Below are 72,089 nucleotides of genomic sequence, written 5' to 3' on the forward strand. Positions count from 1 at the left end.
AACTGCCCCAGTGTGGGGTGTGATCCTTTGACGGGTTAAGAAATGAATCTTTCAGGCTCAAAAAGGGTTTGCAAGGGATTTCTTCTTTGACTTTCTTTTGGATAGCAAAATAATGGCCCGCCATCCTTTTGGTAATGACTATTGTCTCAAATGATTTGCCAAACGCTAAGGAACCCAAACCCAGGTTGGATTTTTGGTGATCTGACTTTTAAGAAAAAGCTGGTTTAACATTCAGGCTCAATTTGGTTAACAAATGGTAAATCATTGTTTAGGTTCTTTTAGGGATAATTGGTCGGCCAAAGAGGGTCATCCATCATTTGATCAAAACATGAGTGATTAATTAATAGGAAATTATTAAAACAGCATAGCCACTTTGTTGAATTCCTTGGAAAGTAAGATACTTCTTCATAACATCTGAATTCAATGATTGTTTCATCCTTTAACATATCTTTCTAACTCATGAACACTGGCAATATTACTTTCCCTATTCCGGCATGAAACATAAGTAAACAAAATTTGGCAAATGAACTCATGATGCAAGTGAGATAATGAAATACATAATTCATTTTATTGAATATAGAAAATATTCCGAGACACAGGCTTCCATGGATTACAAAAAGCAAATAACAATGGAAAACAAAAGCACATCAATTGAAAAGGATCAGATAGTCAAAAGTTCGGTACTCCATCACTTTAGCCTCGGTGGATAACGATTGAAACCATTGATTTGGGAACCTCCTGGATATGTTATCCACTTCCTTCCTCGTGTTTGGGCAAAGGATTCCCCTGGACTCCCGGTTGCTTGTCGTCGAATGCTAACCATCCAGCATCTCTTAATGATTGCACCTTATGCTTGAATGCCCAACATCTGTCAATAGTATGTCCGGGAGAGTTAGCATGGTACTCACAATGAACCCCAGGATCATACCACAGTGGAGGAGGGTTCGCAACGGGCGTCCCAGGGATTGTAGATACCATCCCCCTTTCCCGCAGCTGAGGAAATAATTCGGCATATGTCATGGGAATGGGGTCCACCCTTCGGAAGTTTCTATTCACATTCCTATCTTGTGCTTGCTGATTCGGTGGACCAGAGTGAACAATCTGGGGCCTTGTGCCTGTATGCGCCGTTTGATTTACCATGGGCTCAAAACCAAAGTTTCTCTTGGGCCATTGGTTTCCACCTCTGTTGTACTGATTCTTCCAGTTAAACTGTCCCTGTATCATTTGAGCCTCTTCCTCCTTCTTCCTATTAGTCCACCTTTTGCCTAAACCAGTTTCCGAGCCACTATCCTTGACTAGGCCTGCCTTGATATCGCCTTCAATTCTTCCTCTCACAGCCACAATATCCATAGAATCGTGGGGAGTTGCTCCTCGAAGGTGCGTGCGGTAGGGGTCTTTTAATGTACTTACGAACAAGGAGATAGCCTCTCAGTCACTCACCGGGGGGTCCACTTGGATTGACATATCTCTCCACCTGTAAGCATATTCTCTGAATGTTTCGGTGGATTTCTTCTCCATTTCTTGTAGCATCATCCGATCAGGCGCCATTTCTGTCATATGGCGGTAGTGAGTAACAAAGGCATTGGCCAAGTCCTTCCAAGTGCGGACCCGAGCCTTATCTTACTGAATGTACCAACGGATAGCGGACCTAGTCAAACTGCTTTGAAAGCAATGCATCATTAGTTTTTCATCGTCTGAGTACGCGGCCATTGCTTGGCAGTACATCACTAAATGTGTTCGAGGGCACCGAGTCCCGTCAAACTTTTCAAAGTCTGGCATTTTGAACTTTGGCGGCAGGGTGACTTTAGGCACCAAGCAAAGGTCATTTGGATTAACTGAATCGAAAGTATTAGAACCTTCCATTGCTTTTAAGCGCTCTTCTAATACGTCACAGTGACGCTCAGCCTCAGATTTGCCGATCCCCATATCAGAAGGTACGAATGGAGGAGTTCCTACTACTGGGAACCCCTGTGCTGGCATAGCAGGGATGAAAGGAGGCATATTTGGCAGTGGACCCCCCATGACACCAGGCGGTGGAATTGATGTTTGTCCATGATCTGGGGTGAACCCTGGGGGATGAGCGGGGTCCAAATCTACTTCAGGATCAACATGCACTGTCTTTCCCTTGTTCATCAGTAACTCCAAAACCTTACTTATCTTGTCATTTATTTCTTCTTGTCCTTGTTCTAGACCCAAGACTCTATTTTCCAATTGTTCACTCATTTCTCTCGCTCTTCACCTGGTATTGTACTGATGCGTGGTAGTCTCAATTATTGCTTTATGTTACTCAAACCACCTCTTTGATTAGGAACTGAAAACCAAAAAATTTCTTCTTAGAATCATGAATGCACAATTATGTACTGCATGAGTGAAAGTGTTTTGATGCATGATTAGGGTATGCAATAGGTGTTTATGCATGGATGCAACTAGTGCACTTACATATACAAACAAAGATATAAACATGCATGCAGCCTGTCGTGCATAACTATGTATGAAATGAAATGCATGAATATGATGTAGCCTAAATTACTACTTAGTTAGAATTCTAAAAAAATCCCACTAATGAAACGGGTCAAGATTAACATGACCATTGATGGGCCATGATTTCAATTCAAATCCTCCTTTGATCATTCATTTCTTAATTAACGGTCCATGTACCTCAGGTTCTATGAAGGGTCAGATTCTGAGGTTGGGGTTGATCCAGGCTAGTCAACCCGTTAGATTCATTCAATGTGGACTTGTGGACTTTAGTGTGCATTTGGGCTTCAAGTATTTTAAAATATGGGCTTCAACCTATTTCATGATGGGCTAAGGCCCTAGTTGAAAAGGAATTGGGTTTGGATTACTTGAAAAAATGTTGGCCCGAATTTTTAGGTGATAGGACTGAAGCCCACTTTTGGAAATCTGGGTTTAACCCTTTTTGAAAATCATGTCTGGGCCGAGTTTTTACTTAGGAAATTGTCGGGCCTAGGTTTGTTTTTAAAGAATTGGGCCCGAGTTATTTGAAAAGGGTTGGGCCGACCCATATTTTAAAATGCTTGGGTCAAGTGCTTCATTTTTGAAAGGGTGGGCCATGGTCTCATTATTGGGCTTTTTTGGAATACTGGCTAAGTAGTATGTAAGTCTAAAATGGATGCATAATGCATGGTATAATACAAAGTATCTCACAACATATATACAACATACTCTACGTGGAGTAGGATGTGGCTCCTGTCCCAACCCAGGGTAGGTACGTATATACAGGGTTCTTCATGTCTCTATCCTAGTTAGGGAAAACTATAGACAAGTATGTGTGGGTAAGCTCTAATCCCTATATACAAAGGTTCCTAATCTAACCTCCATCCTCACCCAAAAGGGGTTTAGACAAAGTTTAAATTGAGCGGAGTGGTTCGCGGGTCCCCACAAGCCCTGCCACATGGGGACAAACGCTATTACACCCCTATCTAACCCTAATAGGTAAAGCTCGGGTATAGAGCGTAAGAGTGTGTGAATTTAAATTTAACCTAATCCCACTATCCCCACATTTATTCACATGCTATAAACAGTATTGAAACAAGATATCTACAATTAATATATATATATTCAAAAGATAAGGAAACACAATATATGCAATTAATATGTTTATAAAAAAAATTTGGAAACAAAAAATAAGGAAACAAAATATTCACGATTAGTATACAAAATATCTATAATTAATATGCTTATTCAAAATATCTACAATTAATATTCAAAAAAATTAGGAAACAAAATATTTTTAATTAATTAAGGTTATTTACAAATTATGGAAGTAAAATATTTATAATTAATCAAAGTTATTTACAAATTACAATATTCACAAAATATGGAGTAATTAAAAGATTTATTAAATTTGAACTTGGGATAATTTTCAATTAATTAATGGTTCGACTCTCTAATGTCCCCAGCGGAGTCGCCAACCTATCGCGGCGTCCCGGGAGCGCGTGTGCCCCGGGCGGCGGAATTAAAAATCATTTTTATATTTTTCATAGAAAAACATGGATGTCGGAGTCGCCACTAACCTATAGTGCGGTTAGAACACATGATTACTACCCCGTTAGGGGTAGAATCGGTCTACATTACTAGAATTGGGGTCGGGAGTTCGGTTATGCGAGGGGAAGGTACAAGCACCCCCTACGCGCCCGTTCTTACGAATGGTACCTAATTAATTTGAAATTATCCTAAGTTAATCTAATAAGTCTTTAAATTACTCCTTTTTATGAATTTATAAATACACATAAAAAATAAATAAATAAATAAATACATATAATATATATACATATATTCCCTCAGAGCTTAAGGTACGTGATGCCCGAAGGCTCATACCCCCGCAATAAAATCATAGGGATAAAAAATCAAAAATACTTTATCAAATGCGCTCCCAAATTTTAAAAATTTTATGGGTTTTCCTAAGTATGAAAATACTAGTTTGGGAGGTTTTGGATAATAGATATAATAATTTAAACGTAATAAATAAATAAATAAAATAATAATAAACTAGAGTATTAGGATACCATAATATGTACTAATCAACATATATAATAGAAGCTAAAATATCTAACATACCAATAATAGTAGAATATAAACATATAATATAGACTAAGATAATGAGCATATCATAATATTAAAATACTACATGTGTGTTATAAACAAAAATACTCAAACATACCATAATAAACATAAACACGATGATAACAATAATAAATATCCACAAATAATATAATACGTAATAAATTACTATAATACTATATATACTAAACATACCATATAATAGCATGATACCAAAACACCAAAAATATTATATTACCTAAAATATTAAACTTACCATAATAATTAACATACTAAAAGTATCATAATAATAATAAATATATAGTATTACTCAAGATGCTATATTAAAAATTACCTAAAATACTAAATTATATGCACGATGTTACTTATAAATCCTAAGTTATTAAATACCTAATATTACTAACATTCTAGAATATTAAACACACATACAACTGTAGTTCTAAAATACCACATATACTGCAACTAATTTACTAAAAATTCTAACATGACCAAAATTCTAAAATACTAATAATATAATATAAAGTTAACACACAATATAAGTATGAATAAAATATCTTACACATAAGAACCACAACTAGATGACAATCCAAACCCTAAGAATACATATTAAGACAATACAAATTTTACAATATAAATGCCATCATGATAAAATCTTATAATATAAACCTTACCTCAATAAATACAACGAATAACGAACACACCCTAAAAATACATATAAAACATTAAATTATATGCCCCATCAATATAACCCTTACCATGCGAATATTCTATGTATTATCACACTAAATATAATAGTAACTTACCTAATATATACCAAAATGTCAAACTCGACCTAATAATCGATACCCTTGTATGTGAATATGACAAAGCCCTAAAATACTGATACTAAATGTGTTAAAATACTAATGTGAGTATGCATATATTAAATATGACGACAATAACAAAAGCAAAAGAAAACCCATATATGTTAAATATTAAAATGTATACGACATGTTATACAACAACAATAATAATAAATAAAAATATGCATGTTAAATGATAATACCATATGATCATAATAGCCTCATAAACAATGATAAAATATACACACAAAATTAACAAAACAAAAACTAACGGTGATAGCATAATATAATAACCCCGCAATATGTATATGTATATGATACTATAAACAAGTATAGAAATATACTATAATAATGAATCCCTATCCCAAAATATTAAATATTAATCTATACATATGTGAATAGCAAAATTTTTTTTTTAAACCCAGCAAAATATTATTCCACACATATACAATGTTAATCCCAAAATAAGACTTAAAACTTTAAAATCAAAAAGCAAAACGTGTGTGCATATAAACATACGAGTGTGTGAACAGTGTGTGTGGGGGTTGAGAACTCACAGTGGGGTGCTCGCCGGAGAACTGGGGTTGGTGGCTGTGTGGGCTTCGGCTGGAGCATATGAGGGTCGTGCCTGCTGAACGATGTTGCAGAGGTCCGACGGTTGTGGTGCTTGGAGGTTGGTGTCAAGTGATTGCAGGGTGGTCTCGGATCTCTGGCCTGGCAGCAGTTGTGGAGGACCTGAAGGTGGCCGAGAGTTGCAGAGGGTGATGGGGCCGCTGGTGCACGGACTGGAGGGAACCTGGCGGGGCTGTGCAGCGGAGGTGGCTCCTGGCTGCTGTGGAGGGGTGCTCGGGTTGGTGGAGAGTTGCTGGAGGAGGGGTTGCCGGAGAATACCGCTGCTGTTGTGCGCTGCTGGTACGCGGGCTGCTATGGCAGGAGATAGCTAGGGTAGCTGGAGTGGTGGTTCGGGACAGAGGAAGGGGGCTGGGGTGTCTACAAGGAGTGTCCGGCTGTGGGTGACTGTGCAGCGGCGAGAATGAAGGAGAGGGGGCTCGGCTGGTGGTGTGGGAGAGACAGACAGCAGAGGAAGAAATGGATATTTCTTTTTTTCACTGTGCGCCCCTTTTTTTTTTTTTTGCCTCCCCCTTTGTGTGCAGCGGCCCCTCCCTCTTATAAAAAAAGTTTGGGAAAATCCTAAAACAACTTCCCTTTTTTGATTTTCTTTTTTTTCTTTTTTTTTATTCTTTTATTCTTATGGTAATAATGAAAAAGGAAATAATAATAATAATAATAATAATTATCATAATAATATAAGTATCCATAAGATAATAATAATAAAAATAATACTACTATTAATAGTAAATAATAATAAATAATTATGGTAAGAATAAAAATAATAAAGATATTATCAGTAAAATAATAATAATAATAATAATAATACTAATAAAAATAGAGTAATAATACAAAAAGTAATAATAATAATAATAATAATAATAATGATATATCAAAAACAACAAAATAAATGAAAAATAAAAATAAGTATAGTAAAGTAAAAGATAATAAAAGTACTAGTAATAAAAAATGAAAAATAATAATAATAAGGATAATAAAAATGCTAGCAAAATAATAGTAAAGTAACACTAATTATAATACTAGTAATGAACAATAATAAATAATACAAATAATTATAAGAAAATAATAATAAAATAATAATAATAAAAATAAGGTAATAATAATAATAATATAATGAGAAGGGACTCCTTTGTTCTATTCGGCTAGGGCAAAAATAGGGTGTCTACAAAGGGCATGGTATTTATAGGCAAAAACCCCAAGAAGCCATTATATGACCGTTTGGCCACTATAAAAAAATTTTCATTTGAAAACAAGCCGTTTTCTAGCCGTTGACATTAGTTTTGCGATACGTGTCGTCAAGGAGTGGCCTCGAGTCATCGACGAGTGACATGCGTTCGTCGATGAGTTAACCCTTTCGTCGATGAGTCACCTGGGCTGAAAAATGAGAGAAGCTACTAGATTTTCACATCGTCGATCCAAAGAGCACTTGTCGACAAGTCAGCCCCTTTCGTCGATGAGTCCACGCGTTTTGTCAATGAGTGACTGGGTAGTAACTCGTTAAGGCTACTTGTTTGATTAGTCAACGAATGCTTTTCATTTGTCAACCAATCCCCTGTTTTTCAAGCCTCTTTTGACCTAAAAAATACTTCAAACCTTTTGTATAAGTTTTATCCTTTAAGCCAAAGGTTTTCCATGAAAAATTGATTTCCTAAGGTTAATCTAAGGTCGTTATTGAGCTTTCCATCATACCAAGTAAGATATGCACATAAAAATTTAAATCTAAATGCATTACAACTCAAATGAAACATGTCTTCATTTATTGTTCTCCAAGTTTCCATGGAATGGGCTAGGTGATGTGAGCGTTAATTTTTTCATGGCTTCCATTTTTCCATTTCCATATGTGCGTTTCGAATTATGAACCTGTTCAAGTACTAAACGCACAGATGAGATACTTGTGATTTTTCATTATCGAACCGGTATCGAACTCCAAAATCCAACTAGATCTTCTATATTGCTTTAAGCTCTCCCCCTCTTGCTCTATGTTTTTGGCATCATCAAAAGGAGTCTAATCATCATTGGCATCGGATGCAACTTCATACTCATCAAAGAGCTATCCTCATCATCATCATCATCATCATCATCATCATCATCTTCATCATCTTCTTCTTCTCCTTGGCTTACTTCCATAGGAGCTTTCCCTTTGGAAGAGGATGCACCATCTAGTTGAGATTGAAGCTTGTTAATCTTCTTGTTGAGAGTCATGAAATTGGAGCACATTTCCCTGCGAAGCTCTTTGAATAGCCTTTTTGTAACGTCCTACTTAGATATTCATATAATAAAATCAAAATAAATAAAATAGTCAACCCGAACCCATGGGTAGCGGGGACACCTATCATACACAGCGGAACCTAGGCAACAGTAAATGTAAATCACAACCATCAACCAATAATTCATAATACCAGAGTCTGCTATATTCCCAAAAATATTGTATTTATATATACAATCTCCAAAATGTTAAAATTAACCTAGGATCTTACAAAAAAAATCTCCTGATCCTAGATCAGAACTTACCGGCCTTGACCCGTCAGTCTCTTCGGGTTTCCTGAAATAATTTAAACTTGAGATAAGACACCTCTCAGTAAGGGTAGATAAATTAAAATCAGCTGTATGGCAACATGAATATTTATACAGTAATACATATATCATACATTTCATATAGCATAAAGCATAAATCGTAATATGGTTAGTTAAACATATAATTTCAAACTTCCAAATCATCATACTAATCATGTATTATCTGATATAATCTATAATACTGAAAACTAACCAGAATGTACAGCTAGCTGATGTCATGTATTACCCCCCCCCAATGACGGGTTGTGCAACCCGAAGACGGGACCCGACAATGGCTGGTCGGCCACTGCTAAGTCAAAAATGTCTGTAAGTACGATGGGCCCACCACACCGTGGTCCGGACTTCCAAGTGGACGTCTACAACTCTACACTGAAAGCCACACCGACTATCCATCTCCCACCCCCTCGTGGGGTGGTTAGCACCAATCTGATCATAGATATCTGATCTATAAGTAACGGTACCATGCTCCTGAAACTGAACTAAACTAACATCTGGGTTCTAATAACATATAGTACATTAACATATACTGTTTATCGTAAATCAAATAATAGCATTTTTTGAATCTTACATTAACATAATAATTATGGCCTCGCGCCGAAAGCATGAATAAATACGGCCTTGTGCTGAATACATGAGTAAATACGGCCTCGCGCCAAACATCAATTACGGCCTTGGACCGAACATATCATTTATTTTGAAATCATAATTTACTATGTTTATCATGTTATTCCCGAAAATATTTGTAAACATGCTTATTTTGTAAATTTGACTTAACATGGTATAATATATATATATATATATATATATATATATATATTCATGCCACACGAATTGAATGAAACTGTATATTCCGTTCTGAAATCACATTTCCTGTACAATTTGTTAGCTTTACCGTGATCCCAAGAGGGGGGGTGAATTGGTATTTTTAAAATTTATCTCCTAGATATTCCTCCTAACAACAGTATGTTCACAAGCCTATGGTCAATTTAGTGCAAATAATGTAAATATACTAGAAATTAAATAAAGTAGTTTAAACAATCACACAAGCACCAGAAAGCAGTAAAGAAAGGATGACACGTAGATATGTTATCGAGGTTCGGCCAACTACCTACGTCCCCGCCTTGGCTAACCAGTACAAGGATTATCACAATAACTTGCTCACTTAAACGGGTGGAGCGGCACCTATACAAACTAGGTCAAATTACCACATGGCTGACCTCAACCTTTACCAATCCTTACCGGGCTGGATTACCGCCCCCTTAGGCCACACCTGGAATCTCTCAGATATACAATCAAATGGTACAATATATGGGTGCTTTCACGTAAAGCATATTTGTACCACAAATGCGCACAAACACAAACACCACAGATGATTTAAAATGTAAGCTCTATGTGGTCTAAATATTTCAACTCTCAACTATGTTTTCTATCAGTGTAGTAAATACGTGAGAGTGTCAAACAAGCAATCTGTGTATCTTAAGGTATTTCAATCAAATGTGTTCACAAAGAATATCAAATAAGCCTCAAGAATATCAATCAATAGAATATCTCAATCATGGAAGTATGTATATGCTTGGATTGCAAAATATATAGGATCTTTGTTTTCAGCAAAAATATTTGAGTGAATAAATATTGCAATAAAGATGTTTCACCTCAAACACAAATATCTCCTCAAATGGTTTTCAAAACAAAGAGCAATAGATATTTGTAAATGATTTTGAAAATAGTTCGCAACCAAAAGCAAATGTAAGTTTGGAAAATACTACAATTGAGAAAATACTACCTGGTTCGGTCGACCAGACCGCTAGGAATTCTCCCTAGGACCCTTCGGCCGACCAGGAAGTTGGAGAACAAATGTTCTCAGTCGACCAGATGGTCAACTTTTGACCCAGGAGGGTTTCAGTTGACCAGGGCCTTTTGAACTACCAGTTTCAATCGACCAGTTGGTCAAACTTTTGACCCCAGGGAGTTTCGGTCGACCAGGGCCTTTTGAACTACCTTTACTGGTCGACCGGGTGGTCAAACTTTGACCCAAGGGAGTTTCGATCAACTAGGGCCTTTTGAACTACCTCTGCTGGTCGACCGGATGGTCAAACTTTGACCCAGGGTGTCTTGGTCGATCAGGCCAAAATGAACTGGCTTGGCTGGTCGACCGAAAGTGCATCGTGTGTGCATTTCGGTCCCGTATTGAAGCAAACAAGTCATATTCAAGTGCCTAAAAAATATATGTGAAAGTGTGAGTGTCCTAGGGGCACTTGGGGTCCAATTTGAAGACACCGAAAAAGTCCGGTGTCGGTCGACCAAATACCCTAAGGTCTTTCTGAGGTCATTTTTTATTTGTATTTGGTTTGAGCTTACAAAATAAATCATGCATGTGATGTGTGTTCTTATTACAAACCGAATACTCTAATTACTATTATAGACAAATTTCACGAAAAATTATTACAATTAAGAGCATGAGATTGTCTTCAAGCTTTGAGCTTTCGCGTGCCATTTGATGATATGCTAATATGAACTTGCACATGAACTAGATATTTATTAAATACAAGAGTATTTGTCATTATCAAAACTGGGCGTGACCTATAAGGTCAACACAATTGTAGTATTTTCACATGCTTTCTAAAAATTATTCTACTATTAAATAATAGTAATTTCAATGGACAATAACTGTTTTAATTTATCACCTTACCTAGCAATTGAAAAGCCCCTCTATAATATTGGTCTTACACCCGTAGGAAACCCTGAGTAGTACCTTGAAAATGATAATTTCCAGAACTAAACTTCAATATTTATTCAAGTACATCATTTCCTTCAACTGTGGAAAGACCAAATTCGGCATAAAAAGCCTTACCTCAACTCAGGGATGAATTTCAACGGAGTTCCAACGACAATCCGCTCTGGCAGATATGCAGAAAACTTCTCCAGGAGCATCGTGGTGGCTTCAGATCCTCGAACCGGCAAAAATCCAGCCCGAAATCGAAGAGAGAAGGAAAGGAAACTGAAGGGAGGAGAGAGAGAGAGAGAGTTCTGCGCCAAAAATTAAGCTTAAAAATGAAGTTTGAGCTATTTATACACTGGCCTTCGGCAACGAGCCACGTCACCTCATTGACGAGGTCAAAAAGGCTCCTTATCAATGAACTCTCCCCTTCGTCGATGAAATTCAGAGTTGCTCAAAAACCTCTCTCGGTATTTTCTCATCGACGAAACTCACCCTTGTCAACAAGGCCTTAGGTTATCCTTATCGATGAATCCCCTTTATTCATCGATGAGTCTTTGATCTAAATTCCTCGGTTATTACACCCAAAGTGCAATGTCATTCTGTTTCTAAATTCCTTAGTTATTCGTCAAAGTCTGCTGCCTCCTTCTGTTTCTATTTCCATTTCCCTCCCTCTTTATTATTTAAATACCATTATTATTTGATCATTACACTTTTGATAAACTTGGTCATGGATAAAAGGATCTTGGGAGGAACATTTGTAGCACCCTCTTGGACATTAGGCTCCACATGGTGGGTATCATCCATGTGAGCATATGCCTTTTCTTCCTCCTCATGTTCATCAATATTGATACACCTAGGTGGGTTAGGCTTAGGTGCTGGACTAACAAGGCTTAATCCCACTTTGATACTGAAAAGATTGTGAGGATGGAAGTGGATCACTTGATATTAGATTTAGGCCAAGCCAACAGATGGTCCTCACTTGCCTGAAAGTTTTTGCCTACAAACTCACCAACCTCCAAATCGAGCTCAAGCTTATCTTTGTTCTCAAGATCATATTGGCCTTTATCATAGGAAAGATAAGAATCCTTCTCTTCCATATTGAAATCGACCACTAAGGAATCTTTGTGATATTAGCTTATTGCACACTTAATCTGTAACGGCCCTAAAAATATTTATATAGGATTAGTGTAGTAATCTTAAAAAAATAAATAAATAAATAAAAATTAATTATTTTTTATTTTATTTTTAAAATTACTACAATAATCCTATATAAATATTTTTAGGGTCGTTACATAATCTCTTCATCTTCTTATAATCAATCGAGCAATAAATTATTCGCGTAAACTTCATACTAGATAGTCTCTAGAAATGGATTATATTGCTCCCCCAATATTGTTGAATATGGCTAAAGTCATCATGAATGACACAACCATGTGGTGATTATAGGGCGAAGAAGGTACCCTCCCAACATCCTCCTGCAAAATAATTTGTTGGTCGAATCCATCATTGTTGTTATAGGTGATGGTTCAACCATACTTATAAGAGAATAGTGGGCGAATGGCAGTGGAGGTTTTCATGGGCAGTTTCATCCAAGATTTTGTCTATATTTGTAGATCGCCTATGATTGTTTTCATCGCGGTTGTCACCTCGTGAAAAGTGTGAGTAACTACTCGAACACTTTCTATGGCTAATTGTTGCCAAATCATTGCCAAGTTAGCATCAGTAAGTTCAATTATCTTCCACGACATAATGGTCTTACGATACACCTCTAATAACTGATGGCATAAAGGGTGTTGATACGATTGCACAGCGAAAACTCATAAACTTGAATCAATTCGAAACAAGTAATGCAAGCACCCAATGATGAATATACAAAATAAGCAATCAATCACAATGAATAAAAGGAAAGAAATAAAATCAATGACACACGAATTTGCATGGTTCAACAATGTGCCAATGTTTATAGGAGCAGCGATTGATTTTTCATAATCAAAATATCAAGCTTACATCAAGGGTTACAAATATAGATTATATATCAACCCTATGCATATAGGAGGCTTAAATACTATCTAAAATACTCCTATAGAGAATCTCGGAGGAAAAACCTACAAATCCCCCAATCTACTGATCTCTCAATTCAAAATATGTGATCTATGCCAAACAAAACCATCGATGGTTTTAGGCAAATCATCAATAGGAAGATATCGAGAGCTGAATCCTGCAGACACCTAAAATTGTCGATGGTTAACCACCGAAAGTAAACCATCGACGATTTTCCTCGTACAACCTCCTTCCTTGTTCTTTGCATCACTATGCTTCCCTAACACATGTATTCCACTCAAATATGAGTCACATCTCCAATAATATCCCCCTTGGTGAATATTCACCACTTAGGTGAAATTCGAAAGCATAACCCCACTGCTCCACCTAGGATAGTATATTGGGACCACCTCCCGTCTAGCACCTAGAGACGCTGATCAAGTCCAAGCAATGCTTGAACTTGTCCATTGTGACACGCTATGTCAACATATCAGCTACATTGTCTGACATGTGAACTTGCTTAAGTAGAAGCCTACCTAATGCAATCAGTTCCCTGATCCTATAAAACCGCACATCAATGTCATTTGTTCTCATATGATACATCTGATTCTTTTCCAAATAGATGGCACTCTGACTATCACACTGCAGCCGAACTCCACCTTGATGAACTCCCAGCTCCTTGACCAATCATGTGAGTCACAACACTTCCTTAGCATGCTTAGCCACTGCCATGTACTCTGATTCATTAGTAGATAAGGCAACGAGTGATTGCACCATAGATCTCCAACAAATAGGTCCTCTCATAAGGTTGAAAATGTACCCTATCGTAGACATTTTGTCATCCAAGTCTCCTGTGTAGTCAGCATCCACATACCCTACCACTGATGGATCACTCTATCATCTACTGAACATAATTTCATATCCAATTGTACCCCTCAAGTACCTGAGAATCCACTTGACTGCATTCCAATCTTGTCAACCCGAATTTGAAAAGAACTTGCTTACCACCCTGACACCATGTGCCAAGTCTCCTAGTGCACAACCTCTTGAAAGGTAGTAGGATCTCCACTGCTAGTGATAAGTGCATAAGACAGCAGATTGAAAAATCCATACTTGGTGGTGGCCTCACAATGCGTTTGAGTCTGTCTACAACTATACTGCGACGCGACTACTAGTCATTTGAGCTAGAACTCCCTGTGTTCTAAACATCATCATCTCCACACTAAGTTTCTAACTCCACCAACACCACTTGCTAATCTCTTGAGTAAGAACTCCCTACATTTCTGCCCTGAGTCTCCAACTCCACCTACACAACACGCTTGTTACTGCTACACATTTCTAGCACCTATTTCTCTTCTTCCTGAGTACATCACAACATGGCTTTCTCATTGAAAACCATGTCTCTACTGATCACCACCTTGTTTGCCACTAAATCCCACAACTTGAACCCTTTCAAACCTTTTTGATATTTTAGAGTGATGCACTGTCTAGATTTCGCCTCAAGCTTTGATCCCTCCTCACCAGGAATGTGCACATATGCTAGACACCCAAATACTCTCAATCTAGAGTAGTCTATGTTGGCCTTACAAGGTTTAAAATCTTGTTTTGATGCTAAAAAACAAGTGGAACTTAACATTTTTGGTTGAGTGGTGATATTTCTGAACTCACAAGGATCACATATGTGAAAGTAAGGTCAAAGTGCTCACAAGGATCAAATGAAGCTTAAAATAGTCAAAGCATGGATTTAAAGATGATTTAAATAAAGCTTGAAGATTATGAGAGCATGCATATTAATGTGAACTTGCTAAAATCCTAAAGTACATTGAAATCTTGAAGAAAAGATGGACTCAAAGTAAGGACATACATGAAGACTTCAAGAGTTGAAGGAATCTTAAGGAAGTTTTATGTAAGTACTTTGAATAAGGTTAACTTCTTGGACCTAGATACCTTTCAAAATACTTGGAAAAAATTTTTATAAGGTCAAAAGATATTTCAAAAAGGTTAAAATTATTTTTGGAATGAAAAGCACCAAAAAGAGGTTTTTCCAAATGTTGTCATTTTTTATACATCCGCATTGAGGTGCATTTTTATCTATCCAAACCTCCTTATTTTAAAGAGTGTTCAACATAAAAGTTTTAGTATTTTGTCTTACCTTTATTTTAACACTAAGATCAACTAATTTGGAGTAGTATAGAAAATATTACAACCAAAATACTAAAGGGGGGTCAAAGTTGTCAAGTGACTGACCTTGTCTATTCAGGCGCCTAAACAGCAGACAGAACAACCTCAGGCGACTGACCCTATGAGTTTAGGTGCCTGAACCTGTACTAACTTTGAAAATTACACAGTTTTTTGAAGCTTCAGGTGACTGACCCCGAGACTTCAGGCGCCTAAACACTATTAACGGTTATATTTTTTAAAAGTTTTAAAATTGAAACTTATATTTCTTGTGCTCCAAACTTTCTATAAACTTGGGAAACACTCCAAGTCACTTGGGGAACATGAAATAGACTTGATTTCTCATCTATAAATAACCCCCCCAAGGCTAAGGATAAATTATACCAAGAAAGTACAGCAAACAAGCTTTCTTGCTCTCAAATCTCCCAATTCTCTTAAAGCTATCTTATGCAATCAATTTTTGAGTTTCACTACTGAGATTTTCTGTGAATTTATCAAGAAAATCATGAGTCTACTCTTAATTCTTTCAACCTAGAAAGAAGTCTTATGGTGATATATTCTTGAGCCTCATATTTCCATCTTGTGAATTTGATTAAAGTATATAGATTTAACTTGTATTAATCTGCTCTTTAAGAGAGTGGTCTTGTATGTAGAGATTTTCTCTTATTTCTTGTTGTTTTTTTGACGATTCCAGGTTGTTGGATCATTGGCTAAGCATGGGGTATCGCTTAGAGAGGTGTAGCTCTAACCTATTAAAGGAGTGACCGAGTGTGGGGTATCACTTGGAGAGGCGGGCTCTAGCCTACTGAATGAGTGTGTAAAGGTGTTGTTACACCCGGCAAAGGAACTAGTTTAGTAGAATCCTTTGGTGGTTTGTCAAAGTCGATGATGTAGGATGGGGATAGGCCAAACCTCGTAAAAACAACGATTTCACTCTCTCTTTCCCTTACTCTTTATTTTCAGCACATATATTAACTGCGTGGATGTTTTAAATTCCTAAATCATATATACTATGTAAATTTGGAAATTAAGTAAACTTAAAGTTTAATTTTGATTTGAGATTACTGAAACCGAAAGGGAGTACATTAGTTGATTAATACTTTGTGGAAACCTCAAAGGGAGTACGTTGATTGGTTAACACCCAAAGATAAATTAACTAAGAGTTTATTTGAATTCTGAATTTGGGAAGAGTGTGAATGTTTTGTTGAATATTAAATTGAGAAACAAATTACATTCTCTACAGGGCATGAATCAAACTTTCGTACTTTCAGGGCTGTGAATAAACAAGAGCTGGAATCTTGTATCTTATATATCTTAGTTTGAATATTGTTTTTTGGATAATTGGTTTGGTTGACTGATTGGTTACTTGATTGTTTAAATAGTTGTGTTGTTAATTAAAGAAACTAAGTTCTTGTCTGATTAACAAATTAAACAAACAAGTCAATAATTGGTTAAAAGAAATAAAATATGTTAAGAAGTCTTAAAAGGAATTAAAGAAATTTTTTAAATTTCAATTCACCCCCCCCCCTCTCTTGGGACTACACCTTGATTTTCAGTCTACCTCATTACCTATCCACACCTCCTTAGCAACTTTCCCATCTTGTGATGCCCTTAGTGATCTATTAACCAAGAAATAAGTCATACTCACCATCTGTCCCGAGGAACTTAATCTTTCTCCCGGTCTAGTTTTCCGCCTCGGCTTTCTACATTTTAAACTTGGAAAACATCTCTGACTTGTGCCGCATAAAGTACTCGTAGACATTCCGTGAGTAATCATCAATGAAACTTACGAAATACACATATCCCCCTCGTGATGCCACTCTCACCAGCCCCCGAACATCCGAGTAAGTGTAGTCCAATATTCCCTCTGTTTTGTGCATGGCTGCCATAAACTGAGCCATATTCTACTTCCCAAGCACATAGCACTTGCATAAATCCAACTTGTATGATTTGACTCCCTTCAATAGATTTATCTTGTGAAGTTCATTCATTCCACGCTCATATATATGCCCTAATCGCATATGTCACAAAACAATAATGTCAGACTCAGACCCTGTGGTTCCAACTCCATTTACAACCGTAGTACCCAACAGTGTGTAGATTATTCCCTGGTACTCTCTTCCCCTTTATTGTGTCAGAACACCCTTGCTCACCTTCATTACCCCACCTTGAGACTTGTAACTGAACGCGTTACAATCTAAGGTGCCTAACAAAATCAGATTCTTCCTCAACTCTAGTATGTGCCTAACATCATATAGCATCCTTATTACATCATCATACATCTTGATTCTTATATTCCTCATCCCAACAACTTTGTAGGTCATCATTTCCCATCAGAACGAAACCAAAACTCACCAATCTGTAAGTGGTGAACCAATCTTTGTTGGGCATCATATGATAAGAGCATACTGAGTCTAAGATCCAAGAATTCACAAATTTGTCTAACCTAGATGAAATCGAAAGCATGTCACCATCACTGCTCCCAAAGTATCCTTCGTCCACTACATTTGTCTTATTTGATGAACTTTCTTTGTTTTCAGCATTACTCTTCTTCCTCTCTGGAAATAAAGTTTTATGTGCTCCCTTTTCCCTCACTTAAAACACCTCACGTCCTTCCTTTTCCTAGAATTGGACCTAGCCATATTGTTACTCAATCCCCTCCCCCCCCCCCCCCAGGAACTTGCTCCTTCCACAATCCTGATTCACTTTTGCCATGAGCCCTTCACCTTGAGTATTTTCATCGCTGACCTTCTTCCTTTGAGGGAAACTTAACAGGGTACTCATGATACCCTCCAACTCCAGATTTTTTTCCCCCATGTCAAAGTCATAACTAGATTCTCATACGTAGGATATGTTGGTATGGAATTGAACAGCATCAACGCTTTGTCTTCATCCTCAAACTTCACATCAACCCGCTTTTGATTGCTGATGAAATAATTAAAAACGTTGACCGGTTGATTTAGGTCCAAACCCTCTACCATATTAAGCCCGTAAAGTCATTGCTTAAGATACATCTTGTTCTATAAAGACTTGGACATGTATCGGTTCTTCAGTTTTACCCAAACATCTGTCGGCGATTCCTCATCCATAAATACATCATGTCATCACCAAGACATAACCTAATAGTAGCCACAGCCTTGACTTCCAGCTCCTTCTAACTCACATCATCCATGCCTTTTGGTTATTTTCCATATAGTGCCTTCACCATACCTTGCTGCACCAACACGTCCTTAACCCTCCGCTACCAAAGTCCAAAATTTCCCATTCCATTAAATTTACCAATATCGAACTTCGCTGAAGAAATCTCAGCCATTGCAAATGAATAAATCTTATACCAATTGTTGATATGAATGTGCAGTGGAAACTCACAAACTCAAATCAATCCAGATCAAGTAATCCAAGCACTCAATGATGAATATACGGAACAAGCAATCAATCACAATGAATAAGGAAAGCAATAAAATCAATAACAAGCAAATTTACGTGGTTCAGCAATATGCCTACGTCCACAGGAGCAGCAACTTATTTTTCACTATCAAAACATCAAACTTACATCTAGGGTTACAAATATACATTATATATCAACCCTATGCATACAGGAGGCTTAGATACTATCTAAAATACTTCTATAATAAATCCTGGAGGAAAACGTCCAAATCCCCCAATCTGCTTATCTCTTGATTCAAAATATGTGATCTACACTGAACAAAACCGTCAACAGTTTCATTCAAACCTTCAATGGAAAGATACCGAGAGCTGAATTCTGCAGATGACTGAAACCGTTGACGGTTAACCACCAAGAGTAATCCGTCGATGCAACTGTCCACTAACCATTGACAATTTTCCTCCTGCAGTCTCCTTCATTATTCTTTGCATTACTATGCTTCCTCAGCATATGCTTCCACACAAATATGAGTCACATCTCCAACAAAGGATCCCACGTGGACATGTAAAAAGGATGTTTGATAAAAAATCAAACAATTTTTAAGGGATGGTGTGGATTTGGATGGGTGAATGGTGGATTGGTTGTAAATTAACTCATTATATCAAATCTCATCAAAAGTACAAGGATATTAATAGTAAGAATCGTAGAAATCGTAGGAGATAGAAAAGAGGAAGGTGAAATGACTTAAATTAGAAGAGATAAAGAGAAAAAGACTAAGGGGAGAAGAAAGTGAAAGTGAAATATATAAAGAGATATAAGGGATAAAAGACACTGGGGCTTGTTTAGCGCAAGGATATTAGATGATGTTTATTGAGTTGAGTTAGAGATCCCCTTATAATAATCATTACACGTATTTTTACCCTTCTGGAGTCAAACCTACATTAATTCTATGGTTACAAGTATAAATTCAAAATAATAATTCCTAATAACAAAGGAAGTTTACAAAACATTTAAGATCTAGTCATAAATTGGGACCTTTTCATATCATTAAAGGTCCAATTTATTATAGTTGACATGCTTGTCAAATGACCGTCACATGATAACTTAGACAATTATCGTCATCAAATATGATATGTGAACTTCTATTAGTTAAAAATTTTATAATAGTCATGAATTACCTTATACATTTTTCTGCACTGTATTAGTTTTATCATCCAAACAATATTTTACAAATGGATATACTAACAATAGGATACACACAAGGTGTGAATCATTCGGTTTCATATTATTAATTAATTTATATATTTTATCTTTTCAATTTTTTATAAAATAATTAAAATTTTTATTATGTCTCTTAAATTTAATATCATGTTCATTATTGCAAGTTGTTGAAATGATTTTGTAATATAATTTAATTTTTTTTGTTAAAATTTCTTAACATAATGATTTTGTTGATATAATTTAATTCTAGTTAGCTACAATTACATAAGATTGTTATATATTACATTATTTTTATACTATTCTCCCAATAGTTGGAAGAGGGGAAAAGTGGTCCGTAAAGTAATACCGTCTCCTTAGACATATTACTGGCAATTGAACACGTGCAGTGCATGTGTAATATATTAATTTCATTTTTAATAACGAACTAATTTTGCATTTTGTATTTTTATCTGTTTTAAGTCATAATTTATATTCATTTTATATGCCTGTAACATTGATTCTCTATGACCTACTAATTTTTATTGAATTTTATAATATATTGGTATATTTTAAAATATTTAGACGAGAAAACCACAAACAGAATCGTTGTAATGGATTTTGCTATTGGTTACTTATAACACAATTATACATTAGTTTTGGTACAATTTTGTTATTACATTATCTTTGTTATTTAGCCAATAGTTGGATAAGATTATTTTGGGAAATTAAAAGTCGATATCAAAGTGAGAAATCTATTTTACACACGCATGGATGAAAAGAAAAAACCATTTTAAAAGACTGGGATTGAGAATCATCTCGTACTCAATATCTCACTTATAACTGTTAGCCAATAAGTTTCATGGACTCGATTTTAAGGATAATCGACTTTTTTAACCAAAATTTATTTTTAGGTTGCGTTTGTTTCAACATGTTTTAAATCATTAAAATTGGACCGATTGAGACTTACGATCTTATATCAAGCTTAGCTGCACCAACATAAATATGGGTAAATCCTTGATTGAAATACTTTCGAGGAAGCTCCAAAGAAGAGTAACGAACTGTTCTGTTGCCAAGAATTGGGGAGTATCTTTTTGTAATCATAGATTTCTCAATTGTAAATTAATGCTCTAAAACTCTACTAGGCTATGATTTCATGAGAAAAATAATCAAAACAAGGAAAAGTAAACTAATGCATGGCATTCGTGTGGGCAATCAACATACCTTCAGAATGTGGTTCACAAGTCTTGAGCAGATTGTGCTTAATGGTTCTATAATAGCTAGTTGACCCCTTGATAACCTTAGGAACTGCCAACAAACACATTCTAATAGGGAAAAACGTACAAACGAGTGTTGTGTGTGTGTGCATATATATATATATTTGTTCACCTTGTTTCAAAGAGAGGAACCCCAACTCTTCATGGTATAACTTGATAAAATTGTATGAGATATAAATCTCTATAATTTGCATGATTTTATACCACTATATTCAAATATTTGATATACAAATAAATAAATAAAACAAAAAATCAAAAAACAAACAAACAAACTTATTTCCTTCTTTCATATTTGAGAAAAGAGAATTTGACCGGTCATTTTTGTTTTCTATGCTTTCTGAAATTCAAAACCCATTAAGCACTCGGGACAGGGTTTGTAGCTCGTTTTGAACGTGGATGTTCGACATCTAAAATTATGATAAAACTAGCAATAAATTACCACAGAACTCGCAACAAATACCAAAAAGAAGTTCAAAAATTTCCCACCTGGGACCAAATTGCAGCATTCATTTCCCAATGAATATAACATGGTAGAATGTCCAACAAAACGACAACAATATTTGGCTCTTTTTCTTGGTCGCATTACAAAATTATGACAAAACAGTGAAATAAAATCGCCACACCCACAAACTTCACAGCAATATTATGCTGCAGCCCCCAATAGGAAATCTAAGCAACGTTCTTAAAAAATAACCACCAGCCCTTGTACATCACTATGAGCTTGTGCATGTTACCAACATGTAAATTTCCAACTGTAAAATTGTGAGGAATGAAGCAAATTAATTATAAAAAATGGCTAGTTCAAGTTTCAAGTTTCATCCAAATTTCTCAAGCATATTGCATCATTAACCTCTCAAGATAAAGCTTAGAACATTCTATTGCCACTAATTATGTACACATCCATCCCTAGCAGCTTCATTCCACTTCAAGCCATGAAGATCATAGAAGTCAGAAGGAGCCCCTGGTTTGGTAATCACACTCCAAAAAACAAAATCCTGCGAAAAGACACTTTACGTTTACAAGAAACCAAAAACAAAATTCAATACAAGAAATAATTCTAAAATAAATATTTATGGGAGGGGAAAAAATAGAGAAACTCACATTCTCTTCGTGCAATAACTGCTCTCATGTATACTATGTAGTCTCCCTCAGTAAAATCCAGTTTTGGGCATGTATAATTGCACTCCATAAAGAACAATGCCATTCATGGCAGTACTATTAGAAGATGAACAAGAACATAATATTGCATCATTTGCCTGTGCATACTTGGGAACAAGTCGGCAAAATCATGGTTCCTTTTATTTTTCCTTCAGCACCAATATTCAGGTTAACATAAGAGGGCAGGACTGCATCGATAGTAACATCATCTCACATTCATTGCTGCAGCCATACTTCTCAACTTCTGAGAGATTGCTGAGAATGATGGCCTCTCAGCTGGCTCAGAAGCCCAAGAACTCTCCATTAAGGACTTCCATTCTGGGTCGCACCAAGATGGGATTTGTGGACGTAATGTGTTATTCACAATTCCCCCTGAATGATTAAGAGAAGACTGATGAAGAAAAGATAGATAAAACAAATTACAAGGAATGATGAACCAACAAGCTAAAAACACACATTTTTTAACCTGTTCAGACAGGACTTCCATTTTTACTTGAAGTAAATTTTAAATGAACAATATCAAACTCAAGACTTGATAAGCCAAATCATTTGTTTTTTTTTTTTTTTTTTCGTCTTTCAAATTGTATGTTCTAAAAAAGAAAAATATAAACTAGATGTCCTGATCCTCAACTGTCTTAACATTTTATACAGTTTTTTTTCTTTTTCCCAAATAATGGGATTGCAGGAAGGAGTGTTAATTCAACCTTCATTATCTTGCTACCCCATAAGGACAAATGAATTTATGTGAGGGATTTTAAGAAATTGGTCCTGATAACCTAGAGGCGAGTGTATAAGGTGTTAGCAAATAGTTGGGGAGCCTTTGAATGAAACCATTGCTTGTTATCTAAGTGCCTTTACTGGTGGTTGGCCAGATATTGGATCAAGCTTTGGCAGCTAATGAAGCTTAGAAGATGTAAGTGCATAGCCATATAGGAATGAGATCATCCTTGAGCTACAATTTGGAAAAGCATATAAACTGTTGGACAATTTTGGATTAGGTGCCAGCGAGGAAAGGGATTGGTTCTCGATTGAGAAAATAGAATAGTGGGTTGTCTTCCCGTGGCTGTTTTCCAGTGATGGCTAATAGGGAGCCCAATGGTTCAGAGCTTTGGAGTGGTTTCATGAAAGTGATCCATTAAGGTAGAAAATGTGCTATCAAAGCGAGGATACTAAATTCTCGAAAAAATAAATAAATAAATAAATAAAGAAAAACTCAAAAAGAAAAAATTAAATCGTAAACGCATAACAAAAATAGAAAATAAAAATTGCAATGATCAGCCAAGAAATACCCTTTTTAAACCCTTGCCATCATAGTTCATTGAACAATTCAAATTAGGTAATTCCCTCTAACCCTTCTTCACCTTGAGTTCGCCACCATCAAGCCTAACTTCATCGCCTCTTTGATTAAATAATAGTAGGCCATGTCATCCAACAACCTCCGAGTTTCAGTGTCCATCCTAGGAATTTTGTCTTAAATGGGAGTAGGAAAAATCTTTGGGGACATCATCTTCAAACATATTAATACCCTTCTAAACCTTCTAAAGGAGGAGATGGCACGTACAATAAATCCTCGAGATGATCAATACAAGAATCGGAGGAATATCCACATTGTTTACAAATATGGTCCGAAAATTAACCTTTTTTGCATTCAATATCACTACTCCCAATACCATCCTCATCTGAAACATCTCCACGTCTCTTACCTTACTTCCACAATTTAGCCTCTCATCGATTGGCTCTTCCACTATACTTAACACACCTTTGGAATGCCTCTTCATAATTTATGTGTTTTCTCACTAGATATTTCTTTTTTATCTTCATTAAGTTCCTCCCTTCAAAATCCATCTACATTTCCTTTCCAGGAGCACACACCTTACCACTCCTTAAAATTATCCAAATAGACTCCCTTTCTAGCATGAATTCCCACCAAGCCAAAAATGAAATCCTAATTTTAAAGTATAGAAGAATTGAAGTTCTTCGAACTAGACTCCCCCTTTTTTCATTCCTTGAGCTCCCCCTAATGTCCTTTTCCTCCGGTTGAGGAGAAGCATCATACCGATCAAGCCTTCCTCCTTCCATCACCTACACTTTAAGCATCCCTTGTCATGACCATCAAAGATGTTATTAGAAGAAGAGCACAATATCGGATCACCTTATACTTCATTCCCAGTTAAGCGGCTCAACCCTAGGCTATTTTTAAATCAAAGACTACTTTTGGGCCTCCTTAGCCAACAAGCCCATCAAAGAATTTAATACTCTTATTATTTTTGAACAGTCGGCCAAGAAATCAATGTTAATTGACAATAAGCTATGCCTAGCCCACTCTTCATCATCCCATCTTCCACGCTAGAAACCCTAGCCACCCCTATCTTCGTCTTCCCATCATCCATGCAAGAAACCCTAGCTGCCTTTGATTTCAGCTACTTAGCCGACGTTCGATTGTTCTTGAGAAGCTAACCACTTGCAACCTTCCTCCACATCGAGCACATACCATCCCCTGCATATTCTTAGAAATCAATCAACCTCCACCATCGCTTTGCTTCCAACAAAGACCTAACTCCATAAGCGATTTTCGTAGATCTTCTTGCTATTTGCCCCATTTGAGCCTAACTGACAAGAACTCTCCAAAGAAGGCATCCCCAAATCAAAACCACCTTTCCCCTTTCAACCCTTCAACAACAAAAAAAAAACCAACACTAAGTGGGGTCGGCTATATGAATCCTTTTACGCCAATTTATGTGATCATGGACCATTTCTTTTAATAGATTCAAGAATATTAAATCCTTACTCACCATCTCCTCCCAAGTTATTCTAGGTCTACCTCTACCCCTTCTACTGCCCCTATAGTAACTAAATCACTCTTCCTCACAGGTGCACTATAAGGCCTATGTTGCAAATATCTATATCATCTGAGTCGTCCCTCCTTTATCTTATCTTCTATAAGAGTTACACCTAACTTATCACGAATATGTTCATTCCTTAATTTATTTTTCAATGTTATACCACTCATTCATCTAAGCATTCTCATCTCGGCAACTTTTACTTTTTGGATATTATATTTCTTCATCGCCCAACATTTTGATCCATATAGCATAGCTGGTCTTATAGCTGTCCTATAAAACTTCCCTTTCAATTTTAAGGGTATTTTATGATCACATAGCACACTTGAAGCACTTCTCCATTTTAACCAACCTGCTGTAACTCTATGCATTACATCATCTTCAATTTCTCCTTCCGCTTGCATAATAGATCCAAGGCATTGAAATCTACAAGTGCTATTTATTTCTTCATCATCAAGTTTAACTTTGTCTCCAATATTCATCCTATCATTACTAAAATTACATTTCATATATTCTGTTTTATTTCTACTTATCCTAAAGTCTCTAGATTCCAAAGCTTCTCTCCATAATTCTAACTCAACCTCTACTCTGTCCCTAGTTTCATCAATTAATACAATATCATCTGCAAACAACATACACCATGAAACCTCCTTTTGAATACTCATAGTCAATTGGTTCATCACTAAAGCAAAAAGATAAGGACTCAAAGCAGATCCTTGATGTACACCTATGGCAATTGGAAATTCTCTAGTTTCTCCATCTATAGTCCTTATACTAGTCATTACTCCATCATACATATCCTTAATGACATCGGTATACCTACAACATACACCCTTTTTTTCTAAAACCCACCATAGAACTTCCTTAGGTATCTTATCATAGGCTTTCTCAAGGTCAATAAATATCATATGCAAGTCCCTCTTCTTTTCCCTAAACTTTTCCATTAATCTTCTTAAAAGATAAATAGCTTTTCTGATAGATCTCCCGGGCATAAAACCAAACTGATTTTCTGAGATCTTTGTTTCTAGCCTTAATCTTTGTTCAACTATCCTTTTCCATAGTTTTATCGTATGACTCATAAGTTTAATTCCACTATAGTTATTACAATTTTGAATATCTCCTTTATTTTTGTATATAGGTATTAAAGTACTTTTCCTCCATTCCTTTGGCATTTTCTTAGTTTTTTACAATTTTATTAAATAAATTAGTTAACCATATAATTCCATTATCGCCCAAGCATTTCCAAACTTCAATTGGGATGTTATCTGGTCCCATAGCTTTCCCATATTTCATCTTTTTTAGTGCAAACTTAATTCAGTTAACTCTAATTTTGCGAATAAATCTTATATTTTTAGTCTTTTCCTCATTTGACAATTCTAAGTTTAAGCCTTCTATTTGGTTTTCGTGAAACAACTTACAAAAGTAACTTCGCCATCTTTCTTTAATATCTTCGTCCTTAACCAAGACAATATCATCATCACTTTTTATACATTTTACATTTCCTAAGTTCTTACTCTTCCTTTCTCTAGCTTTAGCAAGTTTAAATATATTTCTTTCCCCTTCTTTTGTACCTAATCTGTCATACAAACTATTAAATGATCTATATTTAGCTTCACTACCGGCCCTTTTTGCATCTTTTCTTGCCTCCTTATATTTTTCAAAGTTATCTCTGTTTCTACATTTTTGCCACGTTTTATACCAAATTCTTTTTGTCTTTATGATTTTTTGTACATCTTTATCCAACCACCAACTCTCTTTACTATTTGAGAATCTTCCCTTGATTCACCTAAAATCTCTTTTGCTATCTTTTTAATAGAGCTAGCTAATCTATTCCAAAGAGTATTTGTATCTATCCCATCTTCTAAGGTCCAATCCCCATTTTGATCATTTTATCTTTAAATTATATTATATTTTCTCCATATCCATATCCTCTATGTATCCTCTCATAATTTTTATTATCTCTTCCAACGCATCCATTCAGATCTCCTCCTAAAAATATTTTCTCAGTCCCTAGTATGCCTTGTATAATACTATACATATCTTCCCAAAATTGTCTCTTAAGATTTTCTGCTAAACCAACTTTAGGAGCACAAGCACTAATGATATTTATATCTCGTCCTAATACCATCTTGATTTTTATAATTCTATCCCTTACTCTAGTTACATCCACAACACTATCTTTTAAGTTTTTGTCTATAATAATGTCTACTCCATTCTTATGTTTTTCTTTTCTAGTGTACCAAAGTTTAAATCCTAATTTATCGATTTCTTTAGCTTTCTCCCCCACCCACTTAGTTTCTTGAAGGCAAATTATATTAATTCTTCTTCTAATCATTGTATCCACAATTTCCATGCTTTTACCCATAAGTGTCCCTATATTCCAAGTTGCTAATCTAATCCTAATTTCCTGAACTAACATCTTTACCTGCCCACGTCCAGAATGATGCGAGAACCCTCGCATATTTGACACCGTACCTGGGCGCCGACACAACGCATCGCTTCGGGGTGACAACCTAGCCCACCCTCACCCACTTTTCACTACACTCGTAGGGGACGCCCCAGCAAATATTCAGTAAGGATTCATATCATAGTGATTTGACAAATTTTACGCTAGCTGTCAGCTACCTAACGCAACCCTCCTCCTTAACCCGGGCTTGGGACCGGTTGTGTGTGAAAAAATTAGGACATTAAGTGCATCACAAGCGGAGTTCCCTTTCAACCCTTCAAGAACAAAAATGGAATACTTCTTATGCTCAATTCATGTCCTAATTCCATGAAATTCCATGCCCTAGTCACATAAATCCCTGTCCAATAATCAACATAACCTACCCGGAATCTTTGAAATCCCTTGTCCGACCTACCAACAAGAGTCGAGAATCCCTAAGAAAACCATTAAGTGGTTCTTAAAGAGTGTCATACCCACCAATAGCACTTACGATTCTTCTCAAGAACAAACGCAGCTCCAACCTTCCCTACCTTATCCAACCTCATATCAAAGGACTTCCCTTCGATATGGATGGAGCAAACCCCACCATTACACCTAATAAGATAACATGATAACAAATAAAAAGAAGATGAACAATGAAAGGGAAAAAACATGACAGAAAACCATCACGAGCTCCCATGTTCGAGCTTTCCTTGAACCCAAAATCTTTAATACATGATTCCTTTGAAAGCCTTCTTCTTCAGCTAAGGAGATGACCTCCATGCTCTAACTTTTCTCCTCCGTCATTATTCCTTGGTTTTGGGAGGTGCTCATGGTTCTCATTTTCACTCTCGCCATCTAGGATGCAGCACTCCACCGCTTCGCCTAGCAACATGATGCCTAGATTGCTCTCCCACAACCCCGTTTTCACAATTTAGGCTGCTCCCATTTCACTCGCTGCTACTACAACAATCTCTTTTGCTTTCTTTTCCTCTGGTTATTAAGATTCCTGGATCTAGAAACCTAAGACTCCACCCAATTAGGGTTCCTATCGGCTCTATTGTTCTTGACATGAACAATAGAAATGATTGTTTGCATGTTAAAATACCTTACAAGTTTTGTCTCTAAATGCTTGGTTTGTTTGTTTCCAAAGTAACAAAACAAATGCTCATTATCAACTGTTTTCTTATGACACTTGGAGGAAGCTTTATGGTGTGTTTTGAATGAATTAGAATTGCCCTTCTTCTTTGGAAGGTTTCTTTTTATCTTAGAGATAAGAAGAGATTTGGAGGTCGTAAGGAAGTGAAAATTCTTTGGAGATGTACTACTTAATCTATTGTTTACTATATTTGATTGGAGCATAACTCTAGAATTTTTAAGCCATATCAATGAAATAAGATTTTTCGTGAAGTAGGGTTATTTTTTTGGCTAATTTATGGTGTGCTGCTTTCAGTTTGTTTCTACGAGAACAGCTCATAGATGTGCAATGAAAAGGAAGGGCATTTTTATTTTGAATTTTTGTAATGTTGAAATATTTATGAACCACTAGAAAAGCATACGACTCCTTAAAAATGCAACCACTTCACGAAAATTAGGAAAGAACACCGGAGTGGCTAGAGGGATTTCATCGAGCTCCAAGTCTCGGCAACAAAATCAAAAGCAAAGACAATAAAAGTGAACCTAAAAATTAATATGATCCATAGATCTTATGTCATGATTCTTGAAAACCCAAAGTGATAATTTCTGGGATTGACTACGAAGCATTAATCAGCTGTGTTCTAACACCAACGCTTTTCAACGCAATAAATATAAAAATAAGTGCGGAACACCCATTCTTTGTCAAGTCAGATTTGACTTCACCAATACAACACCCAAACAAAAAGTTAAAAGTCTCTCCTTTTGTTTCAGAAAATAAAAGGTGTAGAAAAAAAAAATGGATAATCCAATTAAAATAATCCAAACAGGTTATATTGGGAACATAGATTACAATTGCTAAAAACATAGAAAAGACTCACTGATAGATAACTAAAACTTCTCTAACTATAAAATTAAACAAAATCAGGAATTAAATATAATGGACAAATCCACATGCAAGGATGCCAATATCTTATTTCATTTGTCTCACTACTACCATAGAGGAAACAAGACCTATGTTAGTGGTTATTTACTCATTTAGCATTATTATTATTATATGAGCTATGCTAATAAGTGTTAGTGAGGGTATATGGTCATTGGCATTGTACTTGACATCATGGTCTTAAATTTCCACGAAACTATCGAAATTTCCGATTTCTGTCACCTTCAAAACCGAAATGGCAGTCGATTTTCGTCTTGCATAATTTCTGTTGAAATCTCAACAAATCATCCGAAATTTATCGAAACCTCGAAATTTTAACTACATTTGTCGAAATTTATCGAAACCTCAAGAGTGAAGTGAAATTTCTCTTTTAATTTATTTTATTTATTTTATTGAAACAAAAGGTTATCACAAGTGCTTTTGAAATTATATGAAAAAATAAACTTATAGTAATATTTTATTTAACCATTCATGTCTAAATTATCAATATTTGTATAATAAATAATATTTAAATGATTTATGAATTTCATTTGCATTAACTGAATATGTTTAATGTACATTACCTTACAAACATGTTTGATAAACATACTATTTTACAACTTTTCCACCTCATACAAAACATAGATGTATTTAATTTGTAATATATTAGTCTTAAAACTTATATTTTTATGTTTGTTAATCATTTGTAAAGTTTCACAAAGAATTCCATGCTTTACTATTAGTTTTTGTTATTTTTTCAAATCGAAATCAAAATTTCTGTCGAAATTTCCGTACTTTTGGAGCTTCGAAATTTGAGTCGAAATCGAAATTTAAGACCTTGCTTGACATATATTATAAATAGAGGGAGAGACCTATCATTGATGTTTGGTATTCCATTTTACCCAATTATACAACATGGTATCAAAGTAAGATCCGACCTAAATCTTAATTGCATGACCACCGCTAAATTAAACCCTAATCATAATACCAAACAACCTGGTGCAGTAGAAGGGTCATCCACATCACCAAAGTTCAGGAGCAGCTTCAGCAGTTTCCGCAAAATAACTGCAGTCGCCGGAAAAATTCTGGATGCTGCAGTCCTCTTCGACACCTGAAGAAATACCTCATATTTTGCAAAAATAACTACATAGCAAGCCACAGAACCTGCTGATATGCCTGCCCTCAAAATTTCATAGCCAGAGGATCCTCCACGCACGGGCAGAAAGCCAGCATTGCCAAACCCACATGCCGGAGCATGAAACATTTTTGAGCAGCCATTTTGCTCCCAGTCCCTCCCAAATGTATTGAATTCTTGCCATATTTTTTGTCCAAAGGTATAACCTTTTTAAGTTGTTCATGTGCAGCATTCCGGGAATGATTGCTTGCTAACGACTGATGCTGTTGGTCAATAATTATAGAGTTCATTGAGACCTGAAACAGTGATATTGCTGTGTTCTTGATTCATTTTTATTTTTTTTTTCTCTTTCTTGTTCATTGTGTTCTTGTGGTTTGCTCCGGTTGTTGAACATTGTGTGTTGGGATGGTACCCATGAATTTTAGGCGGATGTTGTTCACTGTGTACTTCAGATGTTCTACAGTATAGAGGCTGTTTGGTACTGTTAGAGCTGCATGTATGTTTCTTGGGGATGTGTCTAAGTCTCTTGGAGCAGGGGCAGCATTTATACATTGATTTCGTAGGGTTGCAGCAGTGCTATGTCCATTTTTTTAAGTCTCTTGGAGCAGTAGCAGCATATTTTTACATTGATTTTGTAGGGTTGTGGCAGTGCTATGTCCAGTTGGTCCGGAAATTCACTTGTGGTTGTTTCGGTTGGCCCAAAAGTTCATTTTTGGAATCCCAAGAGCATTCGTTAGCTTTTAATTTCTGATTTGCTGCTGTATCAAGGTTGTGTGCGTGTTCGAATGGCATCCTCAAGTCCCAAATGTATGTTTCCATTGTCAGGCATTTGTAATGTGAACAATGTACTATAACTATCTCACATGAAGCATATTCAAGGTTCCTACAGTATCAAACATTCCAACAAGCATGTCATCATATTGCACCTTTTGTGCACCTTTTGCTCATAGGGATAAATCCTACAGCTTGTATGTCATCTAGTATCTCTCCCACTAGTTCTTGGATTATCGACTATGCTGCTACTGACCATGAGACAAGTGTAACCAACTTCATTTCTACCCTCCCATGTCCTAATAATCTACCTCAAGTTACCCTTGCTAATGGGTCCACAACTACAGTTAAAAGGGATAGGAATAGTAAATCCTACTCCCTCCATCTCACTTTCTTATGTTTTATACATTCCTAAGTCCCCTTTCAATCTTCTGTCAGTTAGTAAGCTTACAAAGGCACTAAATTGGGCTGTAGCCTTCTTTCCTGATTTCGTGATTATTTAGGATCTGAAGACGAGAAATACAATTGGCACAAGATGTGAGGCTCGTGGACTCTACTACTTTGAGTTGCTCTTTTCTCCCATTGCCTGCACAGCCGCCGCTACACTGCTTCAAATCCATTCTCTCCTTGGCCACCTGTCCTTGGACATATTAAAACAGCTAGTTCCTACCCTGAGTTTTGTGTCTAGTCTTGAGTGCAAAATTTGTCAGTTGGCAAAATATCTTCATGTTCCCTTTGCTTCCCGGGCCAACAAACGGTCAAATAGTCCTTTCATGCTCATTCATCCTAATGTTCGGGGTATGAGTCGTGTCACAACGAAATAGGGGTTTCGGTACTTTGTTACACTTGTTGATGACTAGTCCAGGATGACTTGGTTGTATTTAATGAAAGATCATTATGAGTTGTTTAATATCTTTCGTGCCTTCTATTCTCAAATAAAGACTCATTTTGATGTGCCAGTCAAGATACTTCATAGTGATAATGCTAAGGAGTACTTCAATACCCAATTCAACACCTACATGACTAATTCTCGCATGATCCATCAATCTTCTTGTGCCCACATTCCACAAAAAAATGGAGTCATAGAACAAAAAAAACAGACATATTCTCGAAGTAACTCATACCCTATTGTATCAAATAAATGTCCCCGAAGTTTTTTGGAGTGATGTTGTGCTCATTGCTTGCTCTCTCATTAATAAAATGCCATCCTCTGTCCTTGGTGGTAAAATCCCATATTCAATTATCTTCCCTAAGGCTCCTTTGTTCTCCCTTCCTCATCATTTATTTGGTTGTGCGTCTTTTGTCCATCAATTAACTCCAAGAACGGATACATTGGATCTTCATGCAATCAAATGCATTTTAAAAGGTATATTGATGTTATACCTCTACTTTACATCGATTCTTTATCTCTGCTGATGTCACCTTTTCTGAGTCTACACCATACTACTCTGATTCCTTGGGTTTTGTTGACCTTAATGAGTCCTTTCTTCTACCTTGTCTTCCAAATCCTAACCTAATATCTATGCCCAATCCTCCAACATCTTCATCTAGTTTGAGTCCTTCTCATCGCTTGGATCATCCCAATTTGCAGGTATACACAAAGTGACTCAAGGGAAGAGAGCCTCCTCTAGCTTCCACTTCTATGCCTTTAGTTCCCTCGTTACAACAACAACAACAACAAAATCAAGCTTTAAGTCCCACTAGGTGGGGTCAACTATATGAATCTTTTTCTGTAAATTTGTGCGATCATGGACCATTTCCTTTAACAGATTCAGGGATATTAAATCCTTACTCACTATTTCCTCCGAAGTTATATTAGGTCTATCCCTACCCCTTCTACTATCTGCCATAGTAACTAACTCACTCTTCCTCACTGGTGATGGGGATCAGCATGCCCTGCCTATGTCATTTTCAGATGTTGTCACACGTGGACGGCCTCCTGATGTTCATATTTCCTTTTCCGACATGATGACACGTGGACGACCTCCCAATGCCCACATCGGTTCAAAATTGTTTGTAGATTTTGAATGAATTATTTGAAGACTTGTTTTGAAGATTTTTCAGTGAGAGACCCCAGTAGAGACACCAAAGCAAATCCAAGTTCAAGACCCATGTGGGCCCCCCCACGAAATTGGACTTCCTTTGACTTTTGTTTTATATTTAATTTGTAATCTTGCAAGACAACTTGCAAGCATGTGGATGTCTTAGTAAGTTGTGTTAGTATTTATTATGTCTAGAAAGTTGGAGCATTTATTTTGTTATTAACTTATAAGAGTAATTAATGTGTCTAGTAAGTTGGTGTCTTTATTATTTGTGTCTCCCATGCTTGTGTGGGAATTGTTAGTTGTTTAATGTCCTTGTCCCCCCATGCTAGCTGCTCTTGTTAATGCTTTGTCCCCCCATGCTAGCTATATATATACCCCTTCCTTGTAAGAACTATGTAGAGAGAGAAAAGTATTGATAGTGTGAAAGGAAATTCCTTTGTTGAAGCTTGTTAAGCTTTGTCCAATCCTTGTGATTGTGTAGTGAGAGACTACGTCGTTCTCCTCGGAGATTAGGTGGTGAGAGACCACTATTCAATCCAGCGACTCCATCCCTATCCCACTTTCACTACTTCCCTCCATCACCCGCACAGCCATCACCAAGTTACACCCCCAAGGCCACCAATCCATCATTTCATTTGCTGCATACATATCCATATTTCAAAGTGTTCATGAAGAACTTCAGACGAGTTCTAACTATCCACCAACGCATCCACATGGCCACACCAAAATACCCCCCACACGGCCACTTCCCCTCCATTACATTGCTGCGTTCGTCTCGGTGTTTCAAAGCTTGTTCCAAGGAATTTTTTGGTGTGGTCTAAGCCTTGTGTTGAAATGCGTCAAAATCATCCAAACAACTCTCTTGGTAATCTCAACATTTATTTGAACCCTTATTTTATATTGTAAGCCTTTGCTGGAAATCTGAAATTCCATATTTACTAAGTCCTTTGAATCCATAGATTGCAATATTGATACTTGCTAGCTTTAAATCAATTCTGGGAATATAGCTAGCTAGACATAGAACTTTATTCTTGAAATATTGAAATAGCGTCTTTCCGCATTTAACTTGATTCCTTTGTGAAAGAATTCTTAGGACTCATCTCTAAACAGCATCATACACTTTTTCAAAATCCTTAAACATGTAAAATATATAGCATGATTTATTGTGTTTATGTTTGGATAATAGAATTCTTAATTTAAAGTGTTTTGAGTGTGTATGCTTGCTTGGGAGGGTTAAATCAGTAGGACTAAGTCACCCTTTCCTATCCTACATCAACTGGCGCACTATGTGGCCTACATTGCAAGTGTCCATACCATCTGAGTCGTCCCTCCCTTATCTAATCTTCTGTAGGAGCTACACATAACGTACCGCGAATATGTTCATTCCTTATTTATCTTTCAATGTTATATCACTCATCCATCTAAGCATTCTCATCCCGGCAACTTTTATTTTTTGGACATTCTGTTTCTTCGTCGCCCAACATTCTGATCCATATAGCATAGCTGGTCTTATAACTGTCCTATAAAACTTCCTTTTTAATTTTAAGGGTATTCTACGATCACAGAACACACTTGAAGCACTTATCCATTTTACCCAACCTGCTTTAACTCTATGCATTACATCATCTTCAATTTCTCCTTTAGCTTGCATAATATATCCAAGGTATCAAAATCTACAAGTGCTATTTATTTCTTCATCATCAAGTTTAACTTTGTCTCCAATATACCTCCTACCAATACTAAAATTACATTTCATATATTCTATCTTATTTCTACTTATCCTTGAGCCTCTAGATTCCAAAGCTTCTCTCCATAATTCTAACTCAGCCTCTACTCCGTCCCTAATTTCATCAAATAATACAATATCATCTGCAAACAAAATACACCATGGAACCTCCCTTTGAATACTCTTAGTCAGTTGGTCCATCACTAAAGCAAAAAGATAAGGGCTCAAAGCAGATCCTTGATATACACCTGCGGTGATTGGAAATTCTCTAGTTTCTCCATCTCTAGTCCTTACACTAGTCATTACTCCATCATGCATATCCTTAATGACATCAATATACCTACTACATATACCTTTTTTTTCAAAAACCCACCATAGAACTTCCCTAGGTATCATCATATGCTTTTTCTACGTTAATAAATATCATATGCAAGTCCCTCTTCTCTTCCCTAAACTTTTCCATTAATCTTCTTAAAAGATATATAGCTTCTATGGTAGATCTCCCATACATAAAACCAAATTGATTTTCTGAGACCTTCATTTCTAACATTAATCTTTGTTCAACTACCCTTTCCCAAAGTTTCATCGTATGGCACATAAGTTTAATTCCACGATAGTTATTACAATTTTGAATATCTCATTTATATGTGTATATAGGTATTAAAGTATTTTTCCTCAATTCATCTGCCATTTTCTTAGTTTTTATAATTGTATTAAATAAATTAGTTAACCATATAATTCCGTTATCACCTAAGCATTTCCAAACTTCAATTGGGATGTTATCTGGTCCTATAACTTTCCCATTTTTCATCTTTTTTAGCGCAAACTTAACTTCGTTAACTCTAATTTTGTGAATAAATCTCATACTTTTAGTCTTTTCCTCATTTGACAATTCTAAATTTAAGTCTTCTATTTGGTTTTCATTAAACAACTTACGAAAGTAACTTCGCCATCTTTCTTTAATGCCTTCGTCTTTAACTAAGACAATATCATCCTTACTTTTTATACATTTCATATTTCCTAAGTCCTTACTCTTCCTTTCTCTAACTTTAGCAAGTTTAAATATATCTCTTTCCCCTTATTTTGTATCGAATCTATCATACAAACTATTAAATGATCTGTATTTAGCTTCACTAATGGCCCTTTTTGCATCTTTTCTTGCCTCCTTATACTTTTCAAAGTTATCCATGTTTTTACATTTTTGTCACGTTTTATACCAAATTCTTTTTGTCTTTACGGCTTTTTGTACATCTTTATCCCACCACCAACTTTCTTTGCTATTCGAGAATCTTACCCTTGATTCAGCTAAAATCTCTTTTGCTATCTTTTTAATAAAGCTAGCTAATCTACTCCAAAGGGTATTTGTATCTATCTCATCCTCTATAGTCCAATCCCCATCTTCGATCATTTTATCTTTAAATTTTATTATATTTTCTCCTTTTAAATTCCACCACCTAGTTCTCTTACACTGGTTTATTTTATACTTTTTCTTCCATTTTTTAATACATATATCTAACACTAAGACTCTATGTTGTGTGATTAGGCTTTCACCTGGAATAACTTTACAATCCTAGCATAATTAACGATCTACCCTCCTAGTTAAAAAAAGTAAAAAATCTATTTGACTTCTATTTTGTCCACTTTTAAAGGTTATTAAGTGTTCTTCTCTCTTCTTAAAGCAAGTATTCATTATACTAAAATCACTTGATAAAGCGAAGTCTATGATCATCTCCCTAGGCTCATTTGTGTTTCCATATCCATATCCTCTATGCATTCTCTCATAATTTTTATTATCCCTTCCAACGTGTCCATTCAGATCTCCTCTTATAAATATTTTCTCAATCCCTGATCCATATCTTCCCAAAATTGTCTCTTAAGATTTTCTGCTACGCCGACTTGAGGAGCACAAGGACTAATAGTGTTTATTATCTCTTGTACTAATACCATCTTGATTTTTATAATTTTATCCCCTACTTTATATACATCAACACTATCTTTTAAGTTTTTGGCTATAATAATTCCAACTCCATTCTTATATTTTTCTTTTCTAGTGTACTAAAATTTAAATCCTGATTTATCAATTTCTCTAACTTTCTCCCCACCCACTTAGTTTTTGAAGGCATATTATATTAGTTCTTTTTCTAATCATTATAGCCACAATTTCCATGCTTTTACCTGTAAGTGTCCCTGTATTCCAAGTTGCTAATCTAATCCTAGTTTCCTAAACTAACGTTTTACCTGCTCACATCCAGAATGATGCAATAACCCTCACATATTTGACACCGTACCCGAGCGCCGACACAACCCGTCGCTTTGGGGCGACGACCTAGCCCACCCTTTCCCACTTTTCGCTACACTCAGGTTGTACAAGTGCAATGGGTCACTCGTAGGGGACGCCACAGCAAATATTCGGTAAGGATTAATATCATAGTGATCTGACAAATTTTACACTGGCTGTTAGCTACCTAACGCAACCCTCCTCCTTTACCTGGGCTTGGGACCGGCTGTGTGTGAAAAAATTATGACATTATGTGCATCCTAGTTCCCTCGTTAGATAATCCTATTTCCAAAAATGTTGATCTGCCCATTTGGAAAGGTAAACGTAGTACCCAAACATAGTTGTACCCAATACACAATCTCTAATTTTGTTTGTTATGATTTCTTTTCACCCTTATATTACTTTTTTTTTTAGTACTTTTGTCTTATGTTGCTCTAATAAAATCTATTTCTCAAGCTTTGCCCCATTTTGGGTGGAGAAATGCGATGATAGAAGAGAAGTGTGGTCTACAAGATGATGATAGTTGGGACTTGGTACGTCTTCTCCTAATAAGTTCATGATTGGTTGTCATTGGGTGTACACTGTGAAGGTTAATCTAGATGGTTGCTAGGCTCAACTGAAGGCCCGCCCTGTTGCTAAGGGCTATACTCAGGTGTATGGCATGGACTATTCCAACACATTCTCCCCTATAGCCAAACTCGCCTCAATATGTTTGTTCATCTCCTTAGCCACCTCCTATCATAGGCCTCTACACCAATTAGATGTGAAGAATGCTTTCCCACGTGATGATCTTCAGGAAGAGGTCTATATGGAGCAACCACCTAAGTTTGTTGCTTAGGGGGAGTTATGCTTAGTGTGTCGACTCAAAAAATCACTATATGGTTTAAAACAATCTCCAAGGGCATGGTTTGGTTGCTTCAGTACTGCAGTACTTGAGTTTAGCCTTTAACAGTGCGCAATAGATCATTTTGTATTTCATTGTCATACTCCATCCGAAAGGATTCTACTTATAGTGTATAAGGATGATATTGTGATTACTAGTGATGATGATCAAGGTATTCAAATCCTTAAGTGTTCCTTGCAGACAAAGTTTCAAAGAATTTGGGACCATTGAAGTACTTCTTGGGTATAGAAGTATCGAGATCTTGTACAAGAACTGTCTTGTCATAGAGGAAATATGTTCTTGATCTTTCTGATGAGATGGGGCGGTTGGGATCCAAACATATTGATACACCCATGGATCCCAATAGTAAGTTATTACCAAATATGGGTGATTTATTGCCCCACGACTATCGAAGACTTGTTGGAAAGTTAAATTATCTTATAGTCACTCGACCAAACATATCCTTCGCAACAAATGTACTAAGCCAATTTCTCGATTCCCCATTGGATGTAGTACTTCGCATTTTGAAATATCTCAAAGGTGCACTAGGGAGAGGTCTCTTATATCAGGATCAAGCCACACTCATATTCAAGGATATACAGATGCAGATTGGGTTGAGTCACCTTCAGACCAAAGATCCACAACCAACTACTGTATCTTTGTCGGTGATAATTTGGTGTCTTGGAAAAATAAGAAAAATACTATGGTGGCCAGGTCCAGTACTGTGCACACTACATTTGAAACTTGTTTATTTGAAGAAAATGTTGAAAGAACTAAGTTTCCACGTTCTCAGCCTATGAAGTTGATGTGTGATAATCGAGTTGCTATTTATATTGCCTCCAACCTAGTCTTTCATGGGCAGATAAAGCACATGGAAGTTGATTGCCACTTTATTCCAGAGAAACTTTTACAAAAGCTCATTACAACCGCTTATGTGAAGTCTGAGTTTCAGCTTGCAGATTTATTCACTAAAGGCTTCGGAGGTGCTCGTGTGAAATTCATTTATAACAAACTAGGAGCATATTAGCACTATTATTATGTGATAAAGAGTTATGTTCATAAGTGTTGAATTAAGGGTATTATGGTCATTGGCAAGGGTATTATGGTCATTGGCATTGTACTTGACATATATTATAAATAGAGGGAGAGACCTATCATTGATGCCAGGTCTTCCATTTTACCCAATTATTCAACAACCTCCCCAGCGCATGCAATGAGCACAAATAAAAAGTCAGCCTAGCAGTGCCAGTGCCACTCAACACAGCATGTCTAGAAGAGAAGCTAAGGGGAATCTCTTCTGGAACCCAGCCATATATTTTCTTAAGAGATCATGGCAATAAAATAGAAAATAACATATCATGCAATAGAAATGGGGAGAATTGAAGTAATTTCAATTGAAAATGAAAAAGATAATAACAGTATGTCGCCTACCAATTATGGAAGCACAGTGCATATCAGCATAAGGTTCCTCCCCTGTGAGCAATTCCCACATAACAATTCCAAATGAGTAAACATCGATCTGCAACCCACCAAATCAAATTATTTAGAAAGAATTAATAAAAAGAAAGATAAAAAAATTTAAGCAACACCCTAAAAAAGACCTCAGAAAAAATTAATAGGACATAAAATTTTAAGATGGATGCCAACAGTATTCTTTACCTTTTCTGTCACCATGTTACTTTTCCCACTAAGCAGCTCAGGTGCCATCCAGGGTAAAGTTCCCCGAACACCTCCTGAGACTAAAGTGTGCTGTTTCACCTTTGACAAGCCCAGATCACCAATCTACAATAATGTGCATACATTTGGTGAGCAATCAAGTTCTAGTTCCTTTTACATGATACTTACATTGTATCAGGTAAAAAGAGAAAATTGTGTAACAGATATGACCAGAGAACAAGACTCACAAAGCTCAATCATTAGCTGAAATCTCACCAATATTTCAATGTGGACTAGATAAAGTTTAGAGGATAATGGCACAGAATTCAGAATGTTTAAGAAGCTTATATATAAACTTTTAAGCCAAAGAATGATGAAAGAGAATGGCATATAAATACCAAAAAAGAAATTGAGTACAAGAAAAATTACAGGAAAAAGTACATTTTTAACCAGATTCTGTAAGATGTTTATTGGAGCATACCTTACACACTGGTCGATGCGGATCTCTCATATTTACTAACAAATTTTCACATTTCAGGTCAAAATGTACAATGTTTTTCCCATGTAAATACTCCATTCCAAATGCAGCATCCATAGCTATGATGAGTCTCTTACGACGATCGATCGTTCTGTTCAATGCCACAACATCATCAAACATTTAATGAGTACAAAAATTGTCAACATTCAAATGTCAATGAATGCTTAGTTTATACTGTAGGAACAAGCACTTCCATTGGAAGCATATGTCCAGGAGCAATAAAACAACTACAATCAAAAAATGCAAACTCTTCAGATAGCCATCAAAATTGTTACCTGTCTTTTTTCTGCAAAAACTGTTTTAGAGATCCATTAACCATGAATTCTGTAACAGTTGCTAAAGATCCATCAGGTCCATCACGAACTATACCATAGAAAGAAACAACATTTGGATGATGAAGTGAACTCAAAATCAGAGCCTCCTTCCAGAAATCTGCAATCTGCAACAACAAAAAATTTTATTTTATTTTGTCTATTTATTAATGACAGAATAAGATGATTTCATTCAAGGAAGAATGTACAAAAAGGAGAATAAAAAATCCTCCTAAACAGAAAAAAAGTAAAAAAATACAAAGGAAGAAAACATCGATCAAACCAACAAAGATAGCCAATCCCATCGGATGTCAGAGAATTTCACTTCCTTTAAAGCACCCAGAACCAACACACTAGAACGTTAAGTAATGAATCTTATCCCATAAAAAAAATATTCAGCTTCATCCCAGAAAATATAAGTGCATTACATTTCAACCATAAACCCCACAGCAATGCAGAAAATGCACATTTCCATAATGCTACAGCATCCTTGTTTCTACCAAAATCAGGAAAAAAGAGATGAACAACAAAGTCTCCACCCTGTCTGGTCAAACTCAATTTCTCCCAATAAACCAAAAAGAAAATTCCATTACATCAACTCCAAATTATATCACAATATACAATCATTATATCACACCTGTATCAAACTAAAATCCCAAAAGAAAATAAAAACAAACAAAAGAATATCAGAATGAACCCCAAAACGCCATGCTCCAACAATCCCTCCACCCCCAAAAAAATGAAAAAAAGACAACAGAAGATAGACAAATCCTGTAAATGACTAAAGAATTTAGCCCCTTTAACTAGGAGGATGCTGCCACAAACACAAATTCATCTTGCTCTAATTCATCCAAGAAGCATAAAAAATTTTCCCTCAATGAAGAGACGAATAAAGTGATCCTTTCAATGCTATAGGTCCACAAAACAAACATTTACCCTTCCCATCAGCCCTGAATGAACCAACAAAAATGTACACATCAAGTACAGGATATTGTTCTCATCATTCGGCCCTCCTGCACTCTCCATTGTTGGGCTAAGATTGCCTCCTCTTTAGACAATCACTTGAGGATCCATAGGTATCAAAATATTTCTTAATTGCTGCAATTTCTGGTTGTCTTCTTGATGAGGATCACACTCAGCAAGATTTTCATGTTTACCATTGCTGCAAGTGCAATTTTGGATTTTGTTGTTCAGATTTTATTTTGTAATTTTCCATTTTCAGGAATTTGACATTGTTTACAATTTTCATTTTATCTAATTTTTAGAAGAAAAACACATATAAAGGGTCCATCCTGAAATGTTTGTGGACAGCTTCTCATTGGAATTGAAAAACCCCAATTGAGTTTTTGCCTTTTTACCTCAATTTTCCCTTTCCCCTTTAATTTTCTCTTATTTCACATCTAATTTTCCTTGTTCTTTTCTTTGTTTTCTTTATTTTCCTGCAATTTTCTTCGTGTCAATCAGTCCCACATCTCTTCTTTGGTGAAGTACCCCCAACCTCCTTCCCTCACAATCAAGATTGCCTTCACCTCAATTAATGGGCTTGGATCAAAGAGAATCTACTGACCAGGAAGGAGAAACATTTCCAGGAAATGAGAGAGAACATTAGGTTTTACTCAATGGTAATGTATTACGTCAAACCTGAAAGTCAGATGTTCAAATCACAAAAACATTCTCTCCAGATATTGAGGTAAGATTGCATAAATCATGTCCTCCTTAACCCCCCCCCCCCCCCACACAAACAAATGGTGTGGAATCCTTGTGGACGTCACATTCTTTTTTTAATGAGATTGTGAGGCCTAGTTAAAAGGATATTCAAAAATCCAGATGTATCCCCTTCAAAAACATTGGGGTCAGCAATTAAGACCCATATGTATCCATATAATTAAATGGGTTTACCACTTTACCACAACCCGTTTAACTAAGATGGGTATGGGTTGATTTTGTCATGCCTAGTTGCATTATTGTTTTTGGAACTATTTAATAGTTTTTGGTTTCGTTCTTAATTATTAGCCTTTGTCTAATACAAGTACATGGATTGTATTTAAAACATTCAGTTTATGCAATTGATTGAACTTTGAATCCCTAATCTTGTCTCTCTCCCTCTCTCCTATCCTTACGTTCCCTCCAGTTTTGAAGCAGCTGATCTTTGCCAGTGGTCAACCCTGTCACCCAAATTTGTCAAGTTCCAGCCACCACATCATTGTGCACAGATACTTCAAACCTCCACTCATTATTGAGCTCTCCATGGTTGCAAGACCCAATCCACTTTCAACCTCACTTAAAACCCACCTCCAGGCCCTAACCGACCTTGCCAACGATAAAACCAACTTATACAATTTGACATTATTTTCTTTTCTTAATCCATTAGCCTGCCCACTCAACACAGTTCAAGCCGGCTTGCTCCCCATCCAAGCAAACTTAGCTAGCCATTAACTTCAGCAGGGAAAAACAGCATGCTTCTATACTTCGAAAACTGATGAAATTCACATCTAATACTTGGAGAAACTGATGAAGTTCCTGATCATGCCTAAATAGTAACACTTGGACTCCAAACTGTGGAAGACATCGGTCCAAATATCATCTTTGGTTTGCTTCAATACACTAAGGAAAACATCGAATTGCATATGATAAACCAGTGATTGCTTACCATGCCCCTCCACAGAAGACAATGCGCCCATGCATCATATACCTCAAACCAGTTTTGTCTCCTTCTCCTATGGTTTAGGAGAGTCACAGAAAGATTGAAGATTTACACAAGCAGACAATGGTGGCAACAGCAGCACAAAGGAAAAGAAAGGGTACAACAATAAAGATAGAACTTTATAGCAAAATCAGGGAATGCTGCCCTCTCCAACCAGTTATGATGAGAGACTCCAAAGCCAAGGAAGTACATGCAAAACCAATTGAATTCATCAAAACACTTGTGGGCAAGGAAATTCTGAAGGGTAAGCCACTCATAGAGGACAAAATATATTCAATTTAAAATCAAAGACATACATGAGATTGCATATTTGGAATCTATTATTTCCAAGAAATTTTCCTTCTGACTTGCTGGACATGCAGTCCTATTTAGTTTGGAGCCTGATACATTGTGTTGCTGATCTACAAACCTACTTGATTCCTTGATTCTTAATCCTTCAAATGTTATAAACTTGAGGCCAAACTTTTTAGAGAATGGAATAAATAAATACAGCCAAAAAGCCTAAGTTCAGGAATTGCAGAAAAATTTTGAATTTTGGAATTTTTTTAGTGGAAGTTATTGCAATTTTTCAGTTAGATTTACTAGGGTATAATTAATTGAGGAAATCAGTGACTAGGGTTTTTACTTAAGCCCAAAGTCTATTGGTCCTATATGTATATATCTAACTGTAAGGTGTTCTATTGGTTCTATGAATATGAATTGAATTAGGTTCTCCACATCTTTGTGAAGACTTTGGTCCTGCATCACTATTACCATAGACTAAAGGCCATTTCTACTTCACTTTGCTTACTTGATTGCACATAACAATCTAAAAAATTAAAGAAAAAATGGAATATACTACTACAATTTAAATGCTGTAAAGTTAGAGATGAAGGAAAGAAGAGAAGGAAAGAAGAGAAGACAAGAAAAAGATAGCAAAAAAAAACTGAGCAGCAGTTTCCTGGAGACTACATACAGCTCCAGGCCTGCCCTCGAATATATTATTAACAATAATGAAGTCTAAAGAACAAAAATACACCCATTAATAAAATAACATATTCTCTTTTAACACTCCGCCTCAAGCTGGAGATGTATAAATATCACCTAACCCCAGCTTTCAACAAGCATTAGACAAGGTGGGCTTAAAAAATGGCTTTGTAAAAACATCGCCTAATTGATACACAGATTTCACAAAGAGAGTCCTCACGACCTTCAACAACACAGCATCCCTCAAAAAATGACAGTCAACTTCTATGTGCTTTGTCCTCTTAAGAAACGCTAGACTCCTAGCAATATAAACGGCATCTTTATTATCGCAAAACATATCATTGGCTTTATTACCAAGAATCTCATCTCTAACATAAGAGAATATAGCCACATAAGCTCACCTGCAGTGTGAGCCATAGCTCTCTATTCCCTTTCAGCACATCTTACATCTTGCAACAGTAGTTTGTTTCTTAATGTGATGGCCTCCAACAAATGCACAATTTCCAATAGTAAGCCTTTAATCATCAACAGATCCAACCCAATCTGCATCTGAGTATCACATCTCACAATTTCTATCACATTTCTATATCAACCCTTTGCTGGGAAAGGCTTCGAGATACTGCAGAATCCTGCAAACAGCATCCCAATGTGGTTTTTTGGGATTTCCCATAAATTGACTCACCACCCCCACTGCAAAAGATATGCCAAGTGGATCAACTTGCCAACCAAATCCCTATATCATTTTCTGTCATCAAAGTCCCATCCAGCATCACCAGACAACTTCACATTGGGATCCATAGGAGCATCAACTGGTTTAGCTCCCAACAAACCAATCTCACTTAGCAGGCCCAACGTATCTTTTCACTAAGATAGATTCAACCCCTTACAATGCCATATAATCTAAATACAAGAAAGCAACACAGAATACCTAAGTCCCTGATTTGAAATTTTGCTTGACACTGCTTAACATCTACAATCCTGCTCTGGTCGCTGCCACTGATGATGATATCCTCAACAAAAACTACTAAAAGTACCACACTTGTCTCCATTTTGCAAACAAGAAACGAATTATCAAAGGAGCACTGGATAAAGCCAAACGCAGAGACTACAACACTGAATTTGTCAAACCAGACTCGAGGAGACTGCTTAATACCATAAATAGCCATATGCAACCTCCATACTTTACCATCCTCCCACTGAGCAACATACCTAAGAGGTTGCTCCATGCATACTTACTCCTACAAATCTCCGTACAAGAAGGCATTCTTCACATCCATCTGACAATGAGAGCTAATCAAGACTGACTGCCAATAAAATTAATACATGGACAGAATTTGGTCAAGCAATGCAAGAGAAGGTCTCAAAATAATCAATACCATATGTTTCAATATATCTCTTGCCAACCAACCAAGCCTTAAGCATAATAGGGCATTCAGGAAGATATTTGATGGTGTAGACTCAACAACATCTATCTTTACCAGGAGGAAAATCCACCAAGTCCCATGTCCCTAGAGTGGTCAAGGCATCTATTTGTACATCCATTGCATGCTTCCACCCAAGGTTAGCAAGTGCTTCAACATGCGAAGAAGGGATAGAAACTAAAGAAATAGATAAGGGAAAAGTGTGTGTAGGACTAGGAAGGTGAAAAATTGAAACATAATGAGCAATAGGATAAAAAACTAGGATTTTTAAGCACATGTTCAAGTACCTTTTCAGTGAGCAATGGGAAAATCCAAATCACATTGGAATTGATCTCTAAAGCTAGAAGGCAAAACAGTGATGGGTAGAAGATGTGCTTGCATGGTGGTAGTAAAGTCTTTGCTTGCTTTCCTTCGAATCATAAAACTTCAATTGTTTCCCCAGGTAGCTAATGGATTTGGAAGTGGGGTAGAAGATTTCTTGAGAGAAATAAGGGTAGGAACAAGAGGAGCAAGACAGGAGAGGGGCATAAATTGTTGGTGGAATCAAAATAAATTGATCCAAGGAGGACCAGGCACTAGAGAAATAGGATGTCCCCTAAAGAAAGGTGACATTGGCACTAACATATTTCCTACAAGTTTGGGAAACATCTATATCATTTCTAAGTTCTCAAGTACCTAGCAACGACAGTTTTAACAACATGAAGAGATAACTTGTCTTGGCCAGCATGCAGAACAAGAACAAAACATGTGCACCAAAGAAACGAGGCGCAACAGAGAACATGGATGTTTATGGATACACCATGGAAAAGGGAATTTGCCCTCCTAAAACACTTGAGGACATCCTATTGATAAGAAAATAGGTTGTAAGAAGAGCATAGGTCCAAAATATTTTAGGAACATGCATGGGAAGGAGTAGAGACCATGCCACGTCAAGTAAACGTCAATTTTTTGGCTCCATTCTATTAAGGGGTACGTATACATGATGTTTATACAACCAGGTTAATCATATGCATTTTTTTCATTATTCTTTAAAAATCATAAAAAAGTATTTTCTTTTACTACCATATCTCTGGTTTCCTATTTAATGAGCAGTCTCAATACAAAAAAATGAAAAAATCTTAACTGCCAGATTAAAAGCATTTTAAGAATATTGTGTTACTTGAAAGATAGGGAAGGAAAACAATAATCATGATCAATGCTAGCATACAGAAACGAAAGAGCAGAAAAAAGGATAAAAAAGATTACCAAACGTTCTCTTTCGGAAGGTCTCCCAGCAAAGCAGCTAGCTTTGATTCTCTTTATTGCTACATCAGAGCCCTTCCACTTTCCATGGTAGACTGCCCCATACGTACCAGAACCTAATTCTCGAATCTCCTCTAGATCATCATTTTTTATTGTCTAAACAAAAAAAAAAAATTGAAACATAAGTTGCGTAAGAAGAAAATTAAGAAAAAAAAAAAAATCTTAAGAGGAGAACAAAAAAAAGAAGCAGATAGAGTCATGCACCCTCTGGATATACATCATAGGTCTATTAATGATGGAAGAGAAGGTGTAAACATTGAACCTGTAATCCCTTAGCAATAGCTTCTTCCTCAGCCTTTGTTGGCTCAATCTTGGAAGTGTCTAGATTATCATTTTCAGAATCCAACTCTGACTCCCCATTGGTATTCTACGGGACGAAAGGGAATTTTAATATATACAATATATATATATATATATATGAAATAAAATATTAAAATCCTTTTCGAGAAAAATAAAGTTATTTCTTACAGAAGTTTCTATTTCATCTAAGGCAGCAACTTCTTTGGTGGCTGACACTTCCAGGGGAACAGCATCGGGATTTTCTTGAACTTGAGCACCCCCCTCCTCAACACCTTCTAATGCTGCCCTCTTGACTGAAGCTATCAATTCAGGTATAACACTCAAATGGTTATCTGACAGTTTAGAATTTTCTACAGAAGCAGAATGATCACATTCATCCAGTTTCATAACATCACGACGCCCTTCTGGAAGTCTCAAGCAGTTAGAATTTACAGGGTCTAGAGATTCTACCCCAGATTTGTTATCTGACATCTCGTCTCTCCTTAGACAGGAGCTGTTTGGCATATGGGTTCCTCCAAAAGTTTCTACATGCTTTGTTCCTTTTGCTTCGGCAAAAATAGTCTTATCACCTCTCTTCACTGCTTCAGTAATGTTGACATCAGTTTTGGACTCCAGATTGTAACCAGAAACGGTTGAAGAAACTAGTTTATCATCTATTTGGGTTGAAGATAGATTTGGACGCTGGATAGGTTCTGCACTAGGAACAAGGTTTATCAAGTCGGTTTGGGACTGAATGGGGTCTGGACCAAATGGGTGTTTGTTTCCTTGGCCAAGAGTGCCAGGGTTCAATTTCAAAGCATGACCGTAAGAGTACTCTGGAACAGCAGACCCATCAAAGCCTACTATTTTGGGCGATGACTCAACCCAAGGATTTTGATTATCTACCCCTATACAGAACCTTGGACTACCCTCCACTGTACCCCTAAGCAATCCTGAATTAACTGTACCATTTGCTTGCTGGGATGAATTTGATGCTTCATAAGGAGCACCATGCATTGGATTCTGAACATTTCTCCAGAGAGCATGTGCAGGTACATGTCCATGTGATACTTGCAATATATTATCTGTCCCATAAGCATAAGGCATATTTCCATATCGAACCCCATGTTCTTCATGAGGAATGGAAATGTGTGATCCGGAAGCCACAACTGGGTCACGAAACACTTCACTCCCTGGTTCAGGTCCAGCTCGGATGTATCGTGGATCTTCATGATGGACATAATTTGAGGATACATGATGGCCATCAGATAAATTTCCATGCCCAAGTGGGAATGTCATGCCAGGACCATCCACAACATAGTGATCAGCCAATCTCCCAGCTCCAGATATATGTGCCCTTGCTTCCTCAGCCCGAGGATTCAACTGCTGTAGAACCCATCCTCTTTCATGACTGTGAGTTTCATTATATACCGATCGAGGATCATTTTGTTCTTTTGAGTAAATACCATGGTGCAATTTTGGATCTGTATTCAGGAAAGATTCCCTATTTGAGGGGCATTCAGCACAAGAATTGGTTGCCTGGTGAACATTTCCCATGTTAGATTGCTCCAGAGGTATGTGTTCTCCCCCATGCTTCCAGTGGGAATCAGGATAACCTTGATTTCTTTGGAAAGTCATCCGGCAGTGCTCGCAGATACTATTCCCATCAAAGACATTGGAGCCATGAGGCCCATGAAGTATATTACCTGGAAAACCTGCCTTATCACCAGATACAGGTCCAGATGGCAACCATACTACATTCTCTGAAAATTGAGGTGGGTGGTCATATTGGGACTGCTGATTCACTTGCTGCCGCGTATATTCTTCTGGCATTTTATCTGACAGCTCCCCAAATGGCATACGGAATCGAGCAGAAGAAGGTGAAGATGGAAACTCAGGCAATGGTCGTGGATCATGGTGACCTTGATGCCTAGGGGAATAGTATGCAGGACTCCATGGTGCCTCCATTTCATTATACCTCTGCGAAACAGACTGTTGGTGCTGTCCAGATCCCATATGAGGAATTGTTAGGTGACGCAGGTTGTACTGTAGGATGGGCATCTCACAATTCCTCTGATTGTGGATGCTACCCTCAAGACTTACCTGATTAAAGAACTGTTCTGCCATATGGACTTCATCTACTGAACTCATTATGGAGGACTCAGTCTGCTGCTGCTTCCTAAAATCAGATACATCGTTAAGGCTGTTCAAAGCATCGACATACCTCCTTTCTGAATCCCTTTCATCCGCATCAATAAAGTGTGAAGAAGCATCTTGGTCGGGATGTGAAAATAAGAAAATCCTAAGCCTAGTGAATCCATCTCCTGAGCCCAATTTATCATACTCCTCCATCATGTTGGTCACGTCATCATCGTTCACAACTGACACCAAAGCATCAAGATCCTCATCAGGCTGCTGATACTTCAACAGCGTTGCTCCGTCGTAAAGCTCCCTCATCCTCACCATCAACTCTTCATAGCTAACATCCCGAGGCAAGCTCACAATCCGCGTCTCTCCACCGACATACCTAAGCTTTCCATCCTGGGGTCGAGGCATTATGCTACCAGAGAAACTACACAAAAATTTAACGCGTGGATTTTCATCATTAGAACCGGGGTTTGAGCTAGGGGCTGAGGCGAGGGCTGACGAAGGGCTATCCATCTCTAAAAGACTTTGATACGGCTGTTCCCGGTAAATTGGATTATCAGAGTGCAGGAAAGACTCGCTCGGGCATGCAATTCCTTTATTACACATGAGCATGACTCATATCATATAGCCCACAAGTTCTTCGCTCCCAATCCCCAAAGCACAAACAATTCCTTGGAGATTGATAAACGAAGTAATTTCATTCTCCATCTGAAAATCTACAAATAGTGCCATAAATCTTTACACTTCCCAACAACAGCCATTGCTACCCTTCTAATCAATCATGAAAACCCAAACAATATCAAATAAATTAAAAATTAAATAAACATTTCAGCCCCGTAAAGCTGCAACCAGGATCCCCAAATTCTCAATTTACAGTCGAAATTCTAGCCCAAAATCAATCATTTCATTAATTAAACGAGAAAACCAAACCCTCGATATTAAAGGGGTACCTGAAATGGCGATTCCAATGAAAGCCAATTCAAAATTCAAAACCATCAAAATGCCTTCACAATTACAGAAATTCGGGGAATAGCCAATTCAAAATCCAAAACCATCAAAATGCCTTCACAATTACAGAAATTCGGGGAATATTCCAGTCACTTATCGCTTATGCCCTCTCTCTCTCTGTCGATGAGCTAGTGATCGAGCTAAAAACAAGCAATTTAAGAGAGAGAAAGAAAAGAGACAAAACTAGAGAAAAAAAGTAAGAGAGAGTACAAGGCTCTGTGAAAAGACTAAGAATAAGAAGAAGAAGAAGAAGAAGATGCTGGTGACGATGATAGGAGAAGGACCGCCATCAACCCGTCTCTGCACTCTCTCTCTCTCTCTTCTCGCTACTCTCTCTCTCGTTCCTCTCTCCTCTGTCGCGGTTGCAAGATGCGAGGCCTGGCTGCCAGGTATCTCTCCACGTGTCGCTTCCTCCTTTCTTTGTGTCGCAGCATCTAATTATCTCCACCAGGGTTGAGAAATGGCACGCGCAATATTCAACGCGTCAACATCATATACCGATCTCGGGGAAGCTGACGAGCCTTAGCGTCATCTGCACAACCTTCCCTAACGTGGCAGTTTTCAATTGGAAGCTGACGGCTAGGAGGGTAGGCGGCGCGTTGTTTCTTAACCGCATCCTTCGAATTCCGTATTAGGTTGAGACTCCGCTCCACAGCCAATGCCACGCGCACTCGCTTCCTTCATCTCTCTTCTCTTTCTCTCAAAAATTGCATTAAAATCCCATGGACATCTATGCATGAGATAAAAATACATTAATTAATTTTATATTTTATTAATAATTTGATGTTCACACGCCTACGAGTGGTTGGGCGAAATTCATATGATGTATAACTTCTATCATTTGGTAAACCCCAAAAAAAAAAAAAAAAACCAACAGTTTCATGATTGCATACATGAAAATATACATTCAAATTTACATTCAAACTCATTCTTCATTTCTCATTCACTTCAAGATTTTGTTTTCTAAGGCAGATTATAGAAACGAAGCCAAAAAACAAAAACAGAAATTAAAATTCAAAAACTAGCTACCTATTTGATTAATATTTATGAATCTAAAATAAATTTAAAAAATTAATTAAAAATACTCATTTTCATAAAAAATAAAAATTATTTTAATTATTTTACTTAATTCTCATACTTTCAAAATTTACTTTACAATAAAAATTTTATTGGTCATGTCAATTAAAAAATAATAAAAATATTTTGTGATTGGTTTTGTTATTATTTTTAAAATTTATGTATATTTTATTCAGTTATATTAAATTCATATAATCATTTTTTTTAGTTTTAATTTAAAAGCGTATAAAATAAATGATTTGATCCAAAAGAACTATTTCTAGATATTAAAATTTATGACAACATAATTAGCAAAACAACTAAAAACCATAAAACCTAATTTTTAGTTTTTCGCAAAAGATAGCAAAAGAGTTGAGATTTGTTACCAAGATTATTTAAGAGTTATTCCATTACAAAGTTGAGTTGGGCTATTATTCTAAGAAAATCCTTTCATTAGATCTGATCCTAAATACAAAAAAAGCTTATGTTGTGTTATATTCTATGCTTGTCTTTGTATTATGATTGTACTACGTTGAGAATAGTGTACTACAACTATTATATTCTTTTTATTCTCATACAGGCTGATAGTTTCACTCTTTCTTATAGTTCACCACATTTTTTAGGATTTTTATTCGAGTGAACAAGCAAAGGCCTGAGAATTGTTTTTCATTTCTTTTTATTTTACTCTGACTATCAATTGATAATTTTTATAGGTTACTACTTAAAGTAGGACAAGTAGTCTCATAGTAATCTCTAGCACATGTAACTAGCCTTCTAGCCAAAGGAGATGCGAACTTGAACTGAGGACTGGTTGTCCAAAGTGCTCTTTAGCACGTAGTAGTTATAGTATTAATCAATAGTGAAATCTTGAGTGGATACTTGAGGAGTGGATGCAAGTCAAAATTGATTGAAACACTACAAATTGCTTATGTCTTCTATTGTACACTTTGACACCCAATTTCGTATTAGGTTGATTTGATATCTCAATTAATTGAGAGAGAATGGGTAAGTTTCAACACTGAGATTGGGTGGCCTATTTGATTGCCAACATGTTTGGTGACCGTTTGAAAATCAAGTCAGTGTAGACAACCAACATTAATTCTCTTACTTACCCTTTTTTTTATTTCAAAAAACAAAGTCACTATTTTATTTTAGTTTTGAAAAGGTAGAAAAAAGAAAAACCCTGTAAAAATATATTTAGATCTGGGAGTACCATGTTGAATGAGGAAGGTAGTCTCTTAAAATCTTTTTTTTTTATGGAATTTAAAGAACTAGCATTGTACAACCCATTCCATGAACAATTACAATACTTACCTTATGTGTGTGCATGTGTCTACCTTTTTGAAAAGTGATTTTTTGAAAAATTATACCTGTCTAATTTACCAATTTAATTTTTTTTTTCCATAATAACATTTAATATAATAATCTTGTCCTACTAAATGACACAATCAACCTGAACTCATAGGTACCAGGGATATACCCAAAATACAATTCGGATACCTAAGCAACAGGAAACATAAATTACAACATACCATACAACCAACCACAATACCAAAGTCCTACTAAAAATGTTATATATATACAATCATCCACAAAAGATCAAAAGTAGCCTAAGGACACTTCCCAAAAATAAATCTAACCCTAACTCATCAACTCACCCTTCTGATAGGGTAGCTCAATCGGACTCTGCTGTCGCAGAGCTCGATCCGCCTGTCTACCTGGATTTCCTGAAATATTTTGTAAGTTAGGGTGAGACACCTTTCAGTAAGGGAAATAAACTAATATCAGTGTGTGACAACATGAGTATTTTCATGTTCTACATATAACAGTACATAAATCATATTTGGAAAAAATGTCTGTATCATATCTGGGAAAAACATAATTTATTATAACATGGTATAACATACTGAATTTCTATACATAAAAATCATCTCATATAACTGTACATGAAATAACACCCTGGATGGATAGCTGGCTGGTGTCATATCTTACCCCCACATGATTGGGTTGTTCGACCCGAAGGCAGGACCTAGCAATGGTTGGTCGACCACACTAGATCAACATAAGTCTATAAGTACGATGGGTCTGCCCCTCCTAGTTCGGATGCTATAGGGACGCCTGTACTACCATAAACCACATCGACTACCGATCTCCCACTATCCCTTATGACATGTCGTAGCACTAACATACATGATCATGATCATATAGCTACGGTACCATGCTTCGTGAAAGCCTAAACCAAGTCATCCGGTTCTGCTAACATATAGTATATTTCCAAATAATGATACATGGTTATTTCATAATAATATATTTCTTGATAATATTTTCATAAAATTTTGCATAACATATTACATAAAATTCATGGCCCTTACGCCGACATTTTTTATCTTGTAAATCACGACACTTAAGGCCGGCATAGCATGTCATATAAAAATCACGACCCTTATGCCAACATATCATATAAAATCACGGCCCTTATGCCAGCATATCATATAAAACCATGGCCCTTACACTGTCATATCATATAAAATTCGTAGTTTGAAATCTCTGTACCATTTTTAATATCTTTCTGAAAAACAGTAATAACATGCTTATTCTGAAAACATAATATTCTGATATTACATAAAATCATAGAATTTCATACTCATGCCACACAAAAGTGAATATTGTTTCATTTATAAAATTTACACAAAATCATAATCCCTATTGAATTGTGTTAAAATCGTTTTCCTGTTAACGACAGTATTTCCAAACTCAGTTCTATAACATACATAATTTCCTTGAAAATAAAAGCTGAATATTAATAAATAATTTCATGGAATTTCCAACTTAATTTATCCCCTTACTTGGCTTATTGGGAAGCCCACAAAACACCTAACTTACACCCGTATGTTCCCCAGCTCAACACCCTGAAATTGATATTTTCCTAACAAAACTTCAGTATTATCTTTCCTAACATATTCTCCTTAGTACAGAAACACCAAAAATCTAATAAAACTGAAATTAACTAACTTACACAAATTTTGGGATGGTTCTCAAGTTGGCCTAACCTACAAATCACTCCAGTAGATGTGAAGAGAATCTTCCTAGGAGTGATGTGGCAGCTTTGGATTGTCAAACCAGTGAAGAACCAGCCCAAAATCCTAGAGAGAAGGGGTGGAGGACGAAGTAGAGAGAGAAAAGAGGAGTTGCATATGAAATTGTTCGCTAAAATCCTAATTTGAGCCATTTATACAATTGGCTTCGTCAACGAGACACGTCATTTCATTGACGAGGTCAAGAAGGGAGTTCGTCAGGAACTCATAACCTTCATCGATGAATTTCAAACCCTAAAATTACCCCTTTTGGTAATTTCTCGTCGATGAGACACATGTCCCAGTTGACGATCCCAATAAGCCGCTTCGTCAACGAACTCTTTGCGTTCGTCGATGAGATCCTATTGTGACCCCCTTTAAAAATTCATTTTCTCCCTATTTTATTATTTAAATACTATAATTCTTTAGGTCTCTACATTAAACATAGAAGAGAGGTTGCAGCATTAGCTAGTCAACCGCCTGCTATAATTGTCTACCTCTTATTATTGTTCCTTTTTTTTCCTGTAGAAAACTCTTTATGTTCAAGACCCCTCTTTGAAAAGGCTTTCATAAGGTCCATAAAGAGGACTTAACCTTATGAAGACCTAACTACTTTATGCCATTTCAAAGCATTCATACATGCATGCATAGAAGAAAAAGAGAAGAAGAATAAGAAAGGATGAAAATGAGAAGTTTTGGCTCTTTTTTATTGGTATGGCTGAGCCTACACTTTTTAATTGCCTATATATCCTCGAAGAGGGATTAAACCATCTATAGTTTATCATAATATTCAAATTAAAGTTTAGAAGACATTTTTATGATTTTGTGTTTAATCCTTGAAAACCCTTGAACCTTTATTTGAAAAAAAACTCTATTTAACTTGAAAACTTTAATTTTTCAATTAACTCTCCAAAATAGTAGGGCTTGAAACCACGTTTAAGTTATAAATAAATCATTTTTTTACCCTCATGCCAATTCATAAGTTATTACTTTGCGAAATGCCATTTTATCCTTTAAACTTCGAAAAAGTTTGGTTTTTTGGTGGTAGAACTACAAACTCTCTGGAAAATGCCCAAAAGCCATATCATGGGCATTCATTTTAAAGTTTTAATTTAAAAACTTGAAATACTTGAATTCCATTGAAAATTATTTTGAATGTGAATTTTTGGTTTTTAATGGAAAAACCATGAAACCACATCTCGAATTTAGCATACAAACTCAGCAATACACTTTGATAAGTGTCAAGACACATTTTCTTCATAAAAAGATTAGAGCAATTCCAAAGAAAATGGCCAAAATATGGCCTCTTGATAGGTCAACCAACCACCTACAGAGGTTGGTAAACTGTCTACTGTAGCCCAACGACTACTTTTTTGAAAGTCCAGGAAATGGTCGACTACATCTATAGCCTGGTCGATAGCATGCATGCTCCTTTCTTTAAAATTTACAATTTTAACACAATTTTATGTTGTAAAAAATATACTATTAATCGGATGTAGAGAAAAAAAAAAACTAATAATTAAGGAGAACTTATCGTTTGAGGTGTGTTTAACACTCCCTTTAAAGTAGATCTCGTCCCTATGGTATGGTGTAGAAGTGTGACAACCCGATTTTTCTACCATTTTTTTTTTACACTCCATGCATATAATTTTCTAGGGCACTACATTCTCTTCTAATTCCCATGAGGCTTCCTCATTTGCATGATTTCTCCAAAGTACTTTTACCAATGGAATTTTCTTAGTATGAAATTCTTGCTCTTTCTGATCTGGGATTTGAACTGGCAATTCACAAATTCTAACTATCTCCTGAATATACAACTCTGCAAACTGATTCTTAGAGTAGTTAGCTCTAATTGAAAGAAAATGGGCAGTTTTCGTCAAACAATCAATGACCACCCAGATGGTGTCCTATCCATGCAATGTCGGCGGTAATCTTGTAACAAAATCTATCGAAATATGCTCCCACTTCTATTCAAGGATGTGAAGTGGTTGCAATGATCACACCGGTCTATAATGTTCAGCTTTCACCTACTGACATTGTAACGTCCTGCTTATCTTATCATATAGTAAAACTTAATAATTAAAATAGTCAACCCGAAACCCGTGGGTAACGGGGACACCTGTCATACACAGCGGAACCTAAGTAGCAGTAAATGTAAATCATCATTCTCATAACCACAAAATATTTAATACCAGAGCTGACTAAAATCCATAGTAATACTGTATTCATATACAACCTCAAAATATCAAAAATACAACTAGAATCCCATAACAACAATCTCCTGACCCTAGCCCAAACTTACCCTCCTAGCAGGGCAGTACAATCGACTCAACGGCGGTCATGCTCCACCGGTCTTTCTGGGTTTCCTGAAAATCATTTAATGTTTGGGGGTGAGACATTTCTCAGTAAGGGAAAATAAACTAAATACAGCTATGTGCCAACATGAATGCTTAATGATAATATAGATATACAATGCATTCTTCATACCAAAAAACATTAATCATTTAATAACTGCATAAACGTATACCTTCATATTTTAAAAAATCATACTAATCATAACTATTTGGTATGGCTAATAATACTAAAAACATACCCAGGATGAATAGCTAGCTGATGTCATGTATTACCCCCCATGACGGGTTGTGCAGCCAAAGGAGGGACCCGACAATGGCTAACCGACCACTGCTGAGTCAAAAATATTTGTAAGTACGATGGGTCCGCCACATCCTACTCTGGACTGCCAGGTGGATGTATACAACTCTACACTAAAAGTCACATCGACTATCCATCTCCCACCCCCTCGTGGGGCAGTTAGCACAAATCTGAACATAGATATCTGATCTATATAGCCACGGTACTGTGCTCCTATAACTGAACTAAACCAACATCCAGGTTCTGATAACATAAAATACATGATAATATAGCGTTTAACATAAATGGATTGATAGCATTTTCTATAATTTCGTACATACGGCCTCGCACCGAATATTTCATAAATACGGCCTCACATTGAACATTTAATAAATACGACCTTGCGCCGAAATCATACATAAAACATGGCCTTGCACTGACTATCAATCACGTCCTTGCGCCGATTATCTCATACATATAATTTTGAATAATAAATCAATTATCATGTATTTTCAAATTCATAATGTACTGTATTATTTCATAATTCCTGAAAACATGTTTTACTCTTACAATTTTCCATAACATAATACTTATCACGTAAAATAATATTCATGCCACACAATGCTGAGTAAAATCATACATTTCATTCTAAAATTACATTTCCTGTATAACAGCAGTATTTTCCCAAATATGCATTTTCTCAATAATATTCAAATATAACATATGCTTTCCTGAAAATTAATTTGCTGATAAATAATACTAATTTGCATGAAAAAATAACTGCTTTAGTTTATTCCCTTACTTGGTACTGAAAAGAAACCCCCTAATTTCACTCGTCCTGCACCTGTAGGGTTCCTCGTTCAACACCCTAAATTCAACAACTCTCAGAACTAAATTTTAGTATTTTCACGTGAATATCATTTCCTATAACTATGAAAAGACCAAATTCTGAATATTTAGCCTTACCTCGAATCAGGGATGAATTTCAAACTAGCCCCACCGACGATCCACTCCGGCAGATATGTAGAGAACTTCCCCAGGAGTGTTGTGGTGGCTTCTAATCGTCGAACTGGCATAAATATGGCCCAAAAACTTAGAGAGAAGGATAAGAAACTTAAGGGAGGAGAGAGAGTGTGAATTTCCTGATTTTTCTGCGTTTAAATCCAAGTTTTAGGCTATTTATAGAGCCTGATTTGTCGACGAGACACGTCACCTCGTCAACGAGTCCCTTGAGAGTTTCGTCAACGAACCTTCACCCCTCATCGACGAAATTCAGAAGTTCCAAAACCCTCCTCGGTATTTTCTCGTCAATGAGACATACCCTCATCGATGAGCCCAATTGTTGTGTCATTGACGAACGCTACTGCCTCCTTCTGTTCGATTTTCATTTTCCTCTCTTTTCATTATTATTTAAAATACCATTATTCCTCAGGTCTTTACAGACATATTAAACATTGCTTTACGTATCGGGCAATTTCTTTCTTCATATTATTCTACTAAAAAGATTCCCGTAGATCTTGATCCATTATGGTGCTTCCTGGATGCACTGTATAGAGAGAACGATATGCCTCATCCGGAATAATTATTTTAATCTCAGCAGTATTGGGTACACATAATCTGGTGCCAAACCTTAAGACTCCCATCATCTAAGATACAAAAATCTGTCCCCCAGTCCACCATGCATTCATCCACAATTTTTACTAATTTTGTATCTTTCATCTGAGTCGTCTTAATCGTTTCCAGTAGTGCTGGTGGAATGACCAGATTAGCAATGAATGCTTAGTGGTTTTCTTCCACTAATTTCACACCAAACCTTCTTAGATTCATTCAAACTTTATATCTTTTCCTATCAATCATTTCAGAGGACTTGATAGTTTAGAAAATCCTTCCACTAATCGTCGGTGGTATCCTGCCAGACCCAAGAAACTTCTAACTACTTGAACATTTCTTGGTCTCGACCAAACCACTACTACCTCTACTTTACTCGGGTTTACAGAAGCAACATCCTTGGATATCAAAAATCCAAGGAATGCAACCTTCTTCGGAAAAAATTCACATTTCTTGAGTTTAGCATAAAATTTCCTTTCTTTTAGTACCTAAAGTACCGGCCTTATATGATTCCCATTCTCCTCAGGTCTCTTCGAATAGACAAGAATATCATCAATACGAAGTAGAGGGTACTTATACTTAATTGTCACTTTATCTATCTCCCGATAGTCGATTCACATCCTCATCAACCTGTCTTTCTTTTTCATGAAAAGCACTGGCACCTCTCAAGTGACACGTTAAGTTTGATGAACCCCTTATTCACTAATTCCTGCCATTGTTCTTTCATCTTCCTCAACTCTATTGGGGTCATTTTGTACGAAGCCCTAGGGATTGGTGACATCCCTAGGAATAGATCAATGTCAAATTCAACTTCATGGTCAGGAGGTAACCCAGCTAAGTCCTCCGGAAATACATAAGGGAAATCCTTCACTGTTGGGATATCCCTGAACTTTACTTCTCCCTCTGATGCCTTTTTCTCACAAGCTAAGTATCCCTGACACCCCTCTAAAAGTAGCCTTTTTTGCCTAACTGGCCAACAATAATTGTGGCAAGGGGTGCACACACGACCCAAAACATCTGTACTCCTACTCCCCAGGTGGTTTGAAATCCACTTCCCTTTTATAACAGTTAGTACTAGCATAATTTGAAGTTAGCCAGTCCATCCTCAGAATTCCCTCAAATCCACATATGTTAAACATCATCAAAATGACGGGTAGTGTTCTTCCCTAAATCTCCACTGGATAATATCTAAGTATTTTTCTACATATTACTATGGTTCTCGTTGGTGTAACCATAAATAAACAACATTATTTTATTAAGTTATTATCTCACATATTTAAATATACCTTAGAAATATGAATGAATAAATTGTTCCAGAATTAAATAAGACTATTGCTTACTTTAATATAAAATGTTTCATATCACCAGCATTTCCTGCCTCTCCTAGGGTAAGTAAATAAACACATGCCTGGAAGTATTCCTCTATTGGTTGCCTTGAGGTGCTTGATTATTTCTCTGATATTGATTTAGTGGGGGTACGTTGTTCAACAGCCCTTGACATTCTCTTGCAAAATGGTCGGGTCTACCGCACCGATCATAAGTTTTTGTTCCTCTCCGACATTTCCCCCCCATGCCTTTTGTTACATGTAGGACAAATAGGGTATGATGGGTTACCCTGAAATGCCCAAATTTCCATCTTCTGTCTCTGATCCCTACTGTTACTATGTCCCCACCCTAGACTCTGACTCGTACCTGCGTGAAAACTAGGAGGCGCAGGCCTCTTTCTCTGACTCTGTCCTCTTACACCCCTCTGGATGCTAATCTCTATCACTGTAGTTTTGTCCACCAATTCCGAAAAAGTCTGGACCTAGAATGCCATCACCTGCTTATAAATACCCCGCCTTAGGCCGCTCTCAAATTTTCTCGCCTTCTTTTCCTTGTCTGGAACCATGTATAGAGCAAAACGGGACAACTCGATGAATTCCGTGCCATACTGCTGTATCATCATATGTCCCTGAGTCAAATTCAAAATTTCGTTGCTTTTGCATTTCTGGTGGTAGTGAGGAAATACCGCTCGAAGAATAATTCCCTGAAGCGGCTCCAAGTCATAGCTGTAGGCATAAGCCTCTGCTTCTCCGACAATCTCGCTGATCTCCACCAGCGTTTTGCCTCTCCTATCAACTTAAAAGTAGAAAATAGGACTTTCTGCTCATCTGTACAAGGGAGAACTGCCAATGTCTCCTCGATCTCCTAGACCTAGTCTTCTGCTATGAATGGGTCGGCTCCTCCTAAAAATGACGGGGGATTCATATGTGTGACTCGCTCAATTGTGTAGCCCTGTTTCCCTGCATTCTTGGTCATTTCTACCATCACTTTCTGGGTGACACTACGCAACACTGCATCTGAATCTCCACCACCCACATTGAAGGCCCTACATCATCATCTCCAGTATGTGCATTGCTACTTCCAAGGTCCATCCGGAAAATGGAACAAAGAGTCTTAGACTTCCACTATCTTAATACGGTCGATACAGTTATTGAACTATATAAAATATACTATATCCTTACATGACCAACCAACTTAACATCCTTACTGCCAATTTAAGATTCAGTCTTACCACTCAGAAACAAGAACCGACGATAGTTTACCATGACTTTCCTAAAATCGTCACCCTAGGAAAAACATAGAAACCACCATGGAATTTCTTGCCTCCAGGCCGCAAGATAAAACCCTAAATTCCAATTTAACTTCCATAACAATATCCTACTGTACACCTAATCTACCCATCTCCTACCCTCCATCAAGATCCATTCCTATACTCTCGTATTGTATCCACTTAAGTCTACAGAACCTACCAACCTAGGCTCTGATACCAAAATGTGATGATTCGATTTTTACCATTTTTTTCACACTCCATGCATATAATTTTCTAGGGCGCTACAAGAAGGCGATTCAATGTTTCCCCCCTAGGATACAACAACCTTTTTTGATATGTGCACATTCACTAATTAGGATACATGAAAAAATGTTAGCTTAGTAACCTAAACAGACATGGGAAAACCATGAAATAAGAGCAATTGAACTATAATTGTCGGAATCTTAGGTTCAACAATCAGACATAAACCATTGTGATAAATGTTGTATATATTGTATTTGCACAATGAAATATTGAATCAATCAAAGGCAGTAATCAATTATAGATCAAGAGAACAACATAATCACGTAGTATGTATAAAAGCAATGAAAACAATACAAGGAATTACGTGGTTCAACAATGCCTACATCCATAAGAGCAATCGACAAAGAATTTTACTATCTGGTGTCAAAGACACTTACAACACTTGCTACATCACAAGTACATTAAGAACAATATATATATATATATATATATATGAAGTTCCCATAGGATTTCCCTCCAAATCCCAACCAACTTAACGTCCTCTTTCAAAATTCAAAAATTTGCATTGGGTCCCAAGCCAAGCTATCGATGGATTGGGCCAAATTGTCGATAGTTTTAGACAGAATATAAATTGTCTGAAATCAGGTGCCAAATCGTTGATAGTCAGTCAATTCGTCAACAGTTTCCTTGTTTCTCCTTAGTACTTTGATTTTACACTATGCTCTCTCATTGTACAAGCATTCCATTCAGTATATGAGCCACATATCACAACAATCTCCACCTTGGTGAGTATACGCCCTTTAGGAGAAACCAAAAACATAGCCTGCTACTCCACCTTGACCTTGGAATGTTAGGTTGGGACCGTCTCCCTTCTAACAGCTAGAGACATGAAGTAAGTCTAAGCAATGCTTGAACTTTTCAATGGTAATTGACTTTGTCAAAATATTCGTTGCGTTCTCAGATGTGTGAACTTTCTCAAGTACAAGTTCACCTAAAGAGATCAATTTCTCGATCTAGTGGAACCTTAAATCTATATGTTTGGTTCTAGCATGATACACTTTATTCTTCGCCAAATAGATGCCACTCTGACTATCACAATACAGCACAACTCCGTCTTACTGTATATCCGGTTCCTTGACTAAACTAGTAAGCCATAACGCTTCCTTTGCAGCTTCGGCAATTGCTATGTATTCATATTTAGTTGTAGATAATGCCACCAAGGATTGTACCATAGACCTCTAACAAATAGGTCATCCCACAAGGGTGAATGCATATTCCATTGTAGATCTTCTGTCATCCATATCCCCTACATAATCAGCATCAACAAACCCCACAATTGATGGACTACTCTGTTGTTTGTCGAACATGATGCCATGATTTGAAGTAACCCCAAAGTATCTGAAAATCAATTTAACGGCTTCCCAATGTTGTCTACTTGGATTAAAAAGAAACTTACTCACCACACTTATTGTATATGCCAAGTATGGTCTTATACACACCATGGCATATATTAAACTCCCCATAGCACTAGCATAGGGGACCTTTGACATGTCCTAGATTTCATCATCCATCCTTGGGCATTCAATGGTAGAAAATTAAAGTGATTCGCTAGAGGTGTACATACCAGTTTTATATCAGACATGTTAAACCTCTCCAATACCTTCTCCACATAATCGCCCTGAGATAACCACAACCTCCCTGTAGTTTTGTCTCAGCAAATCTCCATCCCAAGTATCTTCTTGGCTGCACCAAGATCCTTCATGCCAAACTCTTTATGCAACAGAATTTTCAACTCATTTACCTCAATTATGTTTTTTGCAGCAATTAGCATGTCATCAACACACAATAATAAGAAAATGAAAGAACCATCATCATGATCTTTCACATACACACAGCAATCATACTCACACATCCTGTAGCCTATCTGGATCATATAGGAATCAAACCATTTATAACATTGCCTCGGAGACTATTTCAGCCCTTAAAGAGACCTCTTCAGTTTGCAAACTAAGTGCTCTTGCCTGAATTTACTAAATTCCTCTGGTTGTACCATATAGATCTGATCCTCCAAGTCACTATAGAGAAATGTTGTCTTCACGTCCATTTGTTCCAAATGTAAATCATAATGAGCCATTAATCCCAACACTACCCTTATGGAAGTGTGTCAGACAACAAGTGAGAAGATTTCATCATAATCTACTCCCTTCTTTTTTGAGTACCCTTTTGTCACCAACTGTGCCTTGAATTTCTCTCCTTCTTTTTTCTTAAATTGCTTCCTTCTTCTTATATACTCATTTGTAGCCTATCGCCCTCTTCCCATCTAGAAGCTCCACCAAATCCCAAGTCCGATGCTTATGTAACAACCCCATTTCCTCGATCATAACACCCATCCACCTACTTTTCTCTTGGTCGTGCACTACCTCTTGAAAAGTTTCTTGCAACTGGTAATGAAAGATAAAATACCATATCATCAAATCCAAACCTAGGTGGTGGTTTGATAGTGCATTTGGATCTTTGTAAAGGAAAAATGTCAACTTGCTGGTTTCCTGAGCTAGAACTCCCAGCAACTGGGGGACCAAGATCATTGCCTTGAGTTTCTAACTCCACCTACACAACATGCTCATCTTTGCTTCAGTTTTCTAGCTGTTATTTCTCTTCATCATCTTCTTGAGTACATTTCACCATAACTTTATCATCAAAAACTACATCTTTACTGATTACTATCTTGTTTGCTATTGGATCCCACAACTTGAACCCCTTCTGTCACGCCCTGAACCCGATAATGGGACCCAGGGGCGAATTAGTAACCTAACTTGTCCCTGTATCACACAACACAACCATACAAAGGACAATGAGTGAGGGTCCGACCCCATGGAGTTCTTAGGTACCCTATACACATTCATATACGCAACGAAAAATGGTCTTTCTATATATATCCTGTACCATACCAAAGTCTACACAAAAAGGAAATCTAGGTCTATAATACAAAACACAACTCGGGTGTTAGCCAAAACCACAAAAGACCACTCGATACAGTTCTAGTACTTACCCAAGTACCTTTTGCAGTACATCGACCACTACGCTCCCAACTCAAAGGACGCTAGTTCTGGTTACTCAAAGGACCTGAAAAATATGTACGTACATCAGGGGTGAGACACCTTTTAGTAAGGGCAGATACAAGTTATATCAGTGTGTGGCATATGAGTGTTATCATGATACACAAAACATACATAGTTAAATGCAATTCTAGTATTTTCACAATACAATTCCAGTACAGTGCATACACGCACACACATAACATCAAGCAACCTGGTGTTGTCACACCCTTCGGCCTGAAGCCGGCCCGCATTATACAGCGTCCCTGGCACATGGCTAGTCCCAGACTCCCATGGCATCGTACTGATACAAACTAGTGGATCCACACCCTTTGGTGATCAGTCGGTAAGGCTCACGCCCTCAGATATAGAGCCGGACACTCTTGCCAAACATGGACAGTGATCTTATATGCCCTCAGATATAGAGCTGGACACTCTTTTTGTACCTGGAATAACTTGGAACCCAGTTGCTATTTCATTGCATTTCAACAAAACAAAACCAAGCATGCACATATAACCAAACAAACCAAACCCATTTGGTAATCTAAAATCATGGTTTTTCAAACACATACAGTTAAAACAAGTCAAGGCACAACCATCCCTATAACACAATATATATCACAATATATTTATGGTTTTCCAACAAAACCAGAGATGCAGCTCGTCGCCTCCTTTTCCCAAAACTGTAATCATGAAAAACCAATAGTTTTACCCTTTAGATCCCCCCAAATGAGTCACCAAAACACACACAGGACCGTGGACCAAAGTTCCACCGAGTCCAATTTAAAAAATAATCGACATAAACTGAATCCCCGTACCTTTCCCCGAAAATCAAATTCCAAACTCTACGGCCCCTAAACAGCGAACCGAGTTCCAAAACCTACAAACCATAGTACAGAATATACTCACAACCATATTCTCTACATAACTATTAGATCAGAATTGAAAACCGAGTCTTACGTTGATTTCAAGCCAAAACTTGAAAATGCTCAAAACGAAGATCTGATCCGTAGAACTTGTAAAGAATCCTTCACTGATCCTCATGGTAACGTTGGATCATTGATTCCAGCAATGATCGGTGAATAAATCTAGAGAAAGAGAGTTTGTTGAGTTTCTAGAGAGATAAAGAGAGGTTTTGAAGTTTCTTAGTTGAGAAGTAATGAAAACATCTATTTATAGCCCTTTAAATTGGCCACACTTCGTCGACGAATGGTGTCTTCGTCGACGAGCCCATATAGACATCTCGTTGATGAGATGGTGACCTCATCGACGAGCCTGAGATTCCCGATTTCTAGAAACCTCTCGGCTTCTTCTCGTCGACGAGCACCTGAATTTTGTCGTCGAGAACTACAAAGCCTTCGTTGATGAAGCTTGCTCAATTACCAATTTACCCTTCTCCTAATTAGTTAAATTCATATATCATGGTTTGGATTCCTACAACCTTCCCTCCTTACAAAAATTTTTTCCTCGAAATTTGCAATCTCTCATTCATGAACTCATTCACATTACCAAATACACACACTCGATTCTAGAAAGAAAAAGAAACCGGTGACTACTACAACGTAGCCCCATCATAATGTATACATACCCTCACTTATGGCAGAGTAATACCGTGGTTATATACATAAACCATCTCAGGAGTTCACAAATACACACACTCCCCAAGACTAACCACATATTCCAATACAAAGTAGGGTAATGTACACATATTCAAAACAATTGTGGATACTTCTGGCGTATTTCCGCTTCTAGTTCCCAAGAAACTTCCTCAACCTCGTGATTCTGCCACAATACCTTTACTAACGGTATATCCTTGGTACAAAACTTCTAAACTTTATAATCTAGAATCTGAATAGATACCTCCTCGTACGCTAGAGTATCCCCAATCTCCAAGTCCTCTTAACTCACAATATGTGATGGATCCCACGCGTACCTCCTCAACATGGATACGTGAAACACATCGTGGATCCTCAAGAGTGCTAGGGGTAGTGCAATCCTGTAGGCTACCGGACCCACTCGCTTAAGAATCTCGAATGGTCCAATATACCTCGGGCTCAGCTTGCCCTTCTTCCCAAATCTCATCACCCCTTTCATCGGAGCGATCCTAAAAAATACCTTACCCCCCACCTCGAACTCTAACTCACAGTGGCGAACATTTGCATTATTCTTCTGTCGACTCTAAGCTAATTTAATGCTGTCTCGGATCGAACCCATCTTCTCAAATGCCTGCTGCACAAGTTCAGGTCCTAACACCTGACATTCACCAACCTCATCCCAATACAGAGAAAATCGACACCTCTGACCATACAAAGCCTCAAATGGTGCCATCCCGATACTCGCCCAGAAGCTGTTGTTATAGGCGAACTCTACCAGTGGCATAAACTGTATCCAGCTACCACAGAAGTCTAATACATAAGCTCGCAACATATCTTCCAAGATCTGTATTGTCCTCTCTGACTGTCCATCAGTTTGGGGGTGGAATGCTGTACTAAAAGTAAGCTTTGTCCCCAGTGCTTTCTGCAAGTTTGTCCAGAATCGAGAAGTAAACCTTGGATATCGATTTGACACAATGCACATTGGTACTCCATGCATCCTAACTATCTTATGCACGTACATGTCTGCTAGCCTACTTAAAGGGTAGCTAACCTTCATTGGTAAAAAGTGAGCAGATTTCGTCAACCTGTCCACAATCACCTATATAGCATTCTGCCCGTGAAGTGATGGCGGAAACTTGGTCACAAAATCCATGGAAATATGCTCCCATTTCTACTCTGGAATAGCTAAGGGCTGCAACGGCCCTGCTAGCCTCTAATGTTCAACTTTCACCTGCTGACACGTCAGACACTGCTCCATGAACTGAGGAATCTACCTTTTCATACCACTCTACCAGAAGGTCTCGCACAAATCCCGATACATCTTCCTACTAGGATGTACCGTATATAAAGAACGATGCACTTCCTCTAGAATCATCCTTCTGATCTCATCGTCATTTAGAAGACATAACCTGGTCACAAACCTCAGTACACCTCCCTCAGAGATTTTAAATTCCGCAGCCAACCCCTACTGCACCTTCTCCACAATCTCAACTAACTTTGCATCACTAGCCTGCGCGGCTTTAATACGCTCAAACAAAGTCGGCTGGATCACCAAGCTAGTAATGAAAGCCTGATGATCACCAAATACCAACTTTATACCCAAGCTCTCCAGATCCTGTCTAATGTGATGCTGACTGCAGATACCGTAGCATGTTCCGACTTCCGACTCACGCATCGGCTACCACATTAGCTTTCCCTGGGTGATAACTAATAGTGCAATCGTAGTCCTTGATCAACTCAAGCCACCGTCTCTGCCTCATATTCAAATCCTTCTGCATGAAGAAATACCTGAGGCTTTTATGATTAGTGAAATCTCACATTACACACCATACAAGTAGTGTCACCAGATCTTCAATACGTAAATGACAACAGCTAGTTCCAGATCATGCGTAGGGTAATTCTTCTCATATTCCTTCAATTGCTGAGAAGTATACGCTATTACTTTACCTTACTGCATAAGCACACATCCCAAGCCCTTCAGAGATGCGTCGCTATAAATCACAAAACTACCATCCCCCAAAGGAATGGTCAAAATTGGAGCAGTAACCAACTAGTGCTTCAACTCCTGAAAGCACTGCTTGCAATCACTAGTTCACTCAAACTTCACCCCCTTCTTAGTCAATTGAGTCAAAGGCCTAGACAACTTAGAGAACCCTTCCACGAACCGACGATAATAACCCGCTAGTCCTAGAAAACTCTGAACCTCTTGCACATTCTTTGGCCTCACCTAGTCAACCACAGCTTCGATCTTACCAAGATCCACTGAGATACCGTCCTTAGACACCACATAGCCTAAGAATGCAACCTAATTCAACTAGAACTCACACTTCTTCAGCTTAGCATACAATTTCTTCTCCTGCAGAATCTGTAACACAAACCTTATATGGCTTTCATGCTCTTCCAAACTTCTCGAATACACCAGAATGTCATCAATGAACACCACTACAAACTGGTCCAGGCACTAATGGAAAACCCTGTTCATAAGATCCATGAACATTGCCAGAGCATTCGTCAACCCAAAAGGCATGACCAAGAACTCGTAGTGGCCGTATCTATTTCAGAAAGCAATCTTCGCAACATCGTCAGATTTGACCCTCACCTGATGACACCCTGACCGTAGGTCGATCTTCGGAAAGACCTACGTCCCCTGTAGCTGGTCAAAGAGATAATTGATACGAGACAAATGGTATCAATTCTTCATAGTCACCTTGTTGATCTCATGATTATCAATGCACATACGCATTGACCCGTCCTTCTTCTTCACAAAAAAAACTGGAGCTCCCCAGGGCGAAACACTAGGTTGAATGAAGCCCCTGTCTTGTAATTCCTGTAACAACTCCTTCAACTCCTGAAGTTCTGCTGGAGCCATCTGGTACGGAGCTTTAGAGGTCGGTGTCTTGCCAGGCAGCAACTTTATCACGAACTCCACCTCACGATCCGGAGGTAAACCGAGTAAATCTTCTGGAAACACATCCGAGAACTCGCTGACCACCCGAATATCCTCAAGCCTCAACTCATCCCGCGGCAGTTTCCTCACGTAAGTTAGGTACCCCTGACATCCATCCAAGAGTAACCTCCTCGCCTATAGTGCTGATAGAACATGTGGCGTCGAACGCACACATGATCCCATAAATTCATACTCCTGCTCCCCAGGAGGTTTGAACACTACCACCCTTCTATGATAGTCGATCACAACATAACTGGAGAACAACGAATCCATCCCCAGTATAACGTCAAACCCCGACATGTCGTATACCACAAGATTCGCCGGTAGCAACTTCCCCTGGATTATCACTGGGCAGTCTTCTAACATCCTCCTACAAAATGATACACTCCCATATGGTGTAGCTACAGACAATCCTTCTTCCATAACTTGGGTCTCCACCCCACATAGTTTCACAAAATTAACAGATATAAAGGAATGGGTCGCACCCGAAACAAATAAAACCACAACTTTATTTAAAAACAACATCATAGTACCTGTCACCACATTCCCTGCATGCTCAGCATCCGCTGAAGTAAGCAAGGACACTAGTGCTGGAGCTGTGTTCGCCTGATATGTTCCTCAAGATACCTGATTACTTCCCCGATTCTAACTCAAAGAAGGCGTACCCCTCTTTGGTGCGTGACAATCCCGAGCCATGTAACCTGACTGGCCATAGTTGTAGCAGTTACCCCCAAATGATTGGCACTCACCGATATTCCATCTGTGGCACCTGGTACAATGATCACCTAACTGGCTCATTTGAGAACCCCGACGCTCGGTATGCTGGCGATAACCCGAGCCCCTGTTCCTCTTCTTCCATAATCCCTGGTGAGATCCAGACTGAGAATCAGAAGATACTAGCCTCTTCTTTAGCTCCTGATCCACCTCATCCTCTTGGATACCAGTCTCGATCACAGTGGCCTTATCCACCAATACCGAGAATTCACAAATCTAAAGCATACCCACTAGTCTGCGGATGTCCTTCCTCAGACCCTTCTCTAACCTTTGAGTCTTCTCGTACTCATTCGAGATCAAACACGGTGCAAACCGGGACAACTCTATATACTGAGCCGCATACCCCTACATTGTCATATTTCCCTGAGTTAGCGCAGAAAATTCATCTACCTTAGCGTCACGTGTGGAACCCAGGAAGTATCTGTCAAAGAACACCTCCTTAAAACGGCTCCACATCATCTCCATAGGATGAGCCCTCTGCTTCTCCAGCAGACTCACAATAGTCCACCATCGACCTGCCTCCCTAGAGAGCTGAAAGGTAGCATAGAGGACTCGCTGCCTATCTGTGCAGTGTAAGACCTCCAAGATTCTCAGAGTCTTCTCAACCCAATCCTCTGCTATCATCGGGTCAGGTCCTCCTGAGAATGTCAGAGGATGCATGCGTGTGAACCTCTCAATGGTGCACCTTGCAGACGTAGGAGAGCGTTCGCATCTCCTGACACTCTGCCCGATCTCTTGTAGGACCTGCCTCATCAACCCTCGAGGCATATAAGGAGACTCATTACTCACCACCTCCTCGGAGCCACTCCCCAGGTCGTTATCTTTGGGTTCCATTCTGAAAGCACAATAGAAATCTATCAATATCCCTACAACACATATCGTTATCACAGTCACCTACGACTAAACGTGTTAACTACCACCTCACGGGTCCAAGTCTATCCTATCACATCGACACAAAAGCCGTCAATGGTTTGCCATGATTTTACTAAAATCGTTATTCCAGGAAAAACATGGAACAACACCGATGAGTCCTGTCTAGCAACAAAACAACCCTCGACCTACTTTACCCATTTCCAACATCCTATACTCTGGTATGTACACACAGCTATGCCTAACCAAGTCTACAAGACCTAACAACCTGTTTAGCTATGATACCAAGCCGTCATGCCCCGAACCAGGTAATGGGACCCAGGGGTGAATTAGTAACCTAACATGTCCCTGTATCACACAACACAACCATACACAAGACAATGAATGAGGGTCCGACCCCCGTGGGGTTCCTAAGCACCCTATACACATTCATATACAACAGAATATGAATGTGAAAAATGGTCTTTCTATACATATCCTGTACCATACCAGAGTCTATACAAAAAGGAAATCTAGGTCCATAA

The 72,089-nt window shown here is 37.4% G+C and overlaps 1 protein-coding gene across 2 annotated transcripts; it reads right to left on the reverse strand.

The window, feature by feature from the left end:
• Positions 1-21,899: 21,899 nt before the first annotated feature.
• On the reverse strand, positions 21,900-51,547 carry LOC131157513 (uncharacterized). 2 transcript variants are annotated; one of them, XR_009137278.1, is made up of 9 exons: positions 48,110-51,547; positions 47,904-48,008; positions 47,585-47,737; positions 41,213-41,376; positions 40,881-41,028; positions 40,403-40,525; positions 40,175-40,262; positions 22,528-22,956; positions 21,900-22,421 (listed from the first exon to the last, which is right to left on the reverse strand). XR_009137278.1 is itself a non-coding variant. In XM_058111730.1 (8 exons), exons 1-8 carry the CDS (start codon positions 50,678-50,680, stop codon positions 22,790-22,792), a joined length of 3,519 nt encoding a protein of 1,172 aa, XP_057967713.1. In that variant the 5' UTR covers positions 50,681-51,547; the 3' UTR covers positions 21,900-22,789. The 2 variants fall into 2 exon arrangements, 1 of the variants encoding a protein (XP_057967713.1); XM_058111730.1 differs by having other exon boundaries at positions 21,900-22,956.
• Between the last annotated feature and the right edge of the window lie 20,542 nt (positions 51,548-72,089).

This window comes from Malania oleifera, chromosome 6 (genome assembly GCF_029873635.1).
Source record: "Malania oleifera isolate guangnan ecotype guangnan chromosome 6, ASM2987363v1, whole genome shotgun sequence".
Classification (NCBI taxonomy): Eukaryota; Viridiplantae; Streptophyta; class Magnoliopsida; order Santalales; family Ximeniaceae; genus Malania; species Malania oleifera.

Bases quoted from the DNA above. Each gene is read 5' to 3' on its own strand.
- LOC131157513 (XM_058111730.1), bottom strand. From the start codon at position 50,680: ATGCTCATGTGTAATAAAGGAATTGCATGCCCGAGCGAGTCTTTCCTG. The intron at 48,009-48,109 runs GTAAGAAATAAC...TTCGTCCCGTAG, and splicing joins TAGATGAAATAGAAACTTCT to AATACCAATGGGGAGTCAGA. The intron at 41,029-41,212 runs GTAACAATTTTG...GGCATTGAACAG, and splicing joins TTTTTGCAGAAAAAAGACAG to AACGATCGATCGTCGTAAGA.